Source organism: Camellia sinensis, chromosome 8 (assembly GCF_055761805.1).
Source record: "Camellia sinensis isolate YWXY chromosome 8, ASM5576180v1, whole genome shotgun sequence".
Lineage (NCBI taxonomy): Eukaryota > Viridiplantae > Streptophyta > Magnoliopsida > Ericales > Theaceae > Camellia > Camellia sinensis.
This window is the reverse complement of record NC_138968.1, coordinates 24,817,465-24,874,629: the sequence shown is the minus strand read 5'-3', so window position 1 is coordinate 24,874,629 and position 57,165 is coordinate 24,817,465. Positions and strand designations below refer to the sequence as shown.

The 57,165-nt window shown below is 34.7% G+C and overlaps 3 protein-coding genes, 1 long non-coding RNA gene and 1 pseudogene across 5 annotated transcripts; 2 read left to right on the top strand and 3 right to left on the bottom strand.

Annotated features, from left to right (window-relative positions):
* Positions 1–6,346: 6,346 nt before the first annotated feature.
* On the top strand, positions 6,347–12,592 carry LOC114302890 (pre-mRNA cleavage factor Im 25 kDa subunit 2). Of its 2 annotated transcripts, none has more exons than XM_082882292.1 (7): positions 6,347–6,895; positions 7,060–7,105; positions 10,661–10,727; positions 10,895–10,968; positions 11,212–11,298; positions 11,441–11,551; positions 12,226–12,592. In XM_082882292.1, the coding sequence occupies exons 1-7, from the start codon at positions 6,777–6,779 to the stop codon at positions 12,295–12,297; spliced, it is 576 nt and encodes a 191-aa protein (XP_082738418.1). In that variant the 5' UTR covers positions 6,347–6,776; the 3' UTR covers positions 12,298–12,592. The 2 variants fall into 2 exon arrangements, with proteins under 2 accessions (XP_082738418.1, XP_028103768.1); XM_028247967.2 differs by having other exon boundaries at positions 10,661–10,754.
* Positions 12,593–21,366: 8,774 nt separating this feature from the next.
* On the top strand, positions 21,367–23,308 carry LOC114302895 (transcription factor LAF1). The gene is made up of 3 exons (XM_028247976.2): positions 21,367–21,646; positions 21,804–21,933; positions 22,420–23,308. Exons 1-3 carry the CDS (start codon positions 21,508–21,510, stop codon positions 22,985–22,987), a joined length of 837 nt encoding a protein of 278 aa, XP_028103777.1. The 5' UTR covers positions 21,367–21,507; the 3' UTR covers positions 22,988–23,308.
* Positions 23,309–24,347: 1,039 nt separating this feature from the next.
* Positions 24,348–30,823, bottom strand: LOC114302909 (SNARE-like superfamily protein). The gene is made up of 5 exons (XM_028248001.2): positions 30,402–30,823; positions 29,514–29,674; positions 28,795–28,938; positions 28,611–28,678; positions 24,348–24,684 (listed from the first exon to the last, which is right to left on the bottom strand). Exons 1-5 carry the CDS (start codon positions 30,602–30,604, stop codon positions 24,577–24,579), a joined length of 684 nt encoding a protein of 227 aa, XP_028103802.2. The 5' UTR covers positions 30,605–30,823; the 3' UTR covers positions 24,348–24,576.
* A 3,656-nt stretch (positions 30,824–34,479) lies between these two features.
* LOC145796860 (uncharacterized) lies at positions 34,480–35,523 on the bottom strand. Its single transcript, XR_014337475.1, has 2 exons — positions 34,825–35,523; positions 34,480–34,692 (listed from the first exon to the last, which is right to left on the bottom strand). It is a non-coding gene; the product is annotated as an uncharacterized LOC145796860 (long non-coding RNA).
* Positions 35,524–46,846: 11,323 nt separating this feature from the next.
* On the bottom strand, positions 46,847–49,757 carry LOC145789305 (shaggy-related protein kinase theta-like; annotated as a pseudogene).
* Between the last annotated feature and the right edge of the window lie 7,408 nt (positions 49,758–57,165).

Here is a 57,165-nt window from a genome sequence, read left to right as displayed (position 1 = left end):
CACGCGGGTACGCAAACCGAGGCGATGATATGTGTCTCGAAATACGTGCACGCGGGTACGCAAACCGAGGCGATGATATATGTCTCGAAATACGTGCACGCGGGCACGCAAACCGAAGCAATGATATGTGTCTCGAAATACGTGCACGCGGGCACGCAAACCGAGGCAATGATATGTGTCTCGAAATGCGTACACGCGGGCACGCAAACCGAGGAGATGATATGTGTCTCGAAATACGTGCACGCGGGTACGCAAACCGAGGCAATGATATGTGTCTCGAAATGCGTACCGAGGCAATGATAAAATGTGATGAAATGACATGGAAAATGACAAATGGGCTTATACCAACATAAGTGAGCCTCAGCCACACTCACATAGGATGCCGATGGCAGAAAATGAAGTGCCTCGAAATGCGTGCACACGGGCACGCAAACCGAGGCGATGCAAAAGCGATGCGAATGACATGGAAAATGACAAATGGACTTATACTAACATGAGAGAGCCTCAGCCACACTCACATAAGATGCCGATGGCAGAAAATGAAGTGCCTCGAAATGCGTGCACACGGGCACGCAAACCGAGGCGGTGAATACGCAATGCAAATGACATGGAAAATGACAAATGGACTTATACTAACATGAGAGAGCCTCAGCCGCACTCACATGAGATGCCGATGGCAGAAAATGAAGTGCCTCGAAATGCGTGCACACGGGCATGCAAACCGAGGCGGTGCTAAAATGTGATGAAATATGGCAAAAATGATATGCAAGCATACTAATGGAATTTCAGCACTAAAATATGGGGGAAAACAGTCCCGAAATGAAGCGAAATGACATGAAATGCAAGGAAATGTCCCGAAATGCAACATTAGGCACCCGAAATGGCCTATAGCTATGCCAAACATGCACAATATGGACATGCAATGCAAAGACAGAAGCTATACAGTCCCAAAAGATGCACTTTCACAGTTATAAACATGGCCAAACAGCAAGTATAGGTAGGGGAAAAATAGCATGCAAGGATAGGGGCCAAAAGAGGGGTAATGAAGCAAGTGGTATAAGCAAAACTCAAACTGAAAAATTTCCTTCTACAACACTGAAGATGGACCAAAAATATGAACATTTACAGTATATGGTAGACCTCAAATCAGTATACAAATATGCCAAAAATGTGATGCAAGACAAGGCTCAAAAGGTGCTATAACATGAAGTATATAAAGTAATCACCAAACGGAAAAAAAGTGTGAATGAAACATGAAGTATAGGCCAAAATAAGGCCACTTTTTGTTCGGACCAAGGGCCAAAAACAGAAGCAAAGAGGGCTATCAATTTATGCAAAAATGGGGCCAAATAGGGGATATAACTACAAGTGACACATGGAAGCACCAAACAATGTTGAGCCCTTCTCCAATGTTGAAGAGGGGCTCAAAATAAGCCTTATATCAGTTTATAACATACTCAAAAACAGATTGCTCATGGGCCAAAAATAGCATGCAAAACTATGACATACAAGAGGATCAATGAAGCAAGTATATTATGAAGGGCTCAAACAGGGTTGAGCCCTTAATGAGAAGTGAAGATGAGCTCAAAAGATGGCCCTTTTCAGTTAGGGCCGGAGCTTGAAACCAAAAAGAAGTGGGACTTAGAAATAGATCAAGAAAAAGGGTCAAAAGGGTAAAAGTGTTACTTACCCTTGAAGATTCAAACTTTTGTTGCTTCTTGGATGGATTTGTAGCTTCTTTAGTCTTCAAGAATCCTTCCTTGTTGCTGGAAATGAGATGGTGGTGGTAGAGCTTGGTGGTGTAGAAGGAATAATGGTTAGGGACTTAGGGTTTTTTCAAGAGTTGAGAAGGAAGAAGATGGAGTTAGCTATGGAAGCTTGAAGGAGAGTTTTTCTAACCCTTGTAAGTGAGGCCACCAGCTGGTTAAAAGGGTTCAAAAGGGGGTGTAAAGGTGGGGGAGAAGGAGAGCAAAACTCCTCCACAAAATATCCCCCGGATACAGAAAATATCTGGGGGACATTGCCCCACAGCTGTAAAGTGCACAGTGCGAGGAACACGGCCGGCCTCTTACTTTTGCTGGAGGTGGCCGGCCGGCCACACCCCCTAGCCGGCCGGCTAGGGGTCAAAAGGGTCAATGTGATTTTCTGGCCGGCCAGCTACTGGGGAGGTACTCCTATGTGTGTACAACACAACCATGTGGTTAAAATTCCAAGAAAGTGGGTCCAAGGGGTTCAACATTGGCTCGGAAAGAGGGGGTCAAAAGGGTCAAGTTGAAATACTGGCCGGTCACCAACTTTTAGTGGCCTCTCATGTGTGTAGATCACAGATATGTGGTTCAAAGTTCAAGAAAAAGAGTCCAAGGGGTTCAACATTAGCCCGGAAGAAAGGGATCAAAAGGGTCAGGTGACCTTAATGGCCGGCCACCAACTTTTAGTGGCCTCTCAAGTGTGTAGATCACAGATATGTGGTTGAAAGTTGGCAACACTAGCTCCAAGGTATTCAACATTAGCCTGGAAGTTGGAAAAACGGGCGCCGGGAGGCTCCGGAGGAGAGATAACTGGCTGCCGCAACAATTGCTGGCCTCCCACCCTTCAGTGGCCTTCCCTGTGATAAAACAGAGGTACCTGCCAAAAATGAACGAAAACCGTTGCAAAACGAATGTTCGGGAGCCAAAACACGCAGTTCGCGATCCCGAAAATGGGCTGTTAAACACCGAAAGTGGCGTTCGGCCACGAAGTGGGTTTCTCAGCCCCCAGTGTCCCTCAAAAGGGATGAAATAAGATGTATGCCAAAAATCAGAGCAATAGGAGATGGTTAAGCGGTCCCGAACCGAGGCACACAGCCTGACGGCTCCGAAAACCGGGAACCGGACTCCGAAATGGGCAAAATGGCCTACGGCCACCAAATGTAGCCTACGGACATTGAGAGATGGTCTACGGGACCTCTCCCTCCCCTCAGGAAAAGAAACAGAGAAAACCGAGTCTGGTTCGCAAACCGAGACAAGGTACAGAAGAGGGTTCGGAAGTCCGGAGGCGGGGCTCGCAGCCGCGACTCTGAGGCCTCTGAACAAGCACAACATGCAACATCACCAAGCACTCAATTGGTGAAGTCTGAGTCTTAAGGTCGGTCAAAAATGGGGTGTCTACAATACCCGCTCAGGTTCAATGATCCCATGAATAACATTGATTATGCGTTGGGGTGATTCGTCCACCGGCATCCCGTTTGGCCCGTTGAGGTCCTGAGGGGCTGGCTGTGTTCTCCCTTCAATATACTGGTCTAGGTGACCAGCAGCTACTAATTCTTCCAGATGTTGCCTTAGGGGTGTGCAGTTTTCAGTTAAGTGCCCCTTCTCATCATGGAAGGTGTAGCGGGACCTCTCGTCGTAGCCCCTTTATGCTACTCCCAACTTGGTTGGCCGCCGAATGAAGGGTTCATTCTTTATCTTGCTGAGAATTCGATAGATGGGTTTATTGAACACAGTGGTGATGGCAGTGCGAACTCTTAACCTCCTTTTTTCTGGGTCCTCCCTGCTGGCTCGCCTACCTCGCCTATTCCTGTTTGGTTGTTCTACCGTGTTGACCTTTGTTGCAATCTTTTTGTCTGGCATTACTGTTGAGCCAGATTTTGCTTTAGCCCGGGCGCTATCTTCTTCCACGCGGATATGTTGGTGCACTTTCTCTATTAGGGCCTCTATCGTGAGGGGTGGTATCATAGTAATTGAGTCCCTCAACTTGTTTCCGACTGGTAGACCCCTTTTGTATTGTGCGATGGCGAGATTTGTGGGGCAATCTCTTATCTGGTTGAAAGTCTCCCAATATCGACTGTTGTAGGATCTCAACACCTTCTTGTCGCCGATGTCAATAGAGAGTAGCTGATCGATCTCCACTGGTGTCTTGGTGTTCGTTCTGAACCTAGTCACGAACGCCTCTGCCAATTGTGCCTAGGAGGCGATGTTGCCTTCTGGTAGCCTTTCGAACCAGGTTAGACCTAGGTCGCCAAGGCTAGATGGGAATAGGATACACATTAGGGCCTCGTTTCGCCTCTATACTGCCATAACCTGGCGAAAGTGGCTTAAGTGCATGTAGGGGTGTGTCTTCCCCTCATAAGTAGTGAATTTGGGCTGGTGGAAGCCTGAAGGTAGTGGTGCGTTCTCTATTGCCGAAACGAACGGCGAGCTCTGTAACTTTGCCAACACTTTGTCCGCTGGTTTGTAAGCAAGGCGCAGCATTGGCATTCCTATCTCGACACTCCCATGTGTCCTAGGGGCCAATCGCTGTAGTGCTAAAACTCTACGTGGGTCGCGAGCCCTGGTGTCCTCCTTCCATCGGGCCCTTTCTTCAAGTACTGTTCGCAAGTCAGATGATCTAGGCAACTCCGTGTGCCTAGATCTTGTCTGGTGCGTGTGCGAGGGTCGATATGTGCTACCCTCAGTATACGATCTCTTAGTTCTCGTTCTCTCAGACCTGGAGTAACGAGTCCTAGAAGTCCTCGATTGAGTGTCGCCTGTTCTAAGGCTCCTACTTTCTGCTTGCGATGGTGTGGTATGCCTATCACGATACTCTGAATGGGGAGGGGGCGTGTTGCCTTTGCGTCCCTCTTCTGTCACTACCCCTTTCCTTTTTATCTGGCGCTTCATTGTCTCCATGTTTGCCGCCATCTTTCTAATTAACTCGTCCTGCTCCCTCACGCGATCCTCCAAAACTTGAGGATCCAGCCTCCGCCTCTGTTTATCAGGACTTTGAGATCGATGGGGCTAGTGCCCCGTCTCTCCCTTGCGCCCCTCTAGGAGTTCTGTTGCTGGGGTTCTAAATCCGCCATAGGAGGGATAGAAGGCAAACCTTCGCACCTCCCACTCCCCTCCGGGGTTTGCCCATCAATAACTGATTGTGGCAGGTCTTCATTGTGCGCCATTGCTTTCAACTAGAGAGAAAGGCTTGATCAAGAGGTTTTGTTCTTTGTGGACTTCCCACAGACGGCGCCAATTGTACGAGCGCAGAATAATCTTCTTGTATAATCCTGTTGATCAAGCTTGAACTCCTCCAAACGTCATCGCTTCACTCCTTGAAAACACAAACGTGAGCTAGCCGGCGAGTGTGTGCTGGATATCTCTCTGATGCCTAAGTCAGCTAAATAGACAAATAGCTTAGTGCGTTCGAAAGTCAAAATTGTGATACCTGTACGTAGGTTCTGTCATAAGCTTTTATAGTTTTCGCCTGGCACGATCCTAGTAGGACTCTTATTCCTCAATGTAGAGTTCTCCTAAGAATCACACTCCTGAAGGATAATGCTTATCCCTCAACACCCTCCTCACTGCTTAAACCAAGTGAGATAGTTTTACCACGGTTGGATAATAGTATGACCGAGCTAACATTAGCCCTTTGTCATACTCAAATCTGGTGCCTTCATACGCAACACCTAGCTCGGCCTTTATTCTCTTGTACCTCGGTTTTGTCTGTTTATATCGAGTTAACTGCAGCCGTCGCTGACCGAGCTAACAAGGACGAAGTCCAACTTGTGAAGCCCAAACACCCCGGTCCATATCTCGGTCCGAAATTCATCTGGCCCAACTTCGTTAGTTTTTAGACTGAGCTACAATAACTCTTATCTCGGTCCGACGTGTGGCCTAACTTCCAAAGAAGCCTTTAGCTCGGCCCAATTTACTTATAAATTACCCTCTCAATTGGATTTTTTAAGATTTTAATTCATATAATATTTCATTTTCTTTTTATCAATAATTTATTAGTAATATAAATGAAAAATGGTATTACAACATCTTTTATACTAAAAAATATATATTTAATTGTTTTGTGGTTTCACACCTTTCCTTTAACCTTATGAAAAAGAATATCGGTATAATTATATCAAAATTATACAATTTACTATATTTTTCTAAATCTCCAAAAAAAAAAAAAAAAAAAGTTTACTTTATCCAAATTTTTATTTGAATGATTGAATCGTGACATTTTTGTAATTGGAAGACATCAATGGTCATTTTGTTTTTAAAACTATATATAGGTCTCAATTGTTTATTTTTTTTAACTATCTATGGAAGAGGAATGAGAGAAAGAGAAGGTGCATAGCATAACGATAAAATTCCAGTAGAGAAATCTTGCCTGGTGAGGAAACACCACTTATAATCAACCCGGTCGTTTGTAGACAAATTATATGAATGTATATTATTACTTTTTCATAGTTGATAAATTTAAGAAATATGTTAATCATACATAATTTTATATATATATATATAAAAACAGTAATAATAAAAAAATCACACATTGTTAATGAAAAATAAAATTTTTGACCCACTCGATAATTTTGCTAAAATAAACTTGAAGGAATTGTAGTAATAATTCTCCTTGTATGGAGGTTGTGTCTCCTCCTTTGTGAGGGTTTTTTCTCCTCCTTTATGAAGGTAAGGATTCTTCTTCCAATAGAAGTTTGTTATCTTTTTATGAAATATTTTGTTACCGCCGTAAGACACTGATCCGATTTTTTTATAGATTTTAGAGTGAAAATTTTCTTCTTCGTCGGAAAAAAGAAGAAGGAATAAAGTCCAATTAATGGTTTTATGGGCCGGGCAACCTCAGTGGGCTCAAAATGGTGATGTCTGGCCCAACTGTGGTCTAGTACCGTCTTGGAAGAACTGAGAAGGTACACGGAACTCTCGAAATCAAAACCCCTCTTCTCTTCTCTTCTCTTCTCTTCTCTTCTCCCTCCCGACCTTGCTTTCACCTGCAACTTCTAGAGAGAGAGAGAGAGAGAGAGAGAGGGAGAGATGGTGTCGTCGCCGGTGGTGAATACATATCCACTATCCAGTTACACCTTCGGGACGAAGGAGCCGAAGATGGAGAAAGACACCTCAGTCGCCGATCGCCTTGCTCGCATGAAAGTCAAGTAAGCAATCTCTCTCTCTCTCTCTCTCTCGCTATATACTCGAGATAAACCCTAGATCGTACTCAATCCTTGTGTTTTGTACTTGCTTTTGAGATTTGAGTCCCAATTTTCTCTACTTATTTGTTATTTGATGTGATTGCTTGATTTTGTACTTGTGTTTACAGCTATATGAAAGAAGGCATGCGGACTAGCGTCGAAGCAATTTTACTGGTACTCTCTTATTCACTTTCTGAGATTTTGATTTTTTCTAGTGCTAATCATGTATTTAGTTCTTGCTTGTAATTTATGTGAACAATTTTTTGAGTTTTGAACTTAAAGTACTTCACTTTATGATCATAAAGGAGTAATGCTGGTGTTCATTCTGGTGTGTGATAGTTTCTCCTTACAAAATTGTTTACATTTGCATATAATATGCTAGTTTGATGCATGACTTGTGGAATATGGCTTGAAATATTGACCGTGGTGCTCATGACACGAGACAGAATTACAATGGTTGAGTTCCTAAAATCTAATTTTAAGGGTATGGCTGACTAAGAAGTCGTCGATTTAGAGTAAGAAATAGATGTTTTGTTTTGAAATTAGGTTTTTGCATTACTCGAAAAGGAAAGAACTTTTTATTTTTTGTTTTATGCAACAAGAAATTCACATTATCATGGTGTAAATGGAGGTTGAATTTGCATGTCTAGGGCCATATCTTCTGCATTTGGCATATTTTGATGTTTTCTATACATATACGAGGATTCTTTTTTATATCTTGATTAGGCTTTCCTTGGATTTTTGGAAAGAGAAGACAAAATGTATGAAATTGCTGCATTCTTAGGCTTTTATTTTATCTATAAATATGGTATCTTTACTTTTCCTCTCATTCGGAAAACCAAATGCAAGGCCAATTGATTACCTAATAATTGGATCTTTGTGAGAAGGTTTGTTTTCTTTCTTTCTTTAATTTTCAAATTTCATTAATTTATTCACACCTTTGGTTTTATGGACTTTTGGCAATTTCTTCTTGTTTGAAACAATCATTTGGGGGACACTTTGATAATGATACACAGTTTGACTAACTAGTCACAGGAGGAAGAAATGAAAGAAAAATAAAAAACACAGATTACTTGATATGCATGTAACTAATAGCAACTCTTCAATATCTACTGTGAGCCCACAATTGACCACTTAGGTTTCTTTACCTCGTAGGGTGAAGTGAGTACTGTGGAGGTTGTTCTTAAGAGAATTGCTATATTCCATTTGGAAGCTTCACCATTAAACCATGTTCAAGATTTTCAACATTAATGTTGAAAATCAAATAGATAATTTTCCAAAAATTTTCAGATTGTGTTTGATTCATAATTGGCATATGTTGTAATTCCCTGGGATGACAAGTTAATAAATGGCATATGTTGCTTAAAGCAATCCTCCATCAACATGATCACCATTCACTGCATCCAGATAAAAGACTCAAAAAGTTCATTTTTCGTTTTCTCCTACGCATTTGTGTGTACGATTGGATCCACATTTCTGCTGCCAAGGGATATCTCTGTTGTACCAGGGTGAGATAGAGCTTTCACATCACTTTGTCATCACGGAAAAGTGGGTCCACCATCACAACAGCGGATTAATAATTAGACAAGGAAATGCATTGCAAATTGTGGCTTACAGATCGAGTTTATCTTTTGGATTATGTAGTAACTGTAGTTAATAGTGTGCACTCTTTCTTTTGTTTCTAATGCGGAGCATTTAAATCTTGTCCAAAGCGTCTATTTTTTTGTCTTTATTAGTAATTGGTGAGATTATTTGATCATTATACTGAAGTTAATGTATCTGGAGTCTATTTCAGTACAGAAAATGTTGTAGACTAGCAACATTAATTGCAATTGCGCCTGTAAAACATTCCTTTTGCCCAGCTTATCTGGGATGGAAATAGGACAATTAGGCAACCTGAATCACCAACCTCTGTACAGAACAGAGTTGGAGATTTTATAAAGTAGCGGTTCGATGCGACTTAAAGACGCTTTCCCAGCTCAGATTAAGGACAGGCAAGGGTTTGGTCCTTGTTCCAACTTCTACATATACGTTATTTTTTGTTATTCTCATGGGGTCTCTGTCAGTAAACTAAGATGTTATGGGCATGTTGCTTTAGTTTTTTCTTTTTTCTTTTTTGATCAAAATTAAGAGACTTTCCTTGAGATGAGTTTAAACTATTGTTTGGTGGATTATATTGCTCGGGGAACTACAATCTTTTGTTTCTTTTTATAATATTGAACGTGTGTGGGAATACTTGCCTAGTGAGTCCAAATAAATGGAGGATAGCAGCAAAAGGGATTAGGGCTGCTTTTGCTTATGGTTAGTTTTTATGGTCAAAATGTGGGATAATTTATTCAAGGGTTTGTATGAAATAATAAAGGGATATGGGTTGTGAAAAGATGGGATTTAGCATTGCAAATTTTGGATTTTTGACATCACTGTATAATTGGAGGAAGGGATAGTTTAGACTTTGCCAATGCAAGGTTAAGGGTAATAGGAAAGTTATTCAGATCTTGTTTTAGGTTCTTAAAAGCTTAAAATCACATAAATTTGTAGTGTAGAAGAAGAAAAGGTTAGGCATTACACCTCAAATCCCATTGGAATCCCACCCAACTAAGGTTTGATTGCATCACACAATTTGAAGAAAGCTTCATAGCTTTGAAAATTCTCTAAAATATCAATTCTATGAATTATTAACATTCCATGGAAGACTTTAAAGAACTTCTCCTAGTAAGATTTAGATTTCCTATTTAGAAACAAAAAAAGATCCATAAACAAATACCCATGTCTTCCAAGATACCTTTAACCTACAAAATACTAAATATCTCATGGGAAATAGACCAAATAATATATCCTAAATAACCATGATATATTATTTTAAACCTATAGTTTTGGACTAGCTTCTTTATCTACGCTTTTTCAAAAAAAGGCGGAAATCTTTGCCCATTTTTCACCGCACCCCGGCCTCGATGGGGTGCCCCTTGCTCACTTTTTGAAACACCCGTAGGCAGGCTCAACGCGTCGCTTTAGGGGGAACGACCTAGCATTTAATCGATTCAAAGAAGAATTCGTGTAGCCGACCCCATTTGATGAGACTTAAGGCTTGGTGTTTTTTGATTTGGCAACCATAATATATTATTCTAACTAGACTAGAAATGCAACTATTTTAGTTGCTTCCTTAAATTTACTTCTTTTTTTATTTATTATTATTATTTTTATTTCTGTGTGTGTGGGGCTCTTGTTGGCTGCACCATTGTGATTGAAACTACCATGAACATGAGATGGAGTCTAGAAGTATAGCTTGTTAATGCTGTGTAATTACTATTTCTTGGTTATTTCACACATTGTATATATATATATATTTGTATAGAGATATGGTTCATAATTCACTAGATTGGCTGACAACCTTGTTTATACTGTGTTTGTGTGTGTCATTCTGTGTACCTGTATTTTCTATAGTGTTTGATTGTTATGGAAGTAAATGTATGTAATATTTTCATTTAATTTACTTGCAAGATGGTTTAGATTATTTATAGTTTTATACATGCTTATGGATCTCACAACGTTGTGCTGATTAGATAAGACCACTGCCTGCTTTCAATATTTAGCACAAGCTAAATCAATATGCATTATGATTGTAAGCATATCATTTCTATATATTTTCAGTATAGGAACAAAGATTCAAAATGTGGCATATATGTTGAACATTTTGTTATTAGATGCTAAATAGATTACTTGATCTTACAGGTGCAGGAGCACAATCATCCCCATATTCTTCTTCTGCAAATTGGAAACACATTTTGCAAACTTCCTGGTGGGCGTCTAAAGCCCGGGGAGACTGGTGCAATTTTATTCTATTTCCCTTTATGATTGTTACGGAAATATGTTTTCTTCCCTGTTTATGCAGTACAAAAGCCCACGAGATTAATTGTTGTTTTGAGTGTTGATTCTAGCATCCATTCTCATTTATTAATGTTACAGAGGTTGAAGGTTTGAAAAGAAAACTAAATGGCAAACTTGGTGCAAATTCACCTGCTCTTCAGCCAGACTGGCAGGTATTGTTAGTTTGAATAGTTTGTGTGAGTGCCAGTTCACAATATAAATGGGCAACATACAAAAATTCCACTAGAAGTCAGTAGGGACACGTGAAATTCCATAATTTATATGTATTGGGTACATTTTGCTGCAAATTAATAACTGGATGCCATATTTTTTTTCCTTTGACTCCATTATGTGTTTATAATATATGATAGTCTTTAATGGATCCTTATTCTTGTAATACGGTCATGCCATTGCAGATAGGTGAGTGTGTAGCTGTCTGGTGGAGACCAAATTTCGAAACCATAATGTACCCATACTGCCCTCCCCATATTACAAAACCAAAGGTAAACGTGCCAAGTACAATGGAATTGCATTATGATTTTTTCATTTTATTTTGTTGTTTGACTGAATTGCTTCACCTCCCTTGTTTGCTTACTATTTTTAAGTTTTAAACTTCTAGTTAATCATTTCACCTGCGTAATGCAGGAATGCAAGAAACTTTTCCTTGTACACCTTTCTGAAAGAGAGTACTTTGCAGTGCCAAAAAATTTGAAACTTCTTGCTGTTCCATTGTTTGAACTCTACGATAATGTTCAGGTATGGTAGGAAACAGAATTTTCCTGTTGTTAGAAGTTATGTGGGAGTAGACTACTCCAACGCATCATTTCAAATTTGCATTAAGATTTCAGTTTTGCCTCAATCTAGTTGGAGTCAAATTTATGACTTCATTGCATTTAATTGTTGTATGGAAACTGGAGGTTCCTTTCAGATCATTATTGACATTGATTTTCGAACATCTTCTGATATATGTAGGAAAATCATATACAATATTAGTTGACAAAAATAAACACCAATTTTTTTATTTTTTTTTTGAATTTTAAAAAATATTTCTGTCCCTAACAAGAGAGAACCATATGAAAATGAATGTTTTTTCATTTTGTTACCAAACTAATTTTTGAGAAGTTTTAGAAAACAAAATTTGAAAACTCACCAAGTCCATTTCTGTGACATCCCGCCCCATGTTGGTTAGGTAGAAAAACTCCTGCTGCTATATATGTGAGTTAACCTTCCTTCCAAATAACAATGCATTTTAACCCTCTTAAAAAAAAAAAAAAAGGCATTTTAAAGCCGTCACCGTGAGTGCCTAGTCTAAATTGGACAATGTTGTTACAGTGCAGGATGGGGAGATCATAGTTTCTGTGGTGAATACTGCCTAATCATTTTTTCATTTAAAAAATCTTATTGCATCCACCTTGTTTATTTGTTGGCAGAGATATGGGCCGGTTATATCCACCATTCCGCAGCAGTTGTCTAGATTTCAGTTCAACATGATCCCTGCATAAATTTTGTGGACTCCACGAGCTTTTAGCAGGATAGAGAACCTCAAAGGAGAGTCTAAATTTATTTAGTTTTCAGTTCTGAATTTTGCAGATGACAGTCCCAGTCTAGATTATGAGACACTCTAACCTTGAGGCATTGTAACTTGTTATTTGAATTGTGAATGTTTGGGAGATTGGGTACTTTGATAACAATCTTGTGACAACAATCTTATGCATAAAATGCAGTTTCTTCTCTCTGGCTATTTGTGACTTCTTGAAGGTCTAATATATGTATCACGGCCCGGTTGTTAATTCCAAATCTTGAGGTTTGTCGAGTTGCGTACAAATTGACTAGGACACTTCAGTTATAAAAAATATTATACACATATATATGTATGTATCATGTATCTGTATATTTATACAACACCTCAGTTACTTCATTTGGCTTATCAATGAATTCTTTTGGAAAATTGCAAAAAAAAACTCAGATTTAATAAAATAAATCTTGAATTTATGATCGAATTCCCTCGTGTTTCTTTTTCATTTTGAGCTACACCTCACAACACTCTTTTTCAATGCTGAGCTAAACTCATTGTTAAAAAATGACAAACCTAAGCCATCTGTAAAATTATAGTGTTTTCTAACAAATTAATATTAAAAATTATAATTACAAAAGTTAAATTACACCAATAATCACAATTTATTTATTTAAAAAAAAAAAAAATTAGAAATCAAAGATTTAAAATCTTAGTACTCATCTGGATTAGTGAAGAGGAAGGTTTTGATTGATTTAGAGTGGGATTATGTAGAAATTAATTAGATAATAGTGATGTGAAATTTGAACTTGTTGAAAAATATGTTCTTTTGCACCATAACGAACAAATGGCGACATTTGATTTTGACAAGTTACTCTAATCATCTCTTCATCGACTCAATAACCTTTGGCAAACAATAATATAAAAAAATTTACACATTTATTTTGGTAATGTCAGTAAACAATGAACAAGACTCTTTAAATTTGACATTAAGAGGGTAAGATGGACAGTCTTGTTCATACTTTCCACTAAATCTACAAATACAATATGTTTTGAATGTTCACAAATCTCAGTTTAATTGATTGATCTTGAAGCTATTGTGAGAATCTAAACGACTTTATTAACAAAAATAAATTCAAAGGTCAGGGATATATAATTAGGTTTTAGGTGAGATTTCACATAATATAGAATTAGGTGGGTAGGTATATGAGCTTTAATTAGTAAAGTATCAAAATTTTCAAACAAAGCCTATGTTTTTTTGTCACGTTTAATACAAAAAATGAATTTTTGACAGACATTTTATATTGCAAGTAGAAATGATTATAAATACTATAGATTTATTTAATTATTCTTCACAAAAGAATAAAAAAATGGACAGATTATTTGGTGGTTTAGGAGCAATGCTCCATACCACTAGACACTTGACAATTGTAAAGTTGTCTTCTAAAAATCTGAAAGAAAAAAATTAGATCCCACAATTTCAACTAATAATATCAAGTTGAGACACTATGTGACAATACTCTAAGACCACCTTATAATTTTTCTGAAAATTGGAGTTGACAAATTGATATTAGTTTATTCAAATTAGTTAAAAGTTTTTTTTTAATATCATTATTAGGATGGCTACGTGGAAGATTAGGATTTTAATTTTTATAATAGTCTCGCCATATTTTAAAATGAAAATACAATTAAAAAAAAAAATCAAAAGCTTGTCTCATTATTATTATTATTGTCATTATTATTTTATTTTTTTGGTAAAGAGAGTATTAACGTTTTGTCCAGGAGTGTTATTTTCTTGTACCAATTTTTGGTTTTTTATAAAAAAAAAGAAAGAAAGAAAGTATGTGGTTGAATACATAAGGAAAAGACTGTATGGGTGCGTTTGTTTGGACGGACTGGATAAGGGGAGATTGTAATCTATCGAACTATTAGTCCTGGGATACATTGTTCCGGAACTATTGGGTTAGACTAAATTTGTATCCTATGTTTGTTTAGTCATGGGATTAGATGTCTGGATTGAACTATTTTTAGTTATCCAATGTTTGTTTGAGATATTATGGAGTAGGATAAATGCTCAAATGACTATTTTATCATTTTCAATTATGTACTAAGTAATAGCAATATTAAACATAGCTTTAATATTTTAATTATTTTTAACTAAATTAAATAAAAATTTGTTTTATTTTATTTTTTGCACAATATTTTAATATTTTAATTTATTATTTTCAATTAAATTAAATTTATAATTTATAATTTATATTTTTTATTTAATATATAATTTTAAATTAACGACAATAAAAAATAATTTTATTTAATATATAAATTAAATTTTCAACAACACTAAAAAAATTTAATTTATAAGGCCATAATTTATAATTTATTATTTTTAAATAAATTTAATTTATAATTTATATTTTTTATTTAATACATAATTTTAAATTAACAACACTAAAAAAAAATTTAATTTAATACATAAATTTAATTTTTTAACAACACTAAAAAAATTTAATTTATAAGGCCATAATTTATAATTTATTATTTTTAATTAAATGAAATTTATAATTTATAATTTATAATTAAAATTTTTTATTTAATATATAGTTTTAAATTAGCAACACTAAAAAAATAATTTATAAATGTTCAAAAGAATATTTTATCATTTTCTAATTGTTTGCTAAGTAATAACATGGAGGGTAAAATGGACATTTCACAAAATAATCCCCTAGGATACCAATCCCATGGTTTCTATCCCACCCTCCCCAATGGGATAGGATAGTCTCATGTTTGTGGGACTAATAGTCCGGGGGGACTATTAGTCCGAAGCAAAAAAAATGAAACAAACAATGGGCTATTCATCCGGTGGGACTAATAGTCCAATCTCACCCCCTAATCCTTCAAAACAAACACACCCTATGGGTGTGTTTGATTGGACGGACTGGAAAATGGGGGATTAGAATCTATCGGACTTGAGTCCTAGGACTATCAATCCCCCGGACTATTTGGTCGGATTGGATATGTATCCTGTGTTTATTTTTTCATGGGATTAGATGTCTGGATAGGACTATTTTCAGTGAATCCAACGTTTGGTTGGACGGACTGGATAGGATAAATGAACAAAAGACTATTTTATTCCTTTTCAATTGTTTACTAAGTAATAGCAATATTAAACATATCTTTAATATTTTAATTATTTTTAATTAAATAAATTCGTTTTTTTTAAAAATAAATAAATAAATAAATAAAATATCAATAAAATTTGTTTTAAATCATTACTGTATAACAAATCATTATTTTTTTTACATGCAAAACTTTACTGTGTTTGTTTATTTACACAATTAAATAAATTTATTTTTTTACACAATTAAATAAATAAATAACCACTAAATTTGATTTAATAAAATACTGTATAACCTGTATAAAAAATTTATATTATTTTTTAATTAAAATTTTAAATAAATTTTAAATAAAACACATATTAAAATTTAAATAATGAAATTAAATAAATTATAAACAAAATTCTAAAATAAAACATCAATAATATATCTATAAAAAATTATTTTAAAAATTTAAATAAATAAAACATCAATAAAAAGTTAAATAAAATTATTTTATTTTTAAATTGAGACATTTAAATTTTATTGAATTTTATTAAATATAATACATAATTAAATAGTAGAGGGTCAAAATGGTCATTTTCGCATCTAATCCCAACAGTGAATAGTCCCCCACATTCTATCCCACCCCCCCTAGGACACAATAGTCCCCCATATGGGGGACATGGAGTCCGGCCGGACTCCATGTCCGGCGAACTAAAAAAAAATCAAACGGCGGATAAGGAACACTATTTGGATTGTAATCCAAATAGTGGATAGTTCCCCCCTTCAATCCCCCCAATCAAACACGCCCTATGTGTTGTATAACTAAAAAATAAAATAATATAACTTCATACTTTTTGAGTTATAGCTTAAAAAAAAAAGAAAAAGAAATCATAATCAAACAACATACGAGACATTATTAAAAATCTCATGAGTTATAAATAAAATAAAGTTACAACCAATGTTTTAAAAATCGGACCGGTGAGCGAATCAGAAAAGAGATCGGGTGGACGGATCATTAGTTCAACCTGTAATCGAACTGTGACGTAATAAATATATTTAAATAAAAATATAAGTAATAAAATTATAAATTAAAAAAATTAAATTATCTTAAATATTTCTCCTAATATTTTTTTTACTGAAAAAAATAATAATATATTTTAAAATATTATTAATTTTAATTTTAGAAGAGGAAATCAAATATTCAATATTCCCTCCATATGATTTTAATTCAAATAATTTAATTGAAAGAATAGCAAAAAATTTGGAGGAATATCAAAATTTCAATATTTCCTTCAATACATTTGATTAAATCTCACATGGATATCTTGAATTTTTTTGAAAGAATTTTTTTCTTATTAATAGGTAGAGACTTTTAAGCTCTTAATGAGATTCCTCACAAGAGAAGACCCTTGAAAGAGAGTTTCTAATTAAACTTTTCTTATACTTTTGTATTTTTCTATATATATATATATATTATATAAAATAAGAAAGAAAGAAAAGAAAGAGAGAATAACAAAAAAAGAAAGAAGAAATCAAAAAAAAAAAAATTCAATTTCATTGACCCAGCGAATCGGCTCCGGGGAACCGGTTCAATAACCGGTTTTTCCAGTTCTCTCTAAATAGGTCGGGTTTTAGCATCGAATGGTTTAATGGGTATATCCGGGCCAGAATCCCGACCTGGTCGACGGTTCAACCGGTTAAACCGGCTGGTCCGGTCTGATTTTCAAAACCATGGTTATAACTAAAAAAGAAAATTGATCATAACGAAAAAAAAAAAATGACATAACTTAAGATTACATATGATAAAGGTGTGTATAATAGAATTTTCCATCAAATAATTACAAGTACAAACACCTATAAGAAGGTCAAACACTTCATGAGATCAAGAATATTGTCTCAAAAACCTTTTGTCTTTGTGTCTCAATTTATTCATAATCGTTAGAATATGTCTTTGAGATTTTTGTGCTTTCATAGACCTGGAAACATCCATCTTACACACATCAAATAATTACTGGGCATATAGTCGGCTTTGGCCCGAAGTGGACAAACCAACCGCTTTGGAGCTTTGGAAAATGAGTAGAAAAATATACCTCGAATTTTTTTTAGCCGGTGTCTATACACACACACACACACACACAAAATTCCATTTGAATTTGGGAGGTCCCAAAAAAAGGGCCCTGATAAAATTTGGTGAAAATTCAAAATTAATAGATAGTCGATGTGGTAAATTATTTAAAACTAATAAATAATTATTTTTATTGAAAAAATTCAAAAAGTTTATTGATATTGTGAGTTATTTGAAATTAATAGAGAGTTGTTTATCAAATATATGGAATGTGTATATAATACAATTAATTATACTAGTTACATAAGGAAAAAAACCTTTTGAATTTAAAGTTGATTCAAAATTACTTTCGGTCAATTATGACATTAGAAAAATTGAATGAATTAAAAATTTTATGTATTGAAAATGATTTAGTTAATAAATTGGATTATGTAAGCTTGATAGTAATTTTGAAGTTTAAAATGTGAGCAATGTTCAAGTAATATTTTGTTACAGTTTATTCACTTTTTGTTTAGCTCTTAAGCTCAAATTATCTTGATTTTTTTTTTATATTATAAGCTTTATTATATATTTAAGTAAAATTTAATTGTTATATATGAAAGTAACCTTTTTTTAAGCACTATCCAAAAAACAAAAACAAAAAAGATAAATAAATATATATATATATATATATATATAAAGAGTCCTATATCAAATGTCAAAACCAGCCCCATCGACATAAAGCTAATTATAATCAACTTTTAACTAAAAAACTGATTAACTATCTTCCCAAAATAATCCTATGGCCTTCAAGGAGGTCAAACACTTCATTAGGATAAGGAATCCTTTACCCAAAAACATTCTTGTCTGGCTATCTCAATTTATTATTGTGATTAACTTATATGCCAAGATTTTCGTACCTTCAAATTCTTTTATAATTCAACAGTTATGAGTAAATTGGAATAATGAACCAGAGAATTTTTAGGACACAGGATCCTCAACCCTACATGAGATGCTAAATTGTGTATTGTGTGCTTATCACAACTCAACTTACCACTATTAATAAAATTATGATTTGAAGTAGATTGACATAAATTAATCAACAAAAAACTCACAATCTCACAAAAATAGAAATAAATATCAAATTTTGTGGTTGAATTCTATGCCTTGATAAATTCAAGAACTTTTTTGAAGGCAATCCACAGGAATTAACAAATTAAAACTTGTATTAAGTGACCGAAAATATTATAAATTACAAATCACAAAAGCCAAAATCAAAACAAAATAACAAGTTACAAACTAAGAACTAATTATAGAAGAACTACTCATAGAACCAACTGCTATTACTACTCTTAGCTTCACAAAAATGTTGTGAATGTGATTGATCAGCCTTTCTTCCTTCGATTTCAAATTTTTGTTCCTTTGCGCTATCCTTAATTATTGCAGCCACGTGTCCTTCCTTGATACATGCAAGCATGCTCTTTCCACCACTTGGAAAGTTGCCCCCACTCACTATAAATACCTATAACTAGGAATGGCAACGGGGGAGGGCGGGGCCAGGGACCACACTTTCCATCCCTGGCCCCGATCCCTGACGGGGAATCTATCACCGTCCCCGTCCCTTAACGGGGATCGGATTTTCCCTGACTTCGAAAATTCCCCGAGCCAAAAAAAAAAAAAAAAAACAACAACAACAGAAGCAACATCAACACAGATCTGAGACTGAGATCTCATCATCAATATCATCAACAATCAACAAAATCATCAACAGATCTCAAATCTGAGATCAACAAAATCATCAACAATAACATATCTCAGATTTGTGTATCTGAGTGTGTCACAGAGAGAGAGAGAGAGAGAGAGAGAGAGAGAGAGAGAGAGAGAGAGAGAGAGAGAGAGAGGACGATGGAGGCGATGGAACTGCGACGAACGACGGAGAAGATCGGCGCGATGGACGACGGAGGAGGTGGAGCGGCAGTGCGAGGTAGACAGAGGTGAAGGAGAGGTGCAAGAGTGACGAGGTGGACGGAGGTGGAGAGTCGATGACGGAGGTGAAGCGGCAGTGTGAGCTGGACGACGGTGGTGGTGGATCTAAGAGAGAGAGAGAAGTCAGTGAGTGAGGTAGAGAGAGATGAGAGATGTGGCTGTGAGAGAGAGAGAAGTGAAAGTGAGAGGAGGGTTTGGTTTATATATATATGTAGGGGTAAAATAGTAATTTCACATCAGGAATAAACCGGGCTAGGAAATGGAGATGAGGCCGGGCCGGGTACAGGGCTGGGACACTTATCCCCGTCCCCGGCCCGAAACTGTTCGGGGATTGATTTTTGAATACCATTCCTGTCCCATTGGGGGTATTTTTCGAAAAAAACCCGCTCAATTTGGAATCGGGGGATCGAGTCCCCATTAGGCCAAGTTCAAATTGCCATCTCTACCAATAACTGCCGTCTCTTTTGACTGTTTGCTTGATTTGGTCACATGTCTTGCACACCTCTTACATCAAGACACCTATCCACTTTATAAACCTTTATCCTAGACATTAAACAAAAATCCTAAACTATGTCAGCAACTCTGTTAACATGCCAAATTTAATATTTTTAGTACTAACAACCACACAGCCAACTAACGGGGCTAGCCTATTGACCATTAGAAGGTTAATGATTTAAAACTCTCAACTTACATATGAGTCTAATTTCCAATATATTTATTTGAAGTTTTTCTCTCTCATTTTAGAAGGTTTTTTTGGTATTAATTATATATTTTTTTTATCTTTATTATTGTTGTAATTGGCTAGTTTTGATTGTAATATCATACATTAATCAAAGAAAAAAGAAAAAAACGAAAAAAAACTTACCACTCACCCAACTCCTGTTAATTTTCATTACTTTATTTTGATTTCTAATCTTAAATTAAGAAATAACTTAACAGAGTTGTCCACTTCATCAAGTCATTGATTTGGAGATCACAATCTTTTGTCTGAAAAATAAAATCATTGATCACAATCAGAACACGGTGGGTTCACATGTAGTGTAACAAAACACATATCACATGTTCCAATTTTATAGCATTGTTTTGTCTCCCCACTTGGGTTTTTCAACGTTCCATTGAGAGCTAATTGGGTAATAATTAACATTAAACATTCAATTTAGAATTTATTTATAGTGGTTGTGATGTTGCTGTTGGAATGAAAGCTATAAGGAGAAAAAAAAAAAATTGGTTCAGACTCATTTTATTTTGCACCAAATGAGAATCATGAGCCATTTTATATTATTGATCTAGTCTTGAGGATTAAGATAGTGCTGGTTTGCAATTTTTAAAACACTAGATTCCTTTTTAAAAAGTTTACTATGATTGTGTTCAGATTTTGGAATTGAAAAAGAATTTGTGGGGAAAAAAAATGAAAAAATAAGGAATTAATTACACTTTGCACTCTTGCATTTTCTTTGAAAATGACACCAAATAATCAAACTTAAGATATAATTTTCAAAGTACAAGGCAATGTTGGCATTTTAAGATATTCAAATCTGTTCTAACTGCAACCATTTAAATATAATTACTTATAAACCTCTCTTCACATTATATGCATTAGAAAAACACTTACAAATGTGAGTGTAAGAGAAAAATTCAATCTTTTGAAAATACAAGTTACATTGATGGACTATTTTTTTTACTACAATAGGGCTCAGGACTGCCACATCATTTTGCATCAAAATTGTGTATAAATTTTTGATTTGTATAGTACTACCCTCTTTTAACTGTTTTTTTTAAAAAAAAAAAAAAAAAAAAGGAGGAAGAAGAAAAAAGAATGAAAAGACAAGCTTGCAATTTCTATCACTGATAATTGTTTATTCTGAAAAAAAATAATAATGTTACAAGTAATCTTCCCCTTTAAATTCCAAATGCTCTCCATAACCTCACCACCCTTGTCTCCTAGTCGTCGTCATCTCTTTCTCTCTCTCTATCAGAAGCTATAGTGCAAACATACATATATCTACCGTGTTAAGTTTACTAATACTTGTTTGTCTTCTTCAATACTAATATTTTTGGTCTGCTAAAAAAAATGGGGTATAAGGCAGTGGATCAAAAGCAAAAGCAGAAGCACAGAAAAGGGTTGTGGTCACCAGATGAAGACCAGAGGCTCAGAACTTACATCCTCAACAATGGTCACGGCTGCTGGAGCTCCATCCCAATCAATGCCGGTAACTTTCTAGTTGATCACACTTCTTAGCTACCAAGCTAATTTTTTTTTAATACCCATTATTAATTTGGTGCTAATGTTGCCAAATCTCATCAAGAGTTATCTAGCATAACCTCATATAGTTGAATTTTTTTGATCTTTTTGTGCATTATATGAAGGGTTGGAAAGGAATGGAAAGAGTTGCAGACTGAGGTGGATAAATTACTTGAGGCCTGGACTAAAGAGAGGGATGTTTACTGCTCATGAGGAGGAGACAATCCTCTCCCTTCATGGCATGTTAGGCAACAAGTAAGCAGAGAGAATGTACTCTCAAATTAAAAACAATTGGATAAAATATATTTAGGCTGTATTTGTATCCAAGCATAGCCTTATAGTTCTTAAAGTATGTGTTTTGTGTTATTTTGTTCTTTTAAGTTTCAATTTTGTATTTTGTGTTATTTTGATCTTTTAAGTTTCAATTTTTGTTAATTTTCATCCTCAAAATTTTCAATTTGAATCAATTTAATCTAATTTCAAACAGACCTTCTAAATAGTTAACGAAATGATAATAAAATGCACATATGATCCCCAAAGTATATGTTCCGTCTCACTTTGGTCTCAAAAGTACGTGTTCTATGTCATTTTAGTTTCTAAAAATAAATGAATTAAAAGATAGTAAAATTAAAAATGACCGGTGAGTAGATAAATTCCATCCTATATTTTAAATTTTGACCACTTTTTTGGGTTCTTAGTAGAATTGTCACTAACGGAGTCATATGATTTGTCGTTGCCCAGGTGGTCTCAGATAGCCCAGCATTTGTCTGGAAGAACCGACAATGAGATCAAGAACTACTGGCATTCTTATCTGAAGAAGAAGAAAATGGCCAAAATAGAACAAACTAAACCTCATACTGAACCTGAATATACAAATCCAAACACTGGAAACACACAATCTTCCCTTTCTTCGCTGAAGTCCACCACTAGAAATTTAAGTTTCGAATCATTTGATAACATGGAAGGAACATCAATGGAAACAAACGAGTCCATATCACAGTTGCCAAAACTTTTATTTGCTGAGTGGCTCTCACTAGATCAATTTCAAGGCCAGGACTTGACAAATTCAGGTCGGCCAGCAGTTTCCAAGGATGATCCAAACTACCAGTATTCTTTTTTGAACTGTTTGTTAATGAACGAAGGAGCATTTGGTGGCAAGTTTCATCAAGAACTCAGCAATGGCTCCGGTACTGCTGATGAAATGTCTAATCCGCAATTCAAATCCGAAGAAGAAGACCAGTTTGTTAATTTTATCACTGAGGATGATATGTGTAGCCATTTCAACATGGACAGTGATGTGTTTATGTGAGGGGTGTAAAAGCAACATCAAGCAAGAAGAAACAGTAATTAGTTACTACTCGTCTAGATAGAAACAGTTCTGATATACTAATAAAACTGGCCATTGAAAATCATATATGATAAAGAAAAGGCCATCTTTAGTTGTTTGCTTTGAAAAGCATGTAGATTAGGCATATAGGAAGTCATGAAAGTTTAATCAGAGGGTATTTTTTCCATGGAGTTGTTTCTCAAAACACTTCTTATTTCTGTTGCATACAATGAAGTCACAAATGCATTTGTTGTTTCTGTAAAAATTAGCGATCCCCAATATATTGATGGTCTTTCTCAAGTATTTCGGGCCTCAATGAATCAAAATTCTCATCAAGATTGATTTATATTGTCCTTGTGGGAGGTGAAGCTTAAACATAGATAGGACGTGTGTGCAGGGGCCTGATCCTATGAACTTGAAAGCCCAATGATAAAAAGTTTCATGTGGTCGGCATAGGCAAAAGTGCTTAGGCACATTCCTTATGATGAATGGAGATACTCATAATGGTTGTCGGAAGATTCTGCCTAGAGTTAGGAGATTATTGCCTAGAGTTGGACAGGAAGTTAGGTATGGCACCACCATGTTATGACTTGAGGATAAGTCATACAAGGTATATAAGCTCATCTACTCTAGTAGCGGGGAGGGGTATGAAAACAATTGCTACAAACTTTGAGCTATATGCTATGAATTCTCTCCAGAAATCCTATTCTTGCATTGACATAATAGCGTTGGAGTGCCCTCTGGCCATCCAACAACTGGCCTTGGGCATGGATGATTTATCTTACAGGATCATAGCTTCATTTCAGACATACATCGAGTACATACACTTAAGAGTGGAATTTTTTCCCTCTACAATCCCCAAAGATGATGTCATTTATTGAAAAACCTTTACGGTTGTGATTTTGCAAAATAAATGAACAAAATGGATTCCTTTCAACTACATAGGTAAATTTGACTATGGTTATACGCAATGGTACTTGGTTGATTGTAGATAGGATTCGACAAATAGCATATCCAGAGAAATTATTGGTGTTTTAGTCATTTTGCACCAACAAAGTGATTCGGGATAAATTGTCTCACCTTTCCATTGGAGAATAAATCCCAACAACATATGTAGGATAAAAAGACCCGTAGAATAAGTTATCCTGACTCACAAAAGCTGAATCAATCACAGAATAGTATTATAGCGGAATAAGATAATATATGCAATTTTGCACATGAAAGAACTTACAATTAGCAGAGGGTTTGAAACTTCAAAAACAAATTTGGAACTTGCACAATGTGCCTAAGCAGCCTACAACAATGTTATACAAGTATTTTGAACTTGAATCCATTGAGCCAATTCGCGAAGAATTGATTATTCATTCATATTCAAGACTTAAAATCAATGTACATCTCTTGCATATTTCACAACAAAAATAAATCCAGATTGACCAAATCAACATTTCAAATGTATCTACAAGGTCCATAGCATAACAATACAGTTCTTCCAACAGTAGGCAATGCTGAATCATTTCTTTGTATTGCACTCTTTAAGTGATGAATGTTTATATTCCTGGTTTGAGGAACTTTTAGGAAGTCACTACTGTGAAGTTATCAGAGCCGACTAAGCAGGTCCAGAAAAGTATACAGGCAACAATAACCATGATTGTAATGGGTGTCCATTTCATTGCAATTACCTGGTAAATAAATTCAAAACTACTATTAGAAATTATGAATTGTCCTCTGCTTCTTCTTCTTTTTTTTTTTTCCTTCCCCCCAGAACAAATGAATTGTACTCCGTTGATTGCTTAAATGATGAAAGGCAAATCTGGGAAGTTCAATACAAAGACCCATTTGGTGCAGATTATGGGGGCGTACAATCTTTTTTTAAAAAAAATTGGAAGTTCATGTAATAGTGTTTAGTGCAACTTTTATTTACAAACACAAAAATGACATCAAATAAGTTGAAGAAAAAACAAAAAAAAAAGGATTATTGGGTAGATGTGTAGGGGATGGCTTTAAAGACTAAGGATTCTGTATTCCTAAATTCTTCTTCTCTCTCTATCCTAATGCAATCCCAATTATTGGATCATGTAAGAATCTCAAGAAATGTGACTCTCTCGAGATATGATCTAATGGTTAGGAATGCATCAGGACAGAAGGATATAAGGATTTGGAGATAGAGGATCCTGTGCCTGCATTTGACCAAGGATTCTGTCTTCAAATTCCTCTGTCTTTGACCTATTACATCCTTAATCATTGGATCATGTGAAAATCTCGAGACATATGAACCTCGATGTATAATCCAATAATTAGAAGTGCATTGAAATAAGAAAATAGAAGAATTTAGTGACAAAAAAAATCCTGCTCATACTTTTAAGTGCTATGTTTAGATTATCAGTTTATAACTTGCCAGAAGCTCAACTAATCAGTTTGTGTAATAATTTATGTATTATTGATTGATGTTACAAGATTGATGTATTACAAGATTGATTAATTACAATTCCTATACAATCTATATATAGAAGAAAATGTGGTAGTAGGTGTAGTGGAGGTGATAGTGGGTTAGGTGAAGTGGAGTGTGTGGTGAAGTGGAGGTAGGTGAAGTGGAGTGTGTAGTGGAGTAGGTGAAGATAAAGATGGGAAATTCTAACAGCCCCCCGCAAACTCAAGGAGGAGAGAAACTAACCAACTTGAGTTTGGAGAGAGTAACAAAACAAGAAAATACATAAAAATAAAAAAGGATAGGAGACACTGTATGGTCGTGTCAGACCGTTGGTGAAGACACTGAATGGTGGTGTCATAACGTTGTAGAGGACACTGTATGGGGGTGTCATAACGTTGTAGAGGACACTGTATGGGGGTGTCATAACGTTGTAGAGGACACGGTATGGTGATGTCATAATGGTGTAGAGGACACTGGATGGCGGTGTCAGACCGCTGTAGAAGACAGTTTATGGGGTCATGTCGGACCGTTGTAGAAGACAGTTTATGGGGTCATGTCGAACCGTTGTAGAAAAACAGTTTATGGGGTCATGTCGGACCGTTTGTAGAAGACAGTTTATGGGGTCATGTCGGACCGTTGTAGAAGACAGTTTATGGGGTCATGTCGGACCGTTGTAGAAGACAATGTTGTGACAGTTTACGGAGTCTTGCTGGACCCTTGTAGAAACTAACCGGAATCAATGTCGGGACAGTTTACAGAGTCTTGTCGGACCCTTGTAGAAACTAACCGGAATCTATGTCGGGACAGTTTACAGAGTCTTGTCGGACCCATAAAGGAGCTAACCGGAATCAATGTCGGGACAGTTTACAGAGTCTTGTCGGACCCATAAAAAATCGCATCCTCAAAAGGTGCGCTCAATTTTGTAAAAAGGCGTGCCATCAAAAGGCATGCCCAATCCATAAAAAGGCGTGCCATCAAAAGGCGTGCCCAATTCATCAAAAGGTGTGCCGGACATGATGGCGAGGCACGTGGGCGCCTTGGCTTGCGTGCCCGTTTGTCGGCTGGTGGCAAGAGGCGCGCGATGCGCGTGGCTGCCTTGGCTATTTAACCAAGACGAAGGCTGAGGCTGAGGCATACCATTCTGAAACCTCTGAAACCAACCCTTCTCTGAAAAACTCTGCCTCTTTGGAGAGAGAAACTGTGGAACATTTTGTAGCCCAGAAAAATGGCTTCGTCTTCCCGCGGGCTGCTCACCCTCTTTCCCGACCTCAACGAGTCAACAAGAGAGAGAACTGGTGCGGTGGCACTGGAAACTCAACCAAGCGCCCCGGAGTTTGCTCCGTTGAACTTTCCGATGCGGTCGGTGGAGCAAAGAATGGCAGTGCAGTCGGATGTGGAGGCCAATCAGTATACTCTGAAGGCATGTGTGGAAAGCATGACGGCAGTCACAAACTTGTCGAACCGGCTGCAGAGTAAGACAAATGAGGTGCAGCATTTAAACTCCCAGCTGGCTCTACTCCAACGCATGTATAAGGATGCGCGAGCAGAGATAAGCGTGCTAAGGGCAGAAAACAAGGAGCTGAAGCGGAAGGCCACCGTGATGTTCCGATTTGGAGGGCCGCCATATGCTGCAGTGGAGGAGCAGGGAGTAGTGATCATGCCCAGTGGAGGGGGAAACACGGAGGCAACACCGGCAAGGGCCGCGCAGGACGGAGGCAAGAAGAAGAGACCGGCGGCAGAGTAGAGAAGAAAAAATCATGCCTGTGGATGGGGTTGTTTTGTGTGTTTTGTGTTTGTTGTTGTTGTTGGTGGTTGTTTTTTTTTTTTTTTTTTTTTTTTTTTAAAAATAATAAAAAATGGAGATTCAAGGAAAAGTTGTGCTGTGGAAAGAAGAAAAAGAAAAAGTAGCACCCACGTGAGTCCCATCTAAGTTGTACATATATAAGATTAAAAAAAAAAAGTTTTGGACGGTGGAAAAAAAAAAATATATATATATATATATATTTTTTTTATTTTTTATTTTATTTTATTTTTTTAGGATGTAATAATAATAATAATAATAATAATAATAATAATAATAATAATAATAATAATAATAATAATAATAATAGAGAGAGTGGGGGACATGATGATGAGAATAAAAGGAATAAAAAAACAAAAAAGTGGTTGTGATGTGGTTGATGTTTGTGCTCGGTGGACTATTTATTTATTTTAACTTTCTGAAAAATCACATGGGTGAGTAAAAGGAAAAAAAAATAAAGAAATGAAAAGAGGGGACAAAAGTTCGTGTATGTGCATATATATACACTGTTGAATAGTGTACTCTGGTAATACCACTGCCCAATGGTGGAACAGAAACTTCAACTTCCCATATTCCCTCAGAAATCACTTTCAAAACACAGAATGCTTTGCCTGAGGGTTTAAAGTAGAAACTCACTACCCACTTGAAGATGGCTTCGATTTGGAAGAAATCTCAATCGAGTAAACGGGTGAAATCATGAGTGCGAAACTACCCACGGAAATGTGGTTGGTGAGCTGATTCAGAAACTAGAGGAAGAGACTGGGCTTGATGACAGTATTGTGTGCTCTCGCAATCCTTTGAATCGAAAGCTTTACCCTCTTCGCTTGCAGCTGCCTCCCAACAATGCCACCATGCATGTTGTTGTAATTGAAGGAGACGGCGACGTGGGACTGGGCGGCGAGGTAGTAGACCTCGTCGGGGAGGATGGTGTCGAGCCAGCGGCGGAGAGAGGTCGGCGTAGTGGAGCTTCATGAGGGCCTTGTTAGTGAAAAAATTCAAGGTATGTGTAGAGGTCCGGCGGGCGGCCAAGGCGAGGCTGCCGCCCGCCGGTGAAGCAGAATTACTAGTTTCTCAAGCTTGCTCTGATACCATGTAATAATTTATGTATTATTGATTGATGTTACAAGATTGATGTATTACAAGATTGATTAATTACAATTCCTATACAATCTATATATAGAAGAAAATGTGGTAGTAGGTGTAGTGGAGGTGATAGTGGGTTAGGTGAAGTGGAGTGTGTGGTGAAGTGGAGGTAGGTGAAGTGGAGTGTGTAGTGGAGTAGGTGAAGATAAAGATGGGAAATTCTAACAGTTTGTCTTCTTGCACCAGAGAGAAGTTATATGCACAGGTCTGTATTTGTTCACATACATACATACCTCAAGTAATGGGGAACACCATATTGGTGAAACAGTTGGAGGAGTTGCCATTGCCTTTTCCAACATTTCTGATAAAAAAAAAAAAATCACAAAGTTTTCATTATGTTCATGAATTTAAATGCATGCAATTCAATAGAATTAACAGTACCAAGAACACAAAACAAGGAAAGGGAAGCTAGTTTACCCAATCTTCGCCTTCTTTCTACTATTGTGGACATGTCTAGTGTAATGATATCAAGATCTTGTCGACGATTAGCATTTAGCTTTGACAGATTAGACTGTGTTTTTATATCTGTATACTGCCTTCTTATGTTGCCAATAATTCCATCTGCTAGCCAACACAAAATCATCAATTTCAGTCTATACGAATCAGTTTTTTAGATTTTATAGCAAGATTTTAAATATTGGCCAATATGTATAAGTTCTTTTGGCTTCTCAATACCAATACACCTTGATATTGGTGAGAATAAAAATCAGTTGGGTACCGGCAGTTCTCAATAAGTATTGGTTTATAGGCAACTTACGGCCTACTTCATTAAGTTCGTTCAGTTGCTATAAAACTCTTTTTCATAGATGATGACTTTAAAAACATGATGTAAATCAACATAGAAACATAGAATAATGTGACAAATCTTGATTTTATCACTTTAAAACAAAAGACCTATCAAGAAAACTTACATTTTCAAAAATGTGGTTGCCACATCATATGTCAAAAAGTTTTTATAAAATTTCTGTAAGGTTATCATTTTTATGTAATTTTTTTTTTTGTGATCACTTCACCTGATTGAAACCAATTCATATCCTGATAATGCTATACATAATTTCCCTAGTTTTCCCTCAAATTCCTCATCTAGGATGTTAAGTACAGAAATATTTCACACACTGGAAAATAAACTAGATTACCAAATCTGACAAAGCTGTATGGTTTTGTAATTTTGTTTAGAAGGCTCATATCGAACTTGTCAAACTCCTTGAGCAAATCTTGTAGATAGTGAAAAGCCAGTTTTCTTGGATATGAAGAATCACACAATGTGATGAAGCAAACTCCATTCTCAACCACACAGCTTAACACCACAAAATTAACTGAAATTAAGGAAAATAATCAACCCATGTTTGGAAGGAAAATGCTACATATTAAAGCACAGTTTGTCATTTTATTTCTTTTTAGTTTTTAAATGTTTTTATGTATACAGAGGAGCGTGGCATTTGGATGCATAAACCTATCTCCTTAACACCACTTCAAGCAATTACCCAAAAATGACCAGAAATGATATATACAACAATTCAAAAAGACTAATTTCTCTTCAGTAAACTTTTTTTTTTTTTTTTAACAAATGAAACGTATAAAAATATTTGAACGGGCCATCCCAATCCACATCTAGCTGTGTTGCTAACACAAAAAGAAAATATAAAAAATTTCAAACAAAAAAGAAGACGAGAATTGGGACCCACACACCATTTTTTTCTCGAACTCTTTTCGTGTTTAGTTTACGTCCGATTTTATTGAAAAATGAATAAATTTAAGAATACATAAACTAGTCACAAGAACTAGATAGAGAATTACGATTTTTGTGAATTGTGTGTCTGGTTTCTGTATTTGTAAGTGAACTTATTCTATCAAGAAATCTTATAAAATCATTTGAATTTTGTGTTTAATTTCTGTATTCATACGCGGACTATATACCCACAAAGATGAAAATAAATTTGCAAGAATGATGTGCATTGACGCATAATATTCAATTTGGATTAGCCATCAATATGTTTAGAACTAAAAAGAGAAGAAAAGGATACTTGAAGCAATGGTGGTGGAGATCGAGTCGAATGGTCATCTTAGAAGGAGCCAATGAAGACCCTGTTCTTGAGATTTCTTTGAGTATGAACTCTGCTTGTTGCTTGTAACTTGAGAAATTTTCATCCTCTTCATTCACATACCTTGGACCTTGTGCTATTGGCAACCCATCACTCACCCTTCCAACTATTGTCATCTTCACCATCCTCAAAATCTTAATCAGATATATCAATCTGTCTCTGTCAAAGGTTTATAACGGTCAGATTTTAGGGGGGTTTGAAAAGTTTTGAGAATTGAAGAAAAGGTACTACTTTTTGCAATAGATTTGTAGGCTAGAGAAGAGGGTTGGAGTTTGGGTGGGAGGAGAAAGCAAAGAACTTTATGAGGCTGAATACCAAGAGGAAGAGGGAAGGAGGGTTTTTTTGAGAGAACTTGGGATGAAATTATTCCTTTGTGGTAAACTGTAAGGAAAGAAAAAAAAAAGGGAAAATTAGGAAAGAATAAATTATTTTGATTTGAATATTGTTATTGAGTAATTTTTATATGGATAACTAAACCTTATTTCTTATAAATTATTTTTTAAAAATTTAATTCTTAGTCATAATATTATGTTAGGAAAAATTATATATAAAAAAAATCTCTGAATTTGACTACTGTAATAAAATAAACATTCAAATTTTAATTTTGTCAATTTAAATACAAATTTTTTTAATTGTTTTCAATATATGAAGGTTTGAAAATGATCAAGTTAATAATTTCAAATTTTCAATTTTTGAATATGCAAATTCAAAATGACATAGTGGCTATTTGGGTTTTTTTTTTTGTGCGTTTTTTATTTTTAGGAGCTAAAAAAATTAATCAGCTTGTTTGTTTTTATTTTTCAGAAAATATTTTTTAGAAAATTTTACTTTCTTATTTTCAGTGTTTTTTTTTTATTTTTACTGAATTTTTTTTTAATATTTTAAGCAATTTTTTTACTTTTTAGACATACCTAACATAAATACACCTAAAAAGTAAAAAAATTGTAAAAAAATATTTTAAAAATTCACTAAATACCAAAAATATAAAAAAATACAAGAATTCAGTACATTTTTTATATTTTTATGTATTTATTAATTTCTTAAAATATTTTTTCACCAATTTTTTATTTTTTAGATACATCTAACTAAGGTGCATCTAAAAAAGTAAAAAAATGTTTCAAATTTAAAAAATATTCACTAAAAATAAAAGAATACGAAAATTAAAAAACTAAATTTTCAAAAAATTTAATCCAGAAAACTCAAACCAAACACGTTGAATATATTTGTAAATTGTTAATAAATTATTTTTTAGTAAGTAAAAATGTTCATGTAATATTTAATTTTTTTTTGTTAATGAAAAACAGCTTAATAGTTTTTTGACTTTTGACTTAGAGAATTTTCACACAAATTCAAACTGACACAAAATGAACACTACCAAGATGAGATGATTCTCACCTTTCGCTCAATGAGCACGCTTTTGGCGGGTTTGGGTGGGGATTTGGGATAAAATAATTTATTAAAAAATAAATAAGTTAAAATAATTAAGGTACATTATATTGATATCTCTTGAAGTTTATATTTATTATAATTTTTTTTTTAGATTTTTGAAAATTATATCTCCTTTCCTGAGACTTAAAGTTTTATTATAGATTTCTCCCTCACCAATTTAATTTTTTTAAATATCAATTTTGCTCTCACTGGATAAATTACATTGACACCTCTCATATTTTAGAAATTACAATCCCCTCCCTAAGGTTTAAAGTAGCATTATCAATTAGCCCCTCGGTTAGTATTAGTTGGAAAAAAAATTCATTGAAAAAAAAATTAATTGAAAAAAAATAAATTGAAATTTTTTTTTGTTAGTACAATTTTTAAATTTCTGGTTAAAAACTAACATAAACTCATTTTTTGAATTTACGTTTTTTTCCTCAAATTTACAAACTGAGACAATCATTTATAAACTAAAAAAAATTATCAAACAAGTTTTTATGACAGTTTTTAAAATCTTTGTAAATATAAATTGAAAATTGAAAATGAAATAGTTACCAAACAGGTTTTAGATGGTAAAAATGTCGTAAAATTAACAAATAATTAAATAAGTTTCCAACGTAAAAAATGACTTATCAAAAGATTCTTAAGTGTTGTATGGTTTGATTTTTAATTTTTTTTAAAAAATTAAAAATTAATCTGGTTCAGAAATAAAAAATAAAAAATAATTATCATTTTTATATAATTTTTATCTTTCGAGTGGTTAGAAATAATTTTTTACAAATTAAATTGAAACAGCCATACGTATGTATATAATCTGTCCAAAAGTTAAAATGATAATTATTTTTTACCCTTAAATGATAATTATTTTTTATTTTTTATTTCTTAACCAAATTAATTTTTGTTTTTTCAAATTTTTTTTCTAAAAATCAAACCATACATGGCCTAAGAATCTTTTGATAAGTCATTTCTTACATTGGTAACTTATTTACTTATTTGTTAATTTTACGACATTTTTACAATCTAAGGCCTATTTGATAACCATTTCTTTTTCAGTTTTCAATTTATATTTACAAAAATTTAAAAAACTGTCATAAAAACTTATTTGATAATTTTTTTAGTTTATAAATGGTTGTCTTAATTTGTAAATTGGAGAAAAAAAAGTAAATTCAAAAAATGAGTTTACATTGGTTTTTAAACAAAAATTTAAAAATTTTACTAACAAATTTTTTTTTCAATTAATTTTTTTTTCAAATAATTTTTTTCAAATTAATATTTTTTCAATGAATTTTTTTTCAACTAATACTAACCGAGGGGGCAATTGGTAATGCTACTTTAAACCTTAGGGATGAGATTGTAATTTCTAAAATGTGAATGGTGTCAATGTAATTTACCCAATTAGGAAAAAATTGGTATTTAAAAAATTAAATTACTCAGAGGGAGAATCTGTACTGAAACTTTAAACCTCAGGAGAGAAGATGTAATTTCTAAAGGGTGATGGAAGAATTGTAATAAACATAAATCTCAGGGGTGTCAATGTAATTTATCCAAATAATTAATAAGATAAAGTGTTACATTTAATTTATAATTATTTCACTTTTTCATTCACGCTATCAAATAAACTATCAAAAAAAGGTAATCAATTTCTCAAATACAATTATTTTAATTAGGTTAAAATAGTTAAAAAAAATTAAATAATCAACTAAAATAGTTAACTTTTCAAATAAAGCCTTTGTAAAGGAAATGATTTTGTCTACTTTCATTACAGTTAACAATTTTACTTATTTTTAAAATTCCATTTCCAAAAAAGTCTATTTTGCTAAACTCGAATTGAGGAGATGACAACCTAATTTCAAATAATCATGATTTTTGCAACTTTTTGCATATGAAAAATTAAGATTTGAGTAATCATATTAAAAATATTTATAAGTTATATATATACATTTTTTTTTGTTTTGTTTTATAACTAAAATTCAAAGACAAAATCATGAGAACATCCATAACAAACCGGCCAAACCATCAATTCAGCTAAAATAACTAGTCGAATTCAAAAACTCCCTCCAATAAATTAGTCAGTTTATTTTGGCATCTGGGATAAAAGTTAATTTTTTAATTTTTTAATTTTTTTAGATTACATCACCTTTCTATTTTTTTACATATTTTTTTTATAAAAAAAATTGACTTTTAATTTATTTCTCAAAATAAACCTGGCTAAATGATTTTGTATACAATAATTAATTATTTCTGTAGAGTCGCTATTCACTAACGAATTCGGATACTCCGTCGCCCTTTCCTGTCCCTGTCGCCCTCCAAAACGACGTCGTTTTGGAGGTTTTTTTTTTTTTTTTTGTTCTTTTCTTCTTCTTCTTTCTCTCTCGCTGATAACTCTCTCTCTCTCTCTCACACTGCGGCGCATCCCTCTTTGGGTCTGTACCTTAGCTCTCATGGTGGTATAGTGAACAACATAGCTAGAAAGCCATAGAATTCACAACCCTCTCTCTCTCTCTCTCTCTCTGATCTCTCTCTGAGGAGGAAATGCAGAGAAGTGGAGGTTTTTAAGAACAAAAAGGCATCAAGTCAAGAAGCATTTGAAGGGACTATGATAACTTTTTTGTGACATGAGCATGAGATGAGGAATCTAGAAGAGGCCTACCTTTCCAATGCCTAAGGAAAAAAATTCAAGAAACAAAAGAAAAGGCTCCTTCGGTGATGGTGAATAACCATGATCCGCCATTAGAGCTTGCTTACTTGTTGCTCTTGATCTCTTCCTCAACATCAGTCTTCTCTGTTCATACCCAAAACAAATCATCATAACCAAAACCCATCAAATATTCATATACACATAGATAGATAGATATATATATATATACATAGAGAGAGAGAGAGAGAGAGAGAGAGAGAGAGAGAGACTACGGACCAGAAAAGAAATGGGACTTTAGCTAGAAACCGCCATGAATTTGCAAGACCCACCTTGGAGTTCTATCAAAGAATAAAACCCAGAAATCAAAAAAATCAGAATAGGCAACCATGAATTCGATCTCTATCTTCTTCTGTAATCTAAAAAACTGTGACCTCCATGGCTAAAATCCGAGAAAATAACAAGAAACAAAGAGTCGACTTTTTCCCCGGTTTTCTCGCACTTTCTTTCTCTAGTTTATCAGCAAGAAACCCATTCTCATTCCCAATCTCTCACAACCGACATGGGAGCAAAGCTATCACCGAGTCATGATCAGTACTAGAGACACGCACACACACACACAAATAAACACAAACAAACAAAAATCGAAAAAAGGGGTTGTATTTTAATCTGCTTTTTCGGTTTGCTTTATACGGTTTTGTTTGTCTCCTTCACTGCTAGTAATAATAATAATATTTCAGCAAAATTGGTTTTTTTCTCTTCTTTTCTGTTCTTTTATCACCGCAGTTAAAGATTTCAAGAGCTTTCGATGCAGACAAGACCCATAAATTCAAAGGAACCTGAAAAACAAAACAAAACAAAAAGATGGGTTCACTGTATCACACACTCTCTTTCTCTCTCCTCCCTCTTTTATCTCTTTGTGAGAAGTAGTGGGTATTCTTTTCTTCACTCCACTAGTCCTAAAAAATAGCAATGGAGTTGCAGGGAAAACAGAGATGGAATCAGTGGAGAGAGAACGAAGAAGAAGAAAAGAAAAAAGAAAAAAAAAATAAAAAACCTTTCTAAAACGAGGTCGTTTTAGAGGGCCACAGGGACACACCGCAAGGAAGGGCCACGGAAGATCCGGATTCATTCACTAACCACTTAATTTTTTCCCTCTCTTTTTCTTATCTCACATAGAAGCATTAAATGAATAATTTTTTTAAAAAATAGTTAAAATAAAAAGGCAAGGTATATTACAAAAATGACTAACTAAAGTAATAATGTGAGATTTTGATTAAATATTTTGGTTAATATTATTGAATTGCTTTGATTGGTAGTTGAATAACTGATGTCACTTTTAATTTCATAAAGAACCTATTAGCGTGAAATGTAACGTTCACACTTTTGAACAAATTTACGCTCTTCAATATTACACCTCATTTGCCACATGGGGCTCATCTCATCATAGCCAGTTACTATTGGTGAAAAGGGAATTACAGCACAGTGAGCCTTGGTCAAACTGTGTGAGAACATTGCATTGCAGTTAGAGGGTAAGAAAATAATTTCATTTTAATGATTGTGTAATTCTTTTAGGTTTATGTTGTAAGTTTTTTTTTGTGTTTAGTATAGTGTTTTTTGTATGTCAAATTTCTTAAAAAAAAATACTAATAATAGTAATATTTTTTTTATACTTATAATACAATTATTTTAAGAATGTCCCACTTATTTATAATTTTTTCAACTAAACGAGCCAAACATTTAACTATTTAAGTTTGGTTTAAAAATTTTAATTAATTTTAAAATTTATTTAAGTTTAGTTTGTGAAACTTTTGAATCGATTTCAAACGAGTTTTTGTTGAGCCGAGAACTCAAGTAATTTGGTACTTTTATATCGTGCTAGACTTATTGAACCAAGCCGAACAAGTAATTGACAATTTAAGATTAGTTTAAAATTTTTAACAACTTTCAAAATGTATTCAAGATTGACAAGATTGATTTGTTTACCTAACAAACTAAACTCAAACGAATTTTTAACAAATTAAATACAAGTCAAATTTAAATTATTTGATTCGTTTTGTTGGAAAAAATGGTTTTATGGTGATTTTAATGTGAAATTAAAATAGGTCCCAACCATTGATTGAGGTAGGATTAAATAAATTTAGATTATTTGTAATAAGATTTTTAGATCACAAAAAGAATGACAAAAAACTATTAAGAATTGAATGAGAAATTATCTCATAAAGTTAGTCTCATGAATGAGGTATTGAGAATTGTGTATAGTTACAAATCCCACATTAATTGTAAAGGAAAGTTATGATGGGTATTTAAACTAGGGTTGGCGTGGGTCGATTGCGACCACGGAACCTCCAATTTGCCATCCATCCCGCCAGATTGGCGGATTAGAGAAAATCAATCCCTATCCGTCCACTAATCCGGCGGATGTGGATTGAGCGGATTGGCAGATTGAAGGATGAATGCGAATCGGTTTGACAGTTTATAATTTTATAAATTTTCAATATAATTCAACTTGTGCACTTTCTCAAAAAAATAAAATAAAAAATAAAATTACAGTCAATGACTTAAAAAGTATTACAATCACTGCATATATCATCCAAAGAAAGAAAGTTTGAAATTTTAGAATATTACAATAACTGCATGCCTCATCCACATATTACAATCACAACATGTCTCATCCACATAAAGTATTACAATATGTGTTCTTAAAATATAAAAATAATTCAAACCACCAAAACCATGAACAGAGCAGTAGTAGAGATTGTATGCCTCTATATTATTACATCTATATCTATTTTTGAAAACAAAAACCGACCAACACATATCATCTTTTATTTATTATTTTTAGAGTTAGATTTAAAAACTAAAAAATATAGATAATAACCCCTTTACTTTTTTCAATTCAAAAATATATTTAAGTTGAAAACTCTTTTTCAATAGAATATATTCAACAGAATATTTAATTTTTTTTTTCAATTGAAAACACAAACAGAATATCCAAACAAATTGAAAATACAAAGTCTTACAAATTACTAGGGGTGCTCGCGATTTGCTGGTTCAATTGCGACCAAATGAACCTCAAATTTGCCATTCGTCCAAAACTAGGTGAATTGGAAAAAATCAATCTGTAACCATCCGCTCGTTATCATGCATCCGTCCAAAATGCGACGGATTGATTCGGTTTGGTTGGTTTGGGCAGATCGGTATATCCGCTGCTCACCCCTAATTTAAACTTCAAGATTTTGATAAAGGCATGAGCCCTTTGGGGCATCCAAATTTTCCGAAGGAAGGAAGCTATGGATGCTTTAAGGATGGGCTTGGACCAAAATTATGGTCCAAGTTGGTTATGGAAAAATTGCCACACATGTTCGCGTGCCGCCAGCCGGCCCAAGTCCGTGGGTTAATTTTTTTTTAATTTTTTGACTTTTTTGGATCACGTCACCTCTCTATTTTTTTACATATTTTTATTTTTTTTTAAAAAAATTGACTTTTACCATACTTCTCAAAATAAGTCTGGCTAAATGATTTTGTTTACAATAATTAATTATTTTGGTAGAGTCATTATTCACTAACCACTTAATTTAGCCAGGTCTACTTCTCAAAATAAGCCTGGTTAAATGGTTTTGTTTACAATAATTAATTATTTCTGTAGAGTTATTATTCACTAACCATTTATTTTTTTTTCCCTATCTTTTTCTTTTCTCTCCCATAGAAGCATTAAATGAATAATTTTTTTTTTTAAAAATAGTTAAAATAAAAAGGCAAGGTATATTACAAAAATGACTAACTAAAGTAATAATGTGAAATTTTGATTGAATTGCTTTGATTGGTAGTTGAATATGTGATGTCACTTTTAATTTCATAAAGAACCTATTAGCTTGAAATGTAACGTTCACACCTTTGAACAAATTTACGCTCTTCAATATTACACCTCATTTGCCACATGGTGCTCATCTCATCATAGCCAGTTACTATTGGTGAAAAGGGGATTACAGCACAGTTGGCCTTGGTCAAACTGTTTGAGAAAATTGCATTTCAGTTAGTGGGTAAGAAAATAATTTCATTTTAATGATTGTGTAATTCTTTTAGGTTTATGTTGTAAGTTTTTTGTGTGTCTAGTATAGTATTTTTGTGTGTCAAATGTTGGTGATAATTACAAATAAAATATCAGAAAATACAAATTACAATAATAATTATAAGGGCTGAGGCGCGAGAAATTTGCTCTCTTTAAGGAGATTTAAGCCCTCTGCAGTTAGGCAAAGCCTCACACCGGTGTAGCAGAAAAAAATCTTGACTTGTCCCTCCCAGGATACAACAGCCTGACTAAGTTGTATGGTTCACCAATACTGTACAACTGGTTGAACCTAAAACTTTATCACATACACCCTTTTTTATTTGCTTGATAATCTTACTCAAACATAATAAAACAACAAACACTCATTCTATTTTTCAAGATAAGAAGTTAGTTCAATTTATAGGAGAGGAAACTTGGTGGGCAAGTGTCTTGGAGAAGAAGAAACTTATTAGACAAGATTCTTGGAGGAGACGAAGACTTGACTTGGTGGGTAAGACTTGGAAGACTTAGAGAAAAAGACTTGACTTGGAGGATTCTTGGAGGAAAAGTATAGGAAGTTGCTTGGAAGATTCTTAGTCACCAAGAAAAAGGTTTAACTTGGAAGAAAAGAAAACAAACCAAACCAATAACACATTATAATATTAAAATATCTGCTAAATTCCCCCACCTATTTTAATATTATAGGTAACAAAAATTGAGATTATTGGCAAATAAGGATATTATGCATCATGGTAGGTGTGTTCTGTATTGAACCTCCATTAGTGAGACAATAATATCTACTCCAGAGCCAATAGTATGCTCAGCATTGAACTATGACTGCTTAAGGGAAATAAATAATTATTGCACACATATAATATTCCAGGTGTTCACATAAGCTTTAAGAGCCAACACATTTCGGCTTTGTGCGATCATAGGATTCATGAGTGTGTTTGAGAATTAGCCCAAATCTCATATGTAGCGGCCCTACTACCACACTCACATAAGTGAATTCTATCAAGGGTGCTCCTGTAACTATGACACCCCACTCAATAAGAGTTACATGAATTTATTAAGAGTTTTTTAATAACTCAACCTCTACAACATTATAGGATAAATGCACTTACATTATAGGGATGGGTAAAAAGTAATTTAGTGCATTTCTCACGGCCATCATATGATTGTTCTTCTCATTGAACCCAGTTATAGGATCTCTGGTCCCTGGGTTGAGTATCCTCATACATGGCTCCTACTATATTCAATAGGCTTCAATCTCATCCCCATCGATGTATTTCAGACTCTATCTCTTGCTAAGACCTTAGTTAATGGATCTGCAAGATTGTCACTAGATTTAATATAATCCACATTTATGATGCCATTATTCATATAAGATCTCACAATACTGCATTTTCTTCTGATAGGTATGGATTTACCGTTATAATAACGGTTATTAACTCGCCCAATTGCTGTGGTGCTATCGCAATAAATCAATATAGGTGGGATCGATTTTTCCCAACAAGAGATTTCATTTAACAAATCTCTCAACCAATTTGCTTTTTCACTAGCTATAGCTAAAGTAATAAGCTCAGCCTCCATTGTTGAACTAACAATAATGGTTTGCTTTTTCGATTTCCAACTTATAGCACCACCTCTCAATGTAAATAAGTAACCAGTGGTTGATAATAAATCACCTGACAAGGTATTCCAATTGGCATCATTGTAACCTTCAAGTACTGCAGGATACTTATTATAAAACAAGCCATATTTTATGGTACTAGATAAATATTTCATATTTCGCTCAATGGCTAGCCAGTGATCACTACCAAGTTTGCTAGTAAACCTGCTAAGTACTCCAACTGCATAGGCAATGTCAGGTCTAGTACAATCAATCACATAACGCAAGCTACCAATTATACTAGCATATTCCTTTTGATTAATTACATCCTCATCGTTTTCAATAGGAAATAAACGCACATGAGGATCAAAAGGAGTAAGAACATGCTTGCACTTATAAAAATTATATTTTCTCAAAATTTTCTCAACATAATGCGACTAATCAAGAAATATACCATCACAGGTTTTGGTAATTTTCATTCCCAAAATATAATTAGCCTCACCAAGATCTTTCATATCAAAATGACTACTGAGCATATTTTTAGTTTCCACGATGATATGCAAATTAGAGTCAAATATAAGTAAATCATCCACATAGAGGCTAATAATGACATGGGAATTTTCTTCAGATTTATAGTAGATGCATTTATCACATTCATTAGTTTTATAGCCATTCTCAATCATGCAGGAACCAAATTTTTCATGCCACTGTTTAGGGGCCTGTTTTAAGTCATATAGGGATTTAATTAGTTTGCACACTTTGCTTTCTTGACCGGGTTCCACAAAACCCTCAGGTTGATCCATATAGATTTCTTCACCTAGGTCTCCATTTTAAAAGACTGTTTTAATATCTATTTGATGAATTTTTAGATCATGAATTGTAGCCACTGCAATTAATAATCTAATGGATGTAACTCTAGTAACCGGAGAAAATGTATCAAAAAAGTCAAGATCTGCTTATTGTTTTAAACCTTTTGCAACAAGTCTTGCTTTATATTTATCAATAGTTCCATCCGGTTTAAATTTTTTTCTCAAAACCCATTTATAGCCATTAGTTTTACAACGTAGTGGTAAATCTATTAATACCCAAGTTTTATTGGATAATAATGATTTCATCTCATCATTTACAACCTCGTTCAAAAAAATAAAGTCAGGAGATGCCAAAGCTTCTTGTAAAGTTAATGGAGTTCCCTCCACATTAAAAACATGATAATCATGGCCAAAATCTTTTTCTAATCTGGCTCTTTTACTCCTTCTAGGTTCAAAAACTACAATATCTTGGTTTTGTAAAACATGAGTAAAGGGACTGGTTTCAGATAAAATATTTTCTTGATAATTTTGACCCCACCATTTTTAGATTTAAAAGGAAATTTTTTTTCATGAAAAATTGCATCACCTGATTCAAAAATTATTTTGTTTTCAATATCAAAAAATCTATAGGCTGTACTATTTGTTGCATATCCAAGAAAAGCACAAGTGGTAGCTCTCACACCTAATTTAGGTCTTTTAGGGTCCACAAGTCTAACAAAAGCTAGATAACCCCAAACCTTCAAATACCTCAAATTTGGCTTATGCCCTTTCCATAACTCAAAAGGTGTAACTTTTGTTTTTTTATGTGGCACTCTATTTATAACATAACATGCAGTTAAAATTGCTTCTCCCCACAAATTTAAAGGAGCACCTGCTTCAATTAGCATAGCATTTGTTAAATCAGTTAAAGTTCTATTTTTTCTTTCTGCTACACCATTAGATGCAGGTGAATATGGTGGAGTAGTTTCATGGATTATTCCCAAAGACTGAGCAAACAAGTTGAATCCAAAAGATTCATACTCCCGGCCTCTATCACTTCTATATCTTTTAATCTTTTTACCAAATTGATTTTCAACTTCAAGAAGGAATTTTTTAAATTTTTCAAAAGCATCACTTTTATCTTTCAACAAGTATACATAAGTGTATTTTGAAAAATCATCAATAAAAGTGATAAAATATCTATTTTCACCACATGTTAAAATTCCTTCAAATTCACATAAATCAGTGTGAATTAATTCTAACAATTTAGTATTTCTCACCACACTTTTATGAGGCCTTTTAGTTATTTTTGCTTGACTGCAAACTTCACATTTCTCAAACTTATTTGTTAGTCTGGGAATTAATCCTAAACTACTCACGACTCCCACATATCGGCTATTAATATGACACAGATGAACATGCCAAAAATTCATAGAAGACATCATGTAAACAGAAACATGTGCTTTCTTATTCTCAACATTTAATTTAAACATTCCATCACAGGCATACCCTTTCCCCACAAATATGCCTTTTTTAGTGATTACATATTAGTCAGATTCAATAGTCTCCTTGAAACCAGCTTTGTTAAGCAAATAACTCAACTTCAAATTTTTTCTCATGGATGGTGTGCACAACACATCTTTTAAAACAAGCACATATCCGGAGGTAAAATTCAACTCAACATCTCCACACCCGAGCACCTTGGTTAAACTGGAGTCACTAAGCATAATAATCATCTCCTCATTAAAAGGAGTGAAATCTTTGAACCAATCTTTGTCATAGCAGACATGCCTATTGGCACCAGAGTCTGCCCACTACCCTTCCACAGATTGAACCATCAACATATCTGTAATCATAGACACAAATAGTTTCTCGGTAACATTAGCCTGTGGTCAAGACTGTTGTTTCCGAAATTTGCAAGTTCGAGCAATATGTCTACTTTTGCCACACACAAAACATATCACATTTGTCAGATCTTGTGAATGGGGTTCTTGATTCCATTTCTTTTGCCTCAGGTAGTTTTTATTTTGTGGCCTTCTAGTATTTTTCCAGATTTTCTTAACTGGCTTCAAGTGACTATTTTTATGAAATCGACATTTAGGTAAAGTATTTTCAGAAGTTAAATTTACCTTTGCAGTGGAATGATCTTGTGTCATAAGTGCATCTTGTCCTCGTGCATCCTCCTCCAGTCGAATCCGTGTGATTAGAGTTTCCAAGGATGTCTCTTTTTGCTTGTGACGCATTGACTTATGGAACTCCCTCTAAGATGATGGTAGTTTGTCAATAATACCTGCCACAACAAGATTGTCTCCAATTTTGATGTCTTCGGATCTAACTTCAGCCACTAGCATCTGAAAGTCTTGTACTTGCTCCACCATTGATTTTCCATCTATCATCTGATAGCGGAAAAAGCGGCTCGCTGCATACTTTTTAGCGCATGTCTCTTCAGTGTCATATTTATTCTGCAAAGCTTTCCAAATTTTGACAGTGGTGTAAGTAGTATCATAATAATCATAAAATTAATCTGAAAGACAATTTAAAAGATAATATGGACATTTATACTCATCTGTGTTGTATTTCTTGATTTTTTCAAGATAAGCAGCATACTCCTCGTCGGTCATCTCTTCAGTGGGGACTTTGTTCGGATTTTTCTTGGTCAGGATATAGGCCACCTTGAGGAGACTGAGGTGGAAAAGCACCTTGCCTTTCCATCTCTTGAAATGGGCTCCCTTGAACCGGAAGGGCTTAAGATCACCGGTATTCTCGTTGGGCTTTTCCAATACTGGCTCCATGAATTTTTGCTATTTGAATCTCCTTAAAATTGCTAGTGATAATTACAAATAAAACACCAGAAAAATACAAATTACAATAATTATTGTAAGGGCAGAGGCCTGGGAAATTCGTTCTCTTTAAGGAGATTCAAACCCTCTGCGGTTAGGCAAAGGCTTACACTCGTGCAACAGAAAAAACATTGACTTGTCTCCTTCAGGATACAACAGCCCGACTAAGTCGTATGGTTCACCAATACTGCACAATTGGTTGAACCCAATGTTTCATCACATACACCCTTTTTTATTTGCCTGATAATCTTACACAAACATAATAAAACAACAAACACTCATTCTATTTTTCAAGATAAGAAGTTAGCTCAATTTATAGAAGAGAAAACTTGGTGGGCAAGGGTCCTGGAGAAGAGGAAACTTACTGGACAAGATTCTTGGAGGAGAAGAAGACTTGGCATGGTGGGCAAGACTTGGAAGACTTAGAGAAGAAGACTTGACTTGGAGGATTCTTGGAGGAAAAGTATAGGAAGTTGCTTGGAAGATTCTTGGTCACCAAGAAAAAGGATTAACTTGGAGGAAAAGAAAACAAATCAAACTAATAACACATTATAATATTAAAATATCTACTAACTTCAAATTTCTACAAAAAAAAAAAAAAATTAATAATAATAATTTTTTTTTACTTATAATACAATTATTTTAAGAATGTCCCACTTATTTATAATTTTTTCAACTAAATGTGCCAAACATTTAACTGTTTAAGTTTGGTTTAAAAACTATAATGGATTTTAAAATTTATTTAAGTTTAGTTTGTGAAACTTTTGAATCGTTTTCAAACGAGTTTTTGTTGAGCTGAGAACTCAAGTAGTTTTGTATTTTTATATCGTGTTAGACTTATTGAACTAAACCAAACAAGCAATTGATTATTTAAGATTAGTTTAAAATTCTTAACACGTTTCAAAATGTATTTAAGATTGACAAGATTGATTTGTTTACCTAACAAACTAAACTCAAATAAATTTTTAACAAATCAAATACCAGTCAAATTTAAATTATTTGATTCGTTTTGTTGGAAAAAATGGTTTTATGGTGACTTTAATGTGAAATTAAAGTAGGTTCCAACCATTGGTTGATGTGGAATTAAATGAGTTTAGATTATTTATAATAAGATCTTTAGACCACAAAAAGAATGATAAAAAACTATTAAGAATTGAATGAGAAATTGTCTCATAAATGAAGTATTAAGAATTGTGTATAGCTACAAATCTCACATTGATTGTAGAGGAAAGCTTTAATGGATATTTAAACTAGGGGTGGGTGTGGGTCGGTTGCGATTACAGAACCTCCAATTCGCCATCCATTCCATTAGATTGGCGGATTAGAGAAAATCAATCCCTATCCATCCACTAATCCGGCGGATGTGGATTGAGCGGATTGGCAGATTGAATGATGAATGCGAATCGGTTTGGCAGTTTAAAATTTTATAAATTTTCAACATAATTCAAATTGTACACTTTCTCAAAAAAAAAGAAAAGAAAAAGAAAAAAGTATTACAGTCAATGACTTAAAAAGTATTACAATCACTGCATATCTCATCCAAAGAAAGAAAGTTTGAAATTTTAGAATATTACAATAACTACATGCCTCATCCACATATTATAATCACAGCATGCCTCATCTACATAAAGTATTACAATATGTGATTATTAAAATATAAAAACAATTCAAACTACCAAACCCATGAACAAAGTAGTAGTAGAGATTGTATGCTTCTATATTGTTACATCTATATCTGTTTTTGAAAATAAAAACCAATCAACACATATCATCTTTTTATTTATTATTTTTAGAGTTAGATTTAAAAACTAAAAAATATAGATAAATAATATATTTACTTTTTTCAATTCAAAAATATATTCAAGTTGAAAACTCTTTTTCAACAAAATATTTAATTTTCTTTTCAATTCAAAACACAAACAGAATATCTAAATAAATTGAAAACACAAAGCCTTACAAATTACTAGGGCCCCGTTTGTTTTCAGAGGTAGAATGGAGGGGAATGTTAGTGAGGGGATTATTAGTGAGGGGACTGTTAGTGAGGGGACTAATAGTGAGGGGATTAAGAAAATTGTGTTTGTTTGATAACCAATGGACTAGTAATAGTTCATGTTTGTTTTGAGAAATAGAGATAGGATTAACAATGTGAAATTCCACAAATACCCTTTTTACATTATTATCAAATTTAGACTTATACCAACTAAAGAATAAATAAATTTTTACTTAATGTTATTATTCTTCTTCTTTTTTATTTTTTAAATTACTAAAGAATCCAATTATCAAAAAAAAATTAGTCAGTGCTATTTATTTATTAATATTAATGAATCCAACTATCAATAAATTTGTAGTCAATGTTATTCTCTCTCTTTTTATTTATTTATTTATTTATTTATTCTTGTTTTGTAAATTTTAAATAATCCAACTATCAATGTTATTCTCTCTTCTTTTTTTATTTTTTTATTCTTTTTTGTAATTGTGTATGATGACAACTTTGAAAGAATGTCACCACCAGCAATCACATGAGATATATCAACATGAAGTGTAATATTCCCATACATAAAATGACAGATAAATGACAATACAGTTCGATAACACCAAAAGTGAACAGAGCATACGTTGAACGGCATCAATCTAAACCCGTCTAGCACGCCTAGTTTTGTTAGTAGTATCCATTACAAGTGTGGACGCATACAAAATGCATATAACAACATGCAAAATAAAAAAAAAAAAAAAAAACAAAACAAAAAAATCATGACAACTCATCTATAACGGTAGATGAAAAGAACAAAAAAGCGACATAGCTAAGCACATCATGATTCTGGCGTACATTTTTTTATTGAAGTCTGGCTTGGCGAGCAACCCATAACCCTCTAAGGCCGCGTTTCATCAGAAATATACTTTAGGAGTCCAAAGAATGGTGCCTCATGGAATACTTGGCATAGTGCAGATACCTAATCATCCAAAAACCCATCTACATTGCCTACAGATATCACCGCTACTTGGCACAAATTCATTTCCTCACATGCTCGGGAATGAAACGTTGACACAATTCACGCGATGCCCCAGCCAGCTCTGTAAGAAATTTCAGCACGATCAACAAGAGAACCATCAACCTCCCTCCTCCCTCCCCTCCCCCCTAAAAAAAAAAGAAGGAAAATTTAAGTTGGCTCACCTTGAGACGTGAAATTGAAGAGAGGAGGGAGCGGTCTACCATTTGGCAAGCTTGTGGTTGGTTCCCTCAAATCATCAAAGAAAGGATGTGCACATGCCTCCAACTGAAAATGTCATAGATTTTGATTAAAAGACAACTTTCAAAACAACATTTTACAATTTCTTTGACAAGGTCAGAAAATTCTGTATGATTCAAAACAAAATAACAATATAATCTATTGATTACAAAGACAAATCATAAGACAATATTAACTTATCAATTTGGCTAATGTCTTATTAAAAATATAATATAATAATGCTATATTAGGATATCAGAGAATGACATTACTTGTACATTTCACTTTTCTATGAAAAACATTCGGTGCAGCGTAGATTGACAATGAGCTTTTTAATAAATTGAAACAGAAATTGACAATGAGCTTTTTAATAAATGTCCACATATAATGATTTTTCTATTTCATATATAATAAGCAAAGATCAAATTTCTTACAGCAGTGCAACGTAGATTTGGTGAATATTGGAGCAGCCTCGACACAAGATCCACAGCTTCAGCTGGCATTCGCTTGTTAAAAACCTAGAAAACAGAAGTTCATTAGGTTTGGCTGTCGTGAAAGTAATGCGCTTATTATCAATGAAGATGAGTCAAAGATGCATCCTCCATGTGGAATTTCTAACAAATCTTGTGCCATGGGTGTGCTTTGATCTGAGGAAATTTGAACTCCGTGTCATTTGGATTCATGCATCTAATTTCCTCTCTGGTTGGTGTCCCCAATATCTATAACAGAACCACCCAAGCTAATAACAATAATAATAATAATAATAATAATAATAATAATAAGAGAATGCACCAAACAAATATTAGAATATAAAAGTTTATAAAAATAAATTACTTAGAACCTTAATTATTTCCACCAGCTGATTAACCCCACTTTCTCCAGGAAACAGAGGGTGCACATCAAACCACATTCAATACACATCAGGACCAGCCCCATAACATGTTCCGAAATAAATGAAGTTTAGCAACAACAATCTTATGGTTATACGTGGGTTTTATATAACATAGATATATATATATATATATACTGCTTAGTCCCAAACCCTATAAATTAATCAGCAAATTTCAAAATTTCAAAAAAGCACAGTAAAATAAAAATTGTTATAAAGCTATAGAAAGAAATGCAAGGCCAATACAGAAGAAAAATATCTTAAAGAATGATATGCAAATGGGTATAATTGAAGAAGCATGGTAGGCATTCATCTAAATGCATATACCACATTCAAAAAGTGTGAGAATAAATAATCAACAAATAGTAATCAAAACCAATTATTACTAAGCAAATATTTCATTAACGGGTGCCGTAGTATACTGCATACAAGTCCCTATCCTGATTTCTTGCGGGGTAAAATGGCATCTTTCACATCAAATTTAAAGCTTAATAAAAGTGTTGACTGTCAATGTTCCAGAAAACAAACTCAAATATACACTCACCTGGCCTAGAAGTAGCTCAGTCAAAACCCAACCAGCAGACCACATATCAATTGCAGTTGTGTACTCTGTAGCCCCAAATATCAATTCTGGAGCCCTATAATACTGTGAGCAAATATATTGGGTTCACCAGGCACCTACAACGGGAAAATAAATTTCAAACATTGCCACACATTAAAAAACATGAAATTCCATGAATAGAGACCTACTAACATCTTTGCACTCCCAAAATCGCACAACTTTAGCTGATGACTGTGGGGATTAACCTGTAACAAGCATCAAAACCTCAGAAATAAGTTATAGTATCTAACACACATGAGTTCCAAACATTTTCCTGATGGAAAAGAAGTTCCAACACCCTAGCACCAACAGCATAGCCTGCATCCTCCAACCTGCCCCAATCCAACAACATTAGAGAACACCCACACTAGAATGTATGATCCAATACAGATCAATTACACAGTAACTTAATTAAAATATAACCATCGGCTACTAAACAAGTTTGTTATAGAATAAACCAATGTATGGAACTACTTCAAATTATTAACATTAAACAGACGCAAGTGGTCTCCACAATTCAACTAAATTATACAAAAACATGGGACACCCACATTGGTCAGAATCACAACAAGCAAAAGTAGCATATTATGGCTCTTTCAAAAGTAGCAGAGAGTAGCATACAATATAATATAGTGCAGCCCAACATAGGAGCAACATATAAACAGATTGCAAGCTACAAGAACCAGTCTTAACCAGCCAATATAGGAGCAACATATAAAAAGATTGCAAGGTACAAAAACCAGTCTTAAACATCCCAACACATGAGCAAACAAAAAGAAACCCATCATTCAAAAAGACCATCATACAGTAGATGCCACATTCAAATATGACCTTTAAATAGTAAAGAAACCCACTCCATCTTGTCATTCTCATCTAAACTGAAGAACAAGTCAACTTTGTCTTCATCTTTCACTATCATAGATGCAGTCATCAATATTTGGGTATTACTCATTGGCAACTTCAGAAGTTCTGCATTAACCAACCTCCTTTGTTGGGATAGGTCATGTGAATATCCTATCCTATGAGCAATCTCTACCATCGTAGTATTAGTATTCTCAATGAATGATGCAAGATTTTTTGCCATCTCTGATAGTTCACTAGGAATCCCCTCAGCAGGCCGAACCCCTTTTTTCCTAGTTTTAGTAGAGTCAGCACGGTTGGGAACATTAACTGTAGTAGACATTGAGTAGTCTGTATCACCCATGTTCATACTAAACTGTTCAACAAGAGACTATTCTTCTTCTTTTGTAGTTGCATTTGCATCCTCCTTTTCCATGGCTGCAACTGCATCAGCAGGATCTTCAGCCAGTTCACCAGTCGCCCTATCCTTTCCAAATAGAATAAGCCAATCTCCATAGAACGGGAATGGCCCGTTTTGCATCCCTTTTGCATCTGGTACCCTCTACACAAGTGATTATCCAATTATTAAAAAGAATATATTAATTTATAAGTAAAGAGTAATGCAAATAGCAACATAAAAATGAGATTTACCTTGACATAGTTCTGTCATACGTCGTCACTATCAACACGCACCATCTTTTGTTCATCATCCCAACCAAAACCACTTATCTTTAACATATCTTGAAGAGTGTTATATTGTTTCCTCCATAACTTAATCTTCGAGTCGATGTGAGGATGTGAGAACCTGAATTTTTAGATAACTAATTAGTTTGATTAATGATAATATCACGTCAGTTAACAGTGATTATTAAATTATCGAATTATAATGTTAATAGCATCATGATTAATACCAATATTAGATTCCTTTAAATAAAATTATTTATCTTTCTGTAAAATAAATAAATAAATAAATAAATAAATAAAAAAAAAGAAATCAAAATTTATGTTGGGCAGAGGAATTTGGCCTAAGCATGCCAATGCATGCCTTTGCTTGTTGCCACACTCCATGCCTACATGCATAGATGGCAATTCCAAGCCTTTAATTAAGGCAGTCACGACATGCAGCAAACTGTAAGCTATCATCTAAGCTTAGATGATAGTTCCTAAGCAAAAAAGAGAAGTAAAGTAAAGTAAAATAAATAAAATAATAATAATAATAATAATAATAAATTAGGTCCTCAAACTCCTATAATTAGGAGCACTATTCAGCCTCATTACACACACATGTAACTAAGTAAAACAAAGAGAAAGAGAGGGAGAGAAAGCAAGGGGGAAAGGAGAGAAGAGAGGGGAAGAAAGGCCTAACACTTGGGATTTTTTTTTTTTTTTTACTTCATTGAGGTAAGAATACTCAACCTCTATCCTTCCTTACATATTTTTTTTTTCACTAAATCTATACATCAATATATATATATATATATATATATATTCAAGAGTATGCATGGTTAATATACAATAACTCAATGCATGTTGATAGATTGATGATCTTATGATTATATGATTTCTATCATTCTTGCAAGTGTGGATTAGATGGTTTAGCTACAGATTTTTCTTTTTATGTGTTCAAATATTCTCCATTGTTTGAATTAGTCTTGCATGCTGATGAATTTGTGTTCATTCTTCATAAATATTATTTTTATCTAATCCCTATCACCACTAATGAAAGTAAATATGAAGGACTAGAGTTTCACATGGGAATAATAGAAAGAAACAATTTTTTTTAGTCTTGAATGTGATTCATGGCGAATACAAAGTGTGATTTTCACAAAATACTGAAAACAGATTTTTAGTCTTGAAAACAGATTTTTAATCTGTTTTGAATAAACTCAAACAAACTCATGAGAACACTTTCAAAAATTCTGAAATCACTGGCGTTCGTTTACCATGTTCTCATGGTGCTAGAATATCGAAAGAAAAATTATTTGACAACGTTTCATGGTCAAAACATGTTTTTAACTTTATTGCTGTCTGGAGGCAGTAGCAATGCTGACTTTACCAAGTCACCGTTTATTCTACAGAATGAGTTTTCAAGTGATTCAAATTGAAAAATTTAAATTTTTAAGTTACCTTTCAAATTCCGCTAGTTTCATAATTTTTTATAAAGTATCGAGATAGAAACGTCAATTTTTCCAAAATGTGACATAATCTATCCAGTTTTCTTATAAAAATTATTTGACCATCTTACACTGGTTTTTAGTCTTCAAATCCTTCTGGAAATATGTTCTAAACTCAAATATTTAGCAAACCATTCTAACCATGCCTCTTTTCGACACCGTTTGAGACCCCTTTTTATTTTTCGAACACAAAACACCTGTGCTGAAGGTTAAAGTAACTCACTATCCAGAAAACCAGTTTTCTTTCAAAAAATTATTTCTCCATTTTAAAATCATTTTTAGCCGCAGTATTCTTCTTGAAATATTTTTCTAACTCGACGAACTAGCATATGTTAAAATATTATAATGGTTGAACTTCATTTGGTATGGGTTTCATGTCACGCCCTCAAAATAATACAAAAAAACCCAACAGTTTCTACAAGTGTTGATACAAGAGAATAACATCCTTCCATTCATCAGATTAGTTAAGTGCAAAAATATTACATGTTGACAACAAAAGTAAATGCCCTATGGGCTTACAACTTTCCAAGCCAACACTTGGTCACAAAAGAGAGTACTAACTCAAATACACTTTAAGCCCTTGGCTTGAATTTACATGTAATATCTAAATAACAAAATAAACCAAAAAGAGTCTTCAACTCCAAAACCTTCCAAGTTATGTCCTTGGAGGTAGCATATCACTTGAACCTGAAAATGATATCCCATATAGGGTGAGCCACAGCCCAGTAGAGATATAATAAACCAAATATAAGCAATGACTAAAACAATAGTATTTGATAGATGGTTAACACATATAACTCAGTTATATCACAATACAGTTCCATGACAATTATGTCCATGTTACGTTCCGCTTTCCTTTACTTATCCAAATCATTTCATACACATGGCTCAGAATCTGGCCAAACAATTCAATGAGACTATAAATCAAATACCAACACTTCCATATTTCACGATAGATACACATATTTGATGCATCATTAACATATTAAGACACTTCCATACTTCATAAATGATACACATATTTGCTGTATCAATACCTCAATTTAATACACGTATTTGCTGTATTAATGGAGTCCATCCTTTATCTTCTCCCAAACAATATCCGGTTTAGGAGTCCATCTCCTATCTCCTCCCAAACCGTGGAGTACATCCCCTATCTCCTCCCACATAATACAATGTATATAAACATTTATTATATACAATAATCAATCAATACACATATTTGATGTATTATCCCAACCGTCATATTCAATGACATAACACGTTTGATTAGTTTTAGTTTTCCCTAATCAACATACAGTGTCTACAACAATCAAGACTATCCTCCACTGATAGCCTAAAGCAGTTACTTCTAAACAGAAAATAAATGCATTAAATAGATATAGTATCAACATTTATATAGGTGAGTGATAAATTAATCCAACTACACCATTCAATTCCGTAATTTCTCAATTTCATGGATTTCAACTAAATTTCATATTTTCCCAAATTAATTATACTAATTAATTTATTTTGATAATTAGGACATTTTTCCCCTTTTCTTAATATCAACCCTAAGGTTTGATTTCACGAACTTAACACCATTAATTCCATTTTTCCAATGTCTCACATACACATGGGTTCTAACATTTGAGAACCCCTCTTTTATAAATTACATATCAACCCTAACTTTTTTCAAAATTACCCAACATCACCAACTAATCAAAATGACTAAAATTAAAGACAAAACTCATAAGATGGAGTAGGGTATCCCTACCTCGAAACGGAGAGACCAAATTAAAACGTAGCCCACACAACCCTCTATCTTTCTTACAAAGAACTTAGGGTAGAAACACTCAAGAACTAGATCAAACCCTAGAGAGAAGGTGTTTAGAGAGAGAGAGTGGACGGATCTAGGGTTTGAAAGAAAAAGAGAATGAAAAAGTGAAGTGTTTACCCGCTGCTGTCTACTGATATAACACAGGCTCGCTTGAGCGACTAGACACAAAGAACCCTCGCTCGAGCGTAGAAAGCTTCGCTCGAGCCAACAATTCGAAGCTTTAGGTCTGCAACCCAGAAGCATGCTCGAGCGACAGAATTCTCACTCGAGTGAAGAAACCCAAAACATAGACCTCGCTCGCTCGAGCGAAGGAAAGCTTGCTCGAGCCAAAAAATGCAACTCTCAGGTCCAGAACCAGACGCAGTCGCTGGCCCGAGCGCAAGACTTGTTGCTCGAGCCACCAGACACAACACCCAACTCTCGCTCGAGCGAAGGAACCCTGACTCGAGCGAAGGATCTAAAACAAAGAGCTCGCTCGAGCGACAAAAGCCTCGCTCGAGCGAAGATACCAAAATCTGGGCAGCAGCCATTTGTTCCCAATCACAGCCAACCTGTTACAAACCTGCCCAAAACATCCTATAACTCATACATAAGGAATTAAAGGACGGGAAAGAAACAAATGCCACAATACTCAACCACGGAACCTAAGTCCAGAATACTGTATATAAAGGGGAAAACCCGAGATCGCTATAACCTCCCCCCCTTAAAGAATTTCGTCCCCGAAATTAAGCACAAGTTTTCAAAAACATGTTTCTTCAATTTTCAACGACGTTACAATTCAAAAATTCAGCAACTTGACCCATTACCGGTCATTCCATCTCTATTCAAGAGGCATTTCACAATATAGATTTCAACATGTAATACCAACATGTATTCCTTTCAAGTCCAACAATTTCCAATATACAGGGTTCCCAATTCCATATCATAGTCAATGTTCATGATATAATTCCATTTTTATAATATATTCAACATATGCAACGTTAATGATATACTTGCATTCTTACAATATATTTAACATACACAATGTTAAAATAAACTTTCATTTCGAGGCAAGTTCCATAATTCTCCCATAAACCAAAACATATACAATGTTTTACAACTTAAGACATATTCAATACTCTTAAGGTTTATCAATACAACATATTATACAACATATGCTCAATACATGTTTTAAACATTAATAAACAAGTCCGGATATTTCTTACGGACTTCCAATTCACGTTCCCAAGTGGCTTCCTCCATTCCGTGATGTTTCCACAAAACATTCACCAATGGGATGGTCTTGCCTCGCAAGACTTGATCCTGTTTATCCAAGACCCGTACCGGTCTCTCCTCATACGAGGCATCCTCGTCAACCTCTAAGTCGGTCCAATCCAATACATGTGATGAATCCGGCTCATACTTCCGAAGCATACTAACATGAAATACGTCATGCACTTCGGACAACTGCGGTGGCAAAGCTAAACGGTAGGCAACCTCGCCAATCCTCTCAAGGATCTATAAACCGAGGGGATAACTTCCCACTCTTACCAAACCTCATCAAACCCCGCTTAGGTGATATCTTCAGAAACACGTGATCACCCATCTCAAATGCCAAAGGCCGTCCTACGGTCAGCATAACATTTTTGACGACTCTGGGCTATAACAAGCCTCCTACGGATAAGCTCAACTTTCTCCGTCGTTTCCCTCACCAACTCCGAGCCCAACAAAGGTGCGTCACCCACCTCAGCCCAACAAACTGGAGACCTACAAGGTCGGCCATACAAGGCCTCAAACGGTGCCATACCGATACTCGACTGAAAACTGTTGTTGTAGGCAAACTCTACCAAGGGCAAGTGCCTCTCCCACGACCCACTAAAGTCAAGGACACAACCTCAAAGCATATCCTCAAGGATCTGAATAGTACGCTCGGACTGCCCGTCAGTCTGAGGATGATAAGCCGTGCTAAAGGTTAACCTAGTACCCAAGGCACTCTGCAAACTCTGCCATAATCTTGCAGTAAAACGTGGATCTCTATCTAAGACGATCGACACTGGGACTCCGTGCAGCCTCACTATGTCCCGAATATACAAGTCGGCAAGATGATCTACCGAATCTCTCACGCGCATAGGGATAAAGTGCGCCGACTTAGTCAACCGGTCTACAACCACCCAAATAGCATCACTACCCCGCTGAGTCCTCGGAAGACCTACAACGAAGTCCATAGTGACATGCTCCCACTTCCACTCGGCAATAGGCAAGGGTTGTAACAAACCCGCTGGCCTCTAATGCTCGGCCTTCACTTGCTGACAAGTTAGGCACTTGGATACAAAAACTGCCACATCTCTCTTCATACCTGCCACCAAAACTGGCGACCCAAATCACGATACATCTTAGCGCCTCGCGGATGCATCGTAAGGCATGAATGGTGAAACTCTCGGAGTACCTCCTCTTGGAAAGACTTCGGCACAAACAAACGGTCTCGATATCTCACACTCAAGTCGGGATACACAGTCAAACCCTTCTCAACCTTCCCACTGAAGATCTTTTCCCGGAGAGATTCTACCTCAAGATCACCTCTTTGTGTCTCTAACACTCGAGTCACAAGTGTAGACTGTGCAACTACAGAAAACAAGGCGGCAGCCTCAACAGATTCGTCCAGAAGCAAATCAAACTCGCCAAGTGCATCTAACATCTCCCACTCCCAGATGGCTATACAAGCTACATCACTAATGGATTTCCTGTTAAGGGCATCGGCCACAACATTGGCCTTCCTTGGATGATAATGCAACTCGAAGTCGTAATCCTTAATAAACTCCATCCACGTCCTCTGTCTCAAGTTCAAGTCTTTTTGTGTAAACAGATACTTTAGACTCTTATGATCCGAGAATACCTCGAATCTCTCACCATAAAGGTAGTGCCTCCAAATCTTCAAGGCAAAAATCACAGCTGCTAACTCTAGGTCATGCGTAGGGTAATTTCTCTCGTGTATTTTCAACTGCCGCGAGCCATAGGTTACCACTTTCCCCTCTTGCATTAACACACAACCCAAACCCACTCGTGAGGCATCGCAATAAGCCGCATAACCCAAACCTCTCTCCGGAATAATCAACACTGGAGCGGTGGTAAGTCTAACTTTCAGCTCTTGGAACAACTTTTCACAAGTCTCACTCCATACAAATTTAACCCCTTTTCGTGTCAATCTAGTCAATGGTGAAGCTAGCTTGGAGAAATCTTTCACAAACCGGTGGTAATACCCAGCTAATCCCAGAAAACTGCGAATCTCAAAAACACTCTTAGGCTGTGCCCAATCCTGCACTGCCTCAATCTTGGATGTATTAATAGACACCCCTTCCCTGGAGACTACATGGCCTAAGAACTTGACCTCTCTTAGCCAGAACTCACACTTTCCAAACTTGGCATACAGCCTATAGGCTCTAAGCAACTCAAGCACCACTCTCAAGTGTTCCTTGTGCTCCTCCTCAGAAGGTGAATAAATCAAGATGTCGTCTACGAAATCGACCACAAAATGATCTAAGAATTTCTGGAATATCCGATTCATTAAGTCCATAAAGACTGCCGGTGCATTGGTGAGCCCAAAAGACATCACCAGACACTCATAATGGCCGTACCGCGAACGGAATGCCGTCTTCGGGATATCCTCCTCCCTGACCCTCAACTGATGGTAACCCGATCTCAAGTCTATTTTAGAGAAACAACAGGACCCGTTCAACTGGTCAAACAAATCATCGATATGAGGCATAGGGTACTTGTTCTTAACCGTAGCCCGATTCAATTTT

Excerpts from the sequence above, each read along its gene's own strand:
- LOC114302895 (XM_028247976.2), top strand. The coding sequence starts at position 21,508 with ATGGGGTATAAGGCAGTGGATCAAAAGCAAAAGCAGAAGCACAGAAAA. Across the intron at positions 21,647-21,803 it reads CTCCATCCCAATCAATGCCG|GGTTGGAAAGGAATGGAAAG; the intron begins GTAACTTTCTAG and ends CATTATATGAAG. Across the intron at positions 21,934-22,419 it reads CATGGCATGTTAGGCAACAA|GTGGTCTCAGATAGCCCAGC; the intron begins GTAAGCAGAGAG and ends GTCGTTGCCCAG.
- LOC114302890 (XM_028247967.2), top strand. The coding sequence starts at position 6,777 with ATGGTGTCGTCGCCGGTGGTGAATACATATCCACTATCCAGTTACACC. Across the intron at positions 7,106-10,660 it reads GCGTCGAAGCAATTTTACTG|GTGCAGGAGCACAATCATCC; the intron begins GTACTCTCTTAT and ends TTGATCTTACAG. Across the intron at positions 11,552-12,225 it reads AACTCTACGATAATGTTCAG|AGATATGGGCCGGTTATATC; the intron begins GTATGGTAGGAA and ends ATTTGTTGGCAG.
- LOC114302909 (XM_028248001.2), bottom strand. The coding sequence starts at position 30,604 with ATGGTGAAGATGACAATAGTTGGAAGGGTGAGTGATGGGTTGCCAATA. Across the intron at positions 28,679-28,794 it reads AGAAAGAAGGCGAAGATTGG|AAATGTTGGAAAAGGCAATG; the intron begins GTAAACTAGCTT and ends TTTTTTTATCAG. Across the intron at positions 24,685-28,610 it reads GGTGTTCCCCATTACTTGAG|GTAATTGCAATGAAATGGAC; the intron begins GTATGTATGTAT and ends TTTATTTACCAG.